The 57,995-nt window shown below is 37.9% G+C and overlaps 3 protein-coding genes and 1 long non-coding RNA gene across 6 annotated transcripts in view; 1 reads left to right on the top strand and 3 right to left on the bottom strand.

Annotated features, from left to right (window-relative positions):
* The first annotated feature begins 17,824 nt into the window (after positions 1–17,824).
* LOC140937776 (uncharacterized) lies at positions 17,825–18,543 on the top strand. Its single transcript, XR_012165517.1, has 2 exons — positions 17,825–18,100; positions 18,292–18,543. It is a non-coding gene; the product is annotated as an uncharacterized lncRNA (long non-coding RNA).
* A 6,178-nt stretch (positions 18,544–24,721) lies between these two features.
* Positions 24,722–26,829, bottom strand: LOC140937767 (uncharacterized). The gene is made up of 3 exons (XM_073387338.1): positions 26,617–26,829; positions 26,040–26,349; positions 24,722–25,390 (listed from the first exon to the last, which is right to left on the bottom strand). The coding sequence occupies exons 1-3, from the start codon at positions 26,774–26,776 to the stop codon at positions 24,976–24,978; spliced, it is 885 nt and encodes a 294-aa protein (XP_073243439.1). The 5' UTR covers positions 26,777–26,829; the 3' UTR covers positions 24,722–24,975.
* Positions 26,830–27,768: 939 nt separating this feature from the next.
* LOC140949142 (uncharacterized) lies at positions 27,769–38,866 on the bottom strand. 3 transcript variants are annotated; one of them, XM_073398381.1, is made up of 5 exons: positions 38,478–38,866; positions 37,360–37,684; positions 35,234–36,570; positions 31,000–31,051; positions 27,769–28,092 (listed from the first exon to the last, which is right to left on the bottom strand). In XM_073398381.1, the coding sequence occupies exons 1-4, from the start codon at positions 38,806–38,808 to the stop codon at positions 31,047–31,049; spliced, it is 1,998 nt and encodes a 665-aa protein (XP_073254482.1). In that variant the 5' UTR covers positions 38,809–38,866; the 3' UTR covers positions 27,769–28,092; positions 31,000–31,046. The 3 variants fall into 3 exon arrangements, with proteins under 3 accessions (XP_073254482.1, XP_073254488.1, XP_073254475.1); XM_073398387.1 differs by lacking the exons at positions 27,769–28,092; positions 31,000–31,051 and adding an exon at positions 33,969–34,438 and having other exon boundaries at positions 35,444–36,570; XM_073398374.1 differs by lacking the exons at positions 27,769–28,092; positions 31,000–31,051 and having other exon boundaries at positions 33,969–36,570.
* A 16,186-nt stretch (positions 38,867–55,052) lies between these two features.
* LOC140928844 (uncharacterized) overlaps positions 55,053–57,995 on the bottom strand; it is a 9,424-nt gene continuing 6,481 nt past the window's right edge. The window contains exon 5 of the mRNA XM_073378644.1: positions 55,053–57,410. Within this exon, the coding sequence (XP_073234745.1) occupies positions 57,197–57,410 (214 nt within the window). The 3' untranslated portion in view covers positions 55,053–57,196. The remainder of the gene's footprint in view (positions 57,411–57,995) is intronic.

The raw sequence follows: 57,995 nt of genomic DNA, 5'->3' as shown, positions 1-57,995 counted from the left end.
ATGCTAATGACAAAAAAACACTGACCTGCAAAAAAAAACTTAATAATTTTCAGTTCCGTTAGTACCTGAAATAAGTGAGTTATTGCGCACAATACTTTCGGTGGATGGCTAACACTTTTAACAACACATACGTGTATGCGTAACGATGTTTGCACATTTTTGAATTCGTTTTAATTATATTTTTCTTTTATATGACCACTCCACAGTCCTTGGCAAAAGTTTGCAAGGGGTGTTTAGATTAATTTCCCTTCGCTTTTCCGGTATAACTGTGTAACTTGATGTTTACTATATTATCTTCGGTTCCACTGCAATCGACCGTGTGGTTGCAGATTGTACCTTTCACGCATGCTCCTTCGTTCTACGACAAATGCAAACCGGAAAAGGGAACAAAACAAAAAAAGATCTCAAAGAGCGTTTATGAACCTGAACCTTGCGGGGCATTAGCCCATTCAAAATCGTTCACAAGATAATTACAATTAAGATCTGTAGGATAGTAAAGATAGTAGGATATGTGCTAATGTAAGCTCCACCAAATAAAACGAAATGTACAACTTCAGCAGAGACGTCACCCTCAGAACCTTCCTCATCTTCTTGTTCGTCATCTCTTTCTTCGTCATCTTCTTCTTTGTGTTCGGTCGGTTTGCTTGAAATTATTCCACTTGATAAGCTAGGTGTTGTAGTTTTATTTAAGGGATGGGAGGGAGTAGATGGCGTTGCTAAAACCATCGTAGACTTGTTAGGTGGCTTGTCTATAAGAGAAAGTATATTGACTTCATCAGAGGGCTGGTACACCAAACCCTCTAGGCCAACCGCTCCGGAGCGATGTTTGGTATGTGTGAACGATTTGTTCCACTTCTATACCGCTGCTACTCATACTATAGCGGAAGGCTTTTAATAACGAAACTGAAAGCTAACCTATATATTTTAAACATAATAATGATAGTAATAATAATAATAATGATAATAATGACAATAATAATAATAATAATTTTAACAATAATAAACTCTTTATTCACAAGTGAAAAGCAGACGAGGAGGTTAACCCGGTCTTGTACAACCCCAAACTCATCTAGCTTATTTTAGGGGCGTGCTTAACTAAATCAAGAGTTTAAACATCAAATGTTTTAAAAAGGCCATTAAATCGAATCAACTTTTGAAACCCCCCAAGAAATTAAGAAAGCAAAGAAAGAAATCTTATGAAGCTACCTTTTTCGCCTCTAAGACCTCTCCTGTAACGATTCGCGACAGATGGCACTTAATACGCGAGATTAAACTCAACAAAAAAACTTTACTCACTCGCCATGATAATACCCCAGCATGCTCTTACAACATGCCAAGATTCAAATCAAGCGCACATGACTATACATCTCGTAGACAACAACTTCCGGGAGAAACACCGAGAGACACCGTCCACACGAATCCCAATTTTTTTTTTCTTTTCGTCCGCATAAAAATAGGGGAAAAGCTGGATCAATTTAGGTTTCTGGGAAACTGCCCACCTACCCCTCCCCTAACCCAACATTTTGCGCTAAGTGAGAAGTCAGAGTTAATGTTAACTTAGGGGAGGGGTATGTGAGCAGTTTCCCAGAAACCCAAATTTATCGGGAAAGCTCACAAAAACACCTCCGTTCTCGGCGTTATAAGATGACGCTCTTTCAATGACCTCTGACTTTTCTTTTGGTCTCTACTTATAGTGACCAAGTCACGTGTGTAACGGAACTTGTATTCACAGCTCATTGGTATGAATAAGTGTTCAGATAACGACGAAGAGAACGTGGCAGAGACCTAATCGGTATGTCATGACGATAGATACACCGTTTCGAGATCAACGAAGGGCAGCTCTACTCCGTTACAGAAATTCCACTGAAATCACCGATCTTTGCGTGAGCTTCAGTCGTAAACGGTCTTTGCCATTTTAAAGTCATGATAGATGTGATAAATTCCCTGAATTAAGTTAAAATAAAGCAAATAATACGTTTTTTGAATAGTCTTAGAAAGAAAGACGTTGAAGCTCAAGTTGAATTTACTTTGAAAGTTATGAAAAGGGCTTGGGTCACCAGTCATTGATGTAACAGTTAGGCTACGTGCAAATGGCAACTCCCAACATTGTTGACCCAGCAATGGTGGAAGTTGTTTCATCCGTTTTGCACGCCGCTAAAAGTTTGATCGGTCGCAAAATTAGCGCAATAACTCTCAATAACATGCAACAGGGTGTGCAAACGAATGCAACATCCGCCCCACAACTCCCCACCCCGCCCTTCTTATCTAAAGGTCCGGATCCGCCAATGGTAACATCCAACAATGTTTGGAGTTGCTGGCTAACCATGTTGCGTCTGTTTGCATAGGGCTTTAAGAAAGACAGCTTGCCATTTTATGCAATTAATTTTTTCGGAATTTTGGTTGGTCGGTGTTGTAATGTAATGGTAAGGGAGAGAGATTAGGATACGAAAGGTTCGGATTCGACCCTGGGTTGAGATTTTCTTTCTTTTTATTAGGAACACTCTCAATACCAGGTCAACAAGTTTCTAAATGTCTTAAAAATGGTAACCACCGCTTACGAAAGAAACAACTGCACCGGCAACAACCGCTTCCCTAAAGCCCCGTGCAAGAGAGCGCAACATTGTTGGCCAACAACTACCGCACACCCTGTTGCATGTTAATTATTGAATGTTTTTTCGTGTTTTGGGAGTTGTTGAGCAAAGTTTGAAACCGGTCAAACTTTTGTGCCAACACTTCCCAACATTTCTTTTGTTCCGTGATCGTAAAAGTCTTGCGGAACAATGTTGGATCTTTTTCCATAGCTCTTTCAACATTGTAGGGGCCAGGCACGCACGCTACACATAGTTTCCTTGGAATTTGCAACGTCTTTGGGTTGTATCCTTCCCACGACGAGCTGCAGGTACCAACATTTTTGGGAGCTGTTACCCCCGGGGGGGAGGGGGTACTCGATATATCCCTGGGTGGGGAGGTGCGGCGCGGCCCCTCATACCCTGACCCTGTTTAAGACAAATATCGCTGATTTTCCTACCCTGTTTAAGACAGAATTCCGATTTTTGATACCCTGTTTAAGACATTTATCCTGTTTGAGACAAAAATTGATGGATCGATACCCTGATTAAGACAAAAAATGATAAATTCAATACCTGTTTAAGACAAAAATCCCGAAAAACCTACCCTGGCTGGCCGCACGTCCCCATTAAGCCCTTATAAGGGAGTACCCTCCCGGGGTTGTTACATCCGTTTGCACACCACTGCCAACACGGACGTAACAACTCCCAACATTGTTAGGCGTTGGGATTAGTTGCGTACGTTTGCACATAGCTTAAGAACTACGTTTTCTGTGTGATGGAGATCAGATACACCCTTGATTAGCCTACCTGATTTTAAAGATCGTTCATTAAATGATCACATTTCATTAAAGGAAAAATAAGAATACAGTGTAAGTATGACTGGTATTGTAGCATTCACCGATTCAAACCACTTACGGCATAAATATAAGACATTCAGATACTCAGTGTTGATGTCAGGACAAGGGTCACCCATCATTTTCTCGTCGACACTGATATTACACGCAGCTTTTCCACCACAAAGTCTTTTGACTTCCTTGGTTTTCATCACAGGGGAGCAGGACTCTTGTGTGTTGGATCCATCTGAACATATTTTGGGATTCGAACGTGAATATTCTGCCGAGTAAATTTTGATAACCATCCAGCCACAGTCAATCCTCATGACGTTGTTTTGGCAGGTATGTTTGCTGAGAATTCTAGCGTTGACTTGATGCTTAGCTGTTTTAGAGATAACAGTTTCATGCTATTTCAATGAAATCACTTATCTTAACAATGAAATTTTTCTTAACCTGGCATAGTCTGCGTAGCAACCATTTCCATGTGAGTTGGGACGAATGGGAAAAAGAGGATTTTTGTTGTTGTTGCTTTAGTTGTTTTTAATAATAACTAATATTAATATAATAATAACACGATTGGAAACGCTTGCTACGCAGGCTACACCCCGACTTATCTCTAGCAATAATTGCTTAAATGACTGACCATTATTTTCACTAATCATACTTTTTGGTTAATCATATTTGGTTTAAGGTATTCCTTTTTACTTGATACTGGGGCTTAACAATGGCTCTTAGCTTGGGAAAAATTGCAAGATAAAACATCTACACCAAAGAGAATGCTAGATAATAATATAGATATAGCCAGGGCTAAAGGCGAAGCCTCCGTTTATATTCTTATAACTAGTAATAGTTGACACTACAGCTGCCACCGCTCTGAATATTGTCGGTCAATAGCATTCTTGCTCGTTGTGTAGCTCTTTGAAATATGCCGATTCATAAGGAAGATTTTCACACATATTCCATACAATAGGTGAGATAAATACAGGAAACCGGCAAGGTTCCATGCACAGTTTCAGACAGTTCGATTTACACAGCTTTGATCAAAACATTCTCAGTTTCGAGAATAGTTTATTCTAAACCATAAGAAAAGATTTAATTAAAAGTTTAATTTTTTCGCTATTTCACTTTCACTTTTTACATTCGGTTCATTTCATCTGCCGGAAAGCAAGCCTTAGAATTTAAAAGGACGTTTGATCAATTCCCGCTCGCGCAGTCTAGTCTTATTTTAAACTTTATAACGGAAGTACACCTGTGAGCAGGGAATAAGTCAGTACAGAATTTGATTGTCGGTGATTTTTCTGTAATCGTCCGTCGTTCTTCTAGTGATAAGCTAGACGTTGCTCACTCGTCTTGCTTGTTTGGGGCTGAGTTTTATTCCGGTCATAGAGAGAGAAAGAGTGTCTGGCAAGGTTTCCAATAAAAGATTTGTGAACTCGTGTCTGGCAAACTCTCCAAGTTTTTATTGCTCCCGCAGGGATTTCGCCCAGAAGGCGAAATCCCGAGGAGGCACTCTAGTAACTAGCCTCCCACGCAGGCGTTTTTAGGGGAGCTCGTTTTTGGGGAGGGATGAAAAACGAGCTCCCCTAAAAGCGCCTGCGTGGGAGGCTATCTAGCAACTCGCGCGTATATTAAGGAAAGTACTTACAGTTGAAATATACAGTCATACAGTCAATATAGAAAAAATCTCGATTTGCTTGAACAGGGGCCGCGAGGAATCGGTTGGTAATGATGACGTTTCTATTGCTTGCGCCGGCAAGTACGAAATGGTTAGATAACGTAAAACACAAAAAATCCCGAGGGAACAGCTTACAATAGGTAGATTTTGTATTTTATACTGTAAGCCGATCTTGCGAGCCCTCAGTCTCTTGGTTTGCGGTCTATAGAATGTGTAACGAAACTGTAACGCGGTCAAAATAACCCATTTTTCAGAGGTTTTCGACGGGTTTTGATGTTCTAACGACAAACACATCTCCTCTGGACCTTGTGTTTCGTTGTCAAATTTGTAACATGTCGGAGTTTTTAAGCGTGTTCTAGGCCGTTCATTAAATAATGGAAAATCTGTAAGTAATGAGATTTAGTGGTAGTGAACTTTCCGTTCACAGTCAAGAAAATTTACTTAAAAAGCACCTTTTCTCCTCCCCTCCCCCCGCTAAAAAACAACTTGTTACAGTCCGGAGGGGAATCTCCTCGAAATTTTTGGATCCAAAATAAAATTACGACCTCGTACTGTTTCAATGTGCGGCTTTCTTAAAATCCATTCATGTCAAGTCAGACCACTATAGTCAAAATATCCTCTATGTAACTCAAAGCCCACTCCCTTCGCATCCGGAAGTTGCCCCTTAACAGCTTTTTGTCATCACGCCTAGAGTTCAATCAAATTTATTTAAGTGTTCTGCAGACTTAAGAATACCGCAAGTGCTAACATTCGTCCAGATATCTAATTCATAACATTAGATCTTTACATGAAGTCTCAAGTTAGATTATGAGCTCATCAGTAAATGAACCAAAACCCAATACTTTTGGCGCTCTTCTTGAAAGGAAATTAGAGTTTTAGAGAAAGGCGCCATAAATCAAGATAATAAACTCACATAGCAAATTTGATATCACCGGTAAGAATGCGCGTCATTAAATTCGTTATCAAGGAGAAGCGGTCGGGCTTAGAGTATATAAAACGAGCGTGGCTAATTAGGCAAGCTAAAGCCGCTATCTTGATTTGGAAACTAATAATAGAAGAACAATCTTTTAGTGTTCATTCTCACCTCAGGGATGATGTTTTTCTTAATTTAAGTCACTATTTCTTCATAAATTTTTGCCTCAGAAATATACCAGTGTGCAAAAGAGCCTCCAAAATTTCGTGCCCTGAAAGCGACTGCACGTCGGTGGAAAAAGGTCTTACTTGTAAACTAAAACTTCTTAGCTATTACCCTGGGTTTTACGGAGTACTTCTCGATTAAAAGAAACTGAATGGTTGCAATGAACACCAAAGAAAATGTCGCTTTCAAAAATTTGAGGAAAATCTGTCATTATATTCATCTGGTTCAATCATCAGACGCAAACTCTTTGAATAATCATGGAAAAAGGAGCGATGCTTTAAAAAAATCGGTGAAACATTTCTTGGTCAGACACTGGAATGACGTAGGCGACGAGACATTGAAAGTTCCCGTATCTGAATTTCTTGCTGCTTTAGAGGAATGCAACACATAGGAGATTTACGACATGTAATCTTGTTTCTCCACACATGCAAACTAAAGGAGCGCCATAAGCATTTTAAACACTTTCCGGCCAATTTCGTGATTTGCGTGTCTGTGGTAAAACAATTTTTCAAGTCTCTTGTTTAGTGAAAGGAGATACACAATATGACCCACTCTTAAATACTCTAGTTAAATCCTAAGAAAACAAAGAGAAGCTAAGTCTTACCATTCTGGAACAGAGACAGCTCGTTGAACGATATCAACAATAATACTCCTTGGAAAAGAAATGTCAGACGGCGCATTTTTTTCTTGGACTATTCTGTATTTTATATAACTCGAACAGAAGACATTCCTGCCGTCCAAAGTGTTGTCACAACAGAGACCGCGATTTAAAGCATTATCACTTAAGAAAAAAGATTTACTGTACAATATACTAAGACTTGTACCTTTGCTCCAATGATATTTCTCCTCTTTCGATAATTGAAACTCATTTAGGTCAACGCATGTGACCATTAATAATAAATGCCAAACAGCTTTCTCTGTACGTCTCAACTTTAAAAGTTCTAAGCATTTAGAAGCTTCGAAATATTGTAAAACACCCTTCCGAGAAATATTTCTTCTCCTTCTCCTTTTTCGTGTTGTGTTGGTTTAATCTTCAAGGGAAGCCGAAAAAGAGGAGTAGAATATTTAATATCCTAATCTCTATGCCATATCTTTAATATGAGACACTGGTTAGGTTATAAGAATTTCTCAAATAGGATAACGCTTTCAAAGCGATTTTCACTTTAATTTGCTAATGACGTTAACATAATGTACTACATAGCCAACCAAATAAATTTTTCAAACGTGAATTTGAAAGGGGACGATTCTCGATTGAGTGCTAACACTTTTTTCAAAACCTAACTAATGTTTTTTTTTATTATTATTTTGTTATCAGAGAAGGCATCTCAAGTCAAATGTTTATAAAAAGCATATTGGTCAAATTTTGACCTTGTGGAGCGGTGCTACTGCAATAAAGAGATAAAACGATTTACAGTTGAAAACTCCACTACATCTTTAGATAACGTTACTTTTTTCGAGACAAGGATCTCAGTGTATTTCTTAATCAAATCAATCAAGAATCAGCCAAGGGTTTAAAAACGATCTATTGCTTGTGGTGTTTCAGGGCATTTCCGACAAACTGCAACAGTCAAGCGATAACTTTGTCTGATCGCCTTCCTTAGAGGCCATTCCCGGACCAGAAACGCTCCAATTTATCTCAAAAGACATTTTTGAAATAGAATAAAAGAATACAACTGAATCGAGGGAACCGCATCGCTTAAAAGTTAAAAGCAAAATTAAAATGAATTCACTTCTTGTGATTTTAGCTAAATTTCTGTTCAACTGGAATGAGGACAGTTATCTTTTTAGATAACTTCGGAAATATCGACATTAACTTTTATTACGAAACATCACACCGCAAATATTTGCATCGAGAATTTACTTAAGGTAAATCAGGCACAACAATTAAAACATTATTTTAATGTTAAGATTTCGGAACGAAGATAGAAAATATTCGAAGGATTTCTAGCGATAGGAGTATTACAAGTAAACTAGGAAGCGAACATATTTGTTCCTTTCTGGACCTTTTAAAAGATGTCTTTTTCTTCCAATGATTATACAATTATGTTAACAACGCATAAAGACAAAATAAAAACACCTTAAAATTGGCTGTAGACAATTCTCAACCTGGTCACGTGACATGATACAAGTCTGCTGACCGCTCTTTTTGCGTTATAGCTGAGGCAATCAAAGAAAGTCAAGAGAGGATAAAGGGGACAGAGAAGGCATCCCCCATACACACCCTATTCCATAGGTTATTCGTCTCGAGTTATTTTTAGAATCGGGATAAAGTTACCTCGCGCGCTGCGTGGATGTTTCGTGGAGGTTTCGCATGACTAAACGCCGTGCAAAACATGTCGGGCGAAAGGCAATGAAAGCGTAAAGAGATCGAGAGCATTCCTGAATATTGAAGCGAAATGAGTCGGCGCTCATCTGGGAAAAGGGAATCGCTAGACTCTTTGACAACCGGTGAAATCAGTTTAACTCGAAGTTGTCTTAACCTCAGTGCTTTAATAAAATGAGAAATTTCGCCGGTCTATTGAAACCGGTCGCTTGTACAATAAAGCAAGTAGGACGCCAAGTGTCATTTTTGTTGAATAATAAAAGACTAATAAAAGAATAAATATCAAAACAGAAATCGCTCTCTTCAAACTGTAAATTATAATGATCCTGAGAGAATATTCAGCGTGTTAAGGATTTCCCTGCTGTACTGTTAGCTCTATACAAGAGAGGAAGGGCGATTCTTTTTTAAGTCTAATCCCCCTTGGGATCTGTGGACTTTAAAATAACTCCAGACGAATTACCTATGGAATAGGGTGTGTATGAGGGATGCCTTCTCTGTCCCCTTTATCCTCTCTTGAAGAGAGTTGTATTCACAATGTAGTTCGAGTTGAAACCACAAATGTTGTTTAAAGCTGCTTTTCAGTTAAGAAAGTAAGGCAAAAGGTAGGATATTTGAGAGTGCTCTTAAGTCAAAGCGTTTAGGAAAGCTGTTTACATAAGGACATGTGAACCGGGGTAATAAGTAAATGGCGTCTATATCGATTTGTGTTAGCTGACATCGATTCTTATCGCTTAAAATTCAAACACTCACGCGCGGTGTATTTTTTTCCATTTGCAAAGAAGATGCAAAAACTCAGATGTTACCATTCCCTCTATATTAACCTTTAATATACATTATTCCCTTGCTACATCATAATTTATATTAGAAAGACTAAAGAAAGTGAACATTTTTTAAGTAGGATCTGTTGTTAACTCGGTGTTTGTACAACTGCATGGGTCATCAGTAAGTTCATCCAAACACTGCATGCCAAAGTAGTTTTAATGCAAACTAAAATTTCATTGTCTTTTGCAATTCTCGCAACCTATGATTTGCTACGAACAACAAACTAAGGTTTTCTGTATTTACTAAGACAGGCTAAGAGTCAAAGAAATAACCTTTGCAATTTCTATGTAGAAAAGGATTTCTAGAAAAACGCCAATCAGGACCGAAACAAAGCATAGTTCCATGTTGAAATTTAGCATACTATCATACGGTTCAAGAAAAAAAAAATGCCTTAACCGACTGTTGTACTTTATTTTTGCCGTTATGACTGGAGCTTTTGAAGCAATTTGTACCTAGTCTGAGTAAATATCTCTTCAAATACGCTCTCTATTAAGAAAGCTTGGCAGAAAGTTAAAAGAAAATACAAAAGAGTTCTTGAATAAAAGCGTTTTGAAAAGCTGTTTACTTCAAGACAAGAGTGGGGTTATTACGGTAAATGGTGTCCATAAATTGTGCCAGCTGCCACAGATTCTTATTGCTTCAAAAGGTAAAAACACTCTTGCGTGGTGTTATTGTAGTAAGTTTCATGCCTTTCTTGGTTAAAAGTGATGGAGACAAAGTGAAAATTTAAAACACATGTATTAAAAGCACCAATTGAAAAAAAAAATAATCATAAAAATCCATCCAAGTTTCTCACGAATTGTTGGTGTGTTGTTTTCTTTTTATTTTGTAAGAAACCAGCATCACTAAGCTATGTTAAAGGTTCCGTTCATATCTTCGAAGCTGCATGTTGGTCTTTTTTTGTCGAAACTTGTCATGATCGTTGCTATTAGACCCCTTTTTCAGTCAATCTTGGTAGAACTATCGCCAAACTTATTTGAAAAAGTAAATCGGCTGAATCAGCAGCTATTGTTCTCTTTTTTGATTATTATTTCCACAAGCATTTCGGTCTTATTGTGTTTTGCCGTTAAATGCGACCACAAAATATGCGTCTGGTGTTTACTTAACAATTATTTCATGCGGCAGCGTGTGTATGTCGAGATATTGAGCAAGCGTGAAGTTTGGAGAGCACGAAAGAGGCGAAAGGGTTGCTCGAGGCGCAGCCGAGGGCAACTCTAGCCTCTTGAGTGCTCTTCAAACTTCCCAAGAGCTCAATATCTCGACATACGCACTGCTGAAGGATGAACTAATTGTTAAGTAAACATCGTATAGTGCAACAGAATTTCGAATGTAACGTAACGAACAAACTTGAATTTTAAGAAATGACTAGGACAAGTAAATTAAATTTTCAATGAGCAGAGATCGAAGCAATTTTGGTAAGGTGCCGCCTGTTTAATGACGTCATTTCCTTTGTTATGGAATACCATTCATGTTTTTTTACAAGATATTTGAAAATTAATGTTAGCCGAGTAAGGCCCAATTCAAATAACGTGCTTCTGCCGAACTCAGTTGTAATTGGGTTCAACAGAAGAACGACACAAGCGCGACTTCAGACCAAAAACACAATAGTTTAGAGGATTAGTTCGAAACACTAACTCCCCGGAGCCACGTCTTGATACACGCGGAAAAAGGACAGTTGTACGTACTGTCGTAATATCCGCTTTACTCATTTTCCATCCTGAAACTGCTTGAAAAAATAGCGTTGAATTCGTCGAGATGCAGTAAAATCTCCAAGTGTTCAATGATCTGTTTCTCACCAGACTGTTTTAGTACAACTTCCACATCTACCTTTCCTCCCCAACTACGTTGTTGAAAAATAGAAAAAAACAAAATATTTGCTTGCAAATAGAATTTTTATGTCTTCTCTCTTTGACCAGGGTATTTGATAATCAAGGGGGACTGGGTTTGGGTCAGGTGTCAGTGGCCATTATGTTCAACCCCCCTCTAAGGTTTTGACAAGTCACATGAACTCGTAAGCCATGTGCTTGCCATTCGTCTCTACTGCTCGGAGTTAGAAGCTTCTTTTGACATATTATAACAGAATTCATTTTTGTTCTCTTTGTTTCAATAAAAGCGGCTATGGACCTATTGTCCATAGCCATTTTGCTCCAACTTAAGTGTGTTTAATTTTATTGCCCAGTAAACAGAGCTCAGGCAAGAGCAGCATTTAGGGGTTTTGTTTTGGGCGGAGAGAGGAAGACATAAAAATGACTTGAGATCGGTGACTGACGTGCGTTTTAGACTGTGACCATCAAAATTTTTCGACAGACAACTAAATATGAGCTATAGTCATTTTATAGTTAAGCAAATACTAGCTTTTACGCGATTCTCTGTCTTTGCAAGACTCGCAACCACTATTTTACTACGACCAAGAACCTTAGGTCTGAGTAAAAGTTCTCGCTTTGACTAAATGTTCTCGTTTTTCAGTATCAGTGGGAATTTAGGCTAAAAGTCACAGAGAGAACCCTCTGCAATTGAACAAGGATTTCCAGAGAACCGCCAAAAGGGACTGAAATAAAGCATGGTTCCTTGTCGATATTTAGCACACCATCATACGTTTCAAGTAATCCAGTGCGCGATGATCTTCTACGCACCTAAACACTGTCATATTACGCCGCTCCTTCAACAACTGCACTGGTTGCCTATCCGAATTCTTCTGAGCACCCCAAAGCGTTTCACAAAAGTTACCATGGGAGACCGATCCTTAATGGCGACAGCCGGCCACGGTTTTGGAACAGTCTTCCCGTTAAGCATTAGATCTGATTACGCCAAAAGTGATTTTAAACAGAAACTTAAGACATTTTTATTCAGCAAGGCATTAGGTTAGTACAATTAGTTTGTATTTAGATTTTTTATACAGTTTTCGGCAAATTACTTTTCTTATATCCAATTGTAAATAGTGTAGTTTTCGTCTTTGATTCCATTGTCAGATTGTAAATAGGTAATGCGCATTTGATCATTTTTATAGAAAATGCGCAATATAAATATCAAATATTATTATTATTAATATTAAGTAATAGTTTGCATTACTAGTTTCGCTGTTATAGCTGGAGCTCTTAAAGCAATTTAAAACCTCCTTAAGTTCAAACCTTAAATGCTTTTTCAAGCAATCCTTCAATTGACAAAATATGCAGAAAATTAATGTAGCTTTTAAAGAGCTCTTAAATAAAAGCGTCTTGACAGATGGTTTCTTCAATACAGGTAAGGGATAACGTATAAAAGGTGTCTATATATTCGTGAGAACTGACATAGATAGATTCTAACCGCGCAAGTCTTCTGCAGTGTTTTTTCCCTTTGAAAAGATGATCAGTAAGACAGTTCTATTGCTTTGTTTCTTTCTGGTATCAGTCTGTTGGATGAGTCAAACTGAAGCATTTAGCAGTACAAACTGCAACGTGAACACAGGAGGAGATTGTTCGAAAAGATCATTTATAAAAAAGGTACATTTACTAGCTGCTTCTTCATCTCTTTCTATAAACTCGTTGACTTTCCACTGTTTTAATATGAGATCTATATAAGTCCCATAACCACATCATTTTTGTAAAAGCCTGACTATAAACCACAAAATCGCGTATCACCCTCTTACGTGAGCGAAAATGTCTGTTTGGCTTTTTTCAGGATCTGAGTCATTCCCAAAGGAACATTCGAAACTTGTGCGCTTCCATCAAAGATGTTTGTAAACGTGAAGCAGAAGAATGGTCTTCTGAAACGGACTAAACTAAGTTAAGACATCAAGAAGAGTACGTAATTAAATGCGAACTAATTATCGAGCTTTAAATCCTTGTAATCAATGTAATGGCTTTATGAAAGTATAGTTTTCGGTCCATAGTACATCAAGGCCAAAAAAAGACCTATGATTAACTGGATACAGTTGTAACACTCCTGAATCATGTTGTTTGAGTTTTTTCAGTACTAGTTACCAAACTCGGTTGTATGAGGATTTACCAGAGTTTCCTGGACATTGGTGCAATTAAAAAGATCGAAAAAAACATCTTTTGTGTGTTAATTGTAAACTAAACTGTTACTTGTTTAAATACGTTTTGGCTGGTGATGTTGTTTTTCAAGCCTCAAAGTATCGCGAAAGAAATCTGAGAATTGTGCTCCCCCATTAAAGATTTCTGCAAGCAATGGACAAAACATGCGTAGACATCATAGAAAAAAAGACCTTTACAGACGCTTATAAATGCTGCAGGAATGTACAGAGTGTAGTCGCATTTAAACGGCAACCCAAAATTAGACCCGGTGATTGACAAAGTCCTTGTAGAATTAAACCCAGAACCGTTTCGTCTGTGCGCTAAGTATCGAACGAACTTACGGCACTGAAAGTGGATGATGCCACCCTTACAGATGACTTTTTGATCGAGAAAAACATGATTGAATTCTTACTTCTCAACTATGTTTACGTAATATAGCTAACATTGTTCCCTTCATAAGAAGGGTAGAAAAGATTGCAGAGAAAACTATCGTGAAAATCTCCCGCACCTTCATTGCATGTAAAGTTAGCGGGAAGATTGTTAAAGATCGTGTAGTTAACTACTCGCACCAAACGTCCTCAACCCGAACCAATTTCCTTTCCTTGAAGGAAAATCAATTCTAACTCAGTTCCTGTGTTGCTTTGATGACTGGGCATCATCAAAAAATAAATCAAGACCCACTGATGATATATTTTTTAGATTTCGCAAAAGTGTTGGACTCTGTGCCTCACGAAGGACTGTTACTGAAATTAATATGTCACGGGATCGAAGGCTCATAACTGCGTTGGTTTAGAAGCTTTTTGAATGACCGCAAACAACGTTATTGTTCGAGGCACCACTCATCCTTGGTCTTGCGTAACCTCCGGGGTTCCCCAAGGTAGGGTCCTGGGCCCAATTCTATTTCTAATTTACCTCAACGACATATCATCTCACATTTCTTCTTCATTTAGGATGTTTGCTGACCACACCAAAGTATACAGAGAACTGTCAAACATAGCAAAGGGCAGTGAAGCCCTACAATTTGATGTAGATCAGTTAGTATCCTGGGAATCTAAATGGAAACTGCGTTTTACTTCCGATAAGTGCGACGTTTTACGCATAACGCACAAACACGTCAAACGTGACCTCTCCCTCCCTATATACTCATTGAGTACGAACCTTAAAAGCGTAAAGTGCGTCAAGAATTTGGGCATTATGGTTTCTTTGGATTTATCTTGGAGCGAACAGGTAAACGTGACCGTCAATAAAGCTAACAAATGATTAGGTTTGGTTCACGAAACAGTAAGCTTGTTGAATCCCGGTACGTTCTCTACTTTATACAAATCTCTTGTGCGCCCAGTTCTTAAATACGCAGCTCAGGTCTGGAATCCATATTTGGCTAAGGATGTGCTAGCGTTAGAAAAAGTTCAGCGAAGAGCCTCTCGGGTTGCTCTCGGGCAAGATTGTAGAAAAACACATAGATTGTTAAAATGCTACAAGATCGTTTTTGGCATGAACAAACTAAACTTTGACGATCAATTTAACAAGTGCAATTCAACCCTAACTAACCACCCGTATAAGCTTTATGTTAAGCCAGCAACGTGTAGTCCATAATATATAGATTTATCCAGAGCTAAAAGCGAAGCTCTAGATAATATTATAGTTTGGACAATAAAATATATAATCGTGTAATGCTAAGCGGCGAAGGAGACGAGAATGGTGAAAAAACAACAATAGGTCTAATTAGCCAAAAAGCAACTTTGCACGTGCAGCACACTTTTTTGTACATTTCTTTGCCGTTGTTTTGTACGACTACATCGTGAAACTTCCAGAAACTTCCTGGTTACACGTTAGCTTCGCTGGCCCGTCGCCTTCTTTCTCTTTTTCTCTGTGTCTCTCTTTCTCGGTACTCCAAATTTGTGGACATGACATTTAATCTAACCTTATTACTTTAAACAACATGGATACAGAAACAATTTCCGCTTTCCGTTTTTGTATTTATTGACTCTTTGGTTGTATATGCCTCACAAGACGCGGGTGGCTTTGCGATTTCCCGCCAAAATAGCCTCAAGTTGCCAAACCTGTATGTTGATTGAGTTATTTTACATTGGTATACCTGAGGAGCAGACGGACGGTTGGGCGGGCAGGCGTACGGTCACGTGACTGCCTTAATATCTCGGATGCATAGGTTACCAAATTTTCTTACCCATGGTGCTCCCAGACTTCCGCTATAAATATTCTTTTCCTATCCGAATCGTGCGGGACTGGAACCGTTTTAAGAGTTCCCCTAAGCACTTCCTAAATACCCATTAGTTGTTTGTCTTGTTCATCTATTGCTATTATTGATCACTAGTGATCCAATTTATATTTCGTAAATAGTTCTTTAAATTCTTTTTTTATATTCTATATTTTACATGGCTTACATCTGTTTTATCTTTTTATTTAGGGAAACGTCATAGAGTCAACCTCAGGTTTTCCTTTTCAAGATGTTTTATAATTTTTAGTTTCCTCATCTTGAATAAATACGTTATGTAATGTTCTAAAAAACAGATGACAATATGTTGTTGCTTTCATCATTTTTATCAGGAAAAGGTTTGAGCAGGGTTTAACCGAGCGAAGAGCATGATAAGAGTGATACCTCCTACTACCCTCAGCATTTTATCGCACGGACAAAAGCAAGCAGCTTTGAAGATTTTTACAGAGTCCTTGTATAGCTTAGTCTTACTCCTTCTATATCTTAAAGAAGAAAAAGAAAATAGAAAATAGTTATACTATCAAAACCTCCTCAGCAGATTGTTTTAGTACTTACACATTCACCTAAATCTTGTTTCTTTTCACGCAACCAGACTTTTTTTATTATTTATCTTTCTTTTTTTCAAAAATAAAAAAAAAGTGACATGACATGAGTGATTGAAATGCGCTGGGTGTTAAAGTGCGACAATCAATATTTAGTTTTGACTGAGTCATACAAAGTGTGGCTGGAAGATCTGTATTTCCTTGCCGAGACACTCTTATCGGCCCAGTTAGGGCACAACGTCTTTGTTAATAAAAAAAACAACAACAACAAAAGAATATACATTTTGTTGTTCAATAAAATGTTTAACACATTCATGGCACAAACAACAAATGATATTTAGATACTTTTTTATCTAAACAACTCCTGAGAATTCCAGATACCCAAGAAGAGATTCCCCTTTGAAAGAAACGGGAATGCTCGTCACATCGCTTGCGGCGTAAATGAAAGATTTTCAGATTTTGGTCCACGTAGAATGTTTAAGACAGGTACCCAATATTTTTACCCATACAGGTATCGCTTAGAGTTGTGTGAAAAGGAAGGTCTATACAAAAAGCATAGTGTGTTGAACAGCTCTGACTCAATTAAAATGACTGTAGCACATATTTGGTTCTTTGTTTTACTTAATGGTCGCCTTTAATCTGAACTAAACCAGGTTGGTCTCCTTTATCTTATTTTTTAATAATCATCCTCATCCCTTTCATATGAGAGTTCTCCCCCCCCCCCTCCCCCACCCTCCGACCCCTCCCACCCGAAGGACAGTGTAAGAAGAGTGAAGAGAGCTCGTTTAAGAAAGACGAAAATGATGCCATATGGTTCCACGAGAGAAGCTTAAGTGGCCACTCACTCACATTTCTAAAGGAAACCTTTTAGGTTATTTGCTAGATGCACCATATATTAGGAACACAGCAAGTGAAAAAAAAAATTTTAAGCAGGACCTTTCGGCTGACACAGGATTTTGTCATTTGGGTCATCGGTGACTAAGAAATAAATTCGAAACTGCAGAGCAGTTTTCATGCAAACAAAGAATTCAATGTCTTTTCCACTACTCACAAAACTTTTCCACTACTCACAATTTTGCTGAAAACGACAACCTCAGGGTTTTTTAAGTACTAATTCCGCTAAAAATCAGTTTTAAAAAACTAAAAGGAATTTAGCCTGAGCCGAGGAGGAACTTATGTAGTGAAAAAGTATTTCAGAAGAAACGCCAATAATACTTGATGATGTTTAATCCACTATCATACTGTTCAAGCCGTTAGTTTCGCCGTTACAGCTGTAGCTCTTGAAGAAAATGCATTTTTTATAGCTGCCTATCAGTTAAGAAAGCTGGGCAGAGAGTTAAGAGTGCTTTTACAGTGCTCTTGAGTAAAAGCGTAAGGTGTTGTGAGGAATAATAGCACGATAAAAGGTTTATATATATTTGTGTTAGCTGATATAGATAATCTTATCGCTCACAAGTCAGACACTCTTGGGTGGTATTATTTTTCCCTCTGCAAAGATGTGGAATAAGTTTTATTGCTTTGGTACCTTTTATTATCAGTTTGTTGGATGAGTGAAACTGAAACCGCTATTTTGCCGTTAATATAGCTAGAGCCCTTAAAGCAAATGCATTATTTAAAGCTGCCTTTCAGTTAAGAAAACTAGGCAGAGAGTTCAGAGAGCTTTTCAGCAAAATGCTCTTTAGTAAAAGCTTTATCGAAAGCTGTTGTCAGAGATAATAAGAGGGTAAAAGGTGTTTAATAGATATATTTGTGTGAGCTGATACAGATAATCTTATTGCACACAAGTCAAACACTCTCAGGTGGTGTTAGTTGTCCCGTTGCAGAGATGTTGAGTAAGACAGTTCTATTGCTTTGGTGCCTTGTAGTATCAGTCTGCTGGATGACTGAAACTGAAGCATGGATCAGTAATTCTAACGGCAAGATAAAAAGAGGGAAACAATCAACTATGAAGGTACATTACTTCCTCTCTATTTGTCACTTCATTGGCTTTCGTCTGTCTTAGTGTTTCCGAGAGATCTTTCCAAGTCCTTTCTTATTAGTAAAAGCCTGATTATAAAAAGGAAAATCTCATCAATTTTTCACCTTCTAGAACAATACAGCTACTCCTTACTTGCTTGAATATCTATGTCTTGCTTTTTTCAGGATCTGATACATTACCAAAGGATCATTCGGAACTTGTGCTCCGCCATGAAAGATGTTTGTAAACGTGAAGCAGATGTGTCTTCTTTTGAAAAGGATTAACTAATGTTTAACCATAACGAAGAAAACAATAAGTGCGACCTAATAATCGAGTTTTAAAACATTGTAATATTTTTATGTTCGAACTCTTTAAATATAATGTAGTAAAGTTTGGTGTAATTAAAAAACGTCTTTCGCGTGTTTCTTGCCAAAACACTTTTATTGGCTGGTGATGTTTTTTCAAAACTCAAAGTATCTCGAAAGAAATCTGTGACTTGTGCGCCTCAGTGAAAGATTTTTGCAACCTCGAAATTGTCAACTAGTCGCTTGAGATGGACAAAACATGCGCAGTCATCATAGCAAACAAGGTCATCACAGACGGTTATAAACGCATTTAACAGGCAAGCCAAAATTAGACCCAGAAATTGACGAAATAAAACAAAAAGAGGACAAAATGCCGTTGGTTTAGCCATTTTAATTTTGTAAACGTTTGGTGACGGTTTGACAAAGTTTGCCGGAAAAGAGTATGATAAGAATTAATGATCGCCGTACTACATGTATCTGTTAGTAACTTGTGGATTAGACAAAAACAAACACCTTCGATCATATTTACAGAACCCTTACATAACTTAATCTGGCTACTATTATATCTTACAGAAGAAAACAGTTATACTATCATAATCCTCTTGACGACTTGTCTACTCATTTTCCAATGTAAAACCTACTCAACAAAATTAGCTTTTACATCAATGAGATGACTTCAAATCTTAAAGTGTTTATTAACAGCTTTTCGCCTGACTTTTAAGTACTCAGACATCTACATAAAAAAATTGTCTCTTTTTAATCAACTAGCCTTTTCTCAAAATAAAACACCGGTGACTTGAATTAAATGACTGACAATCAACACTGGTTTATCGACCGAGCCATACAAGAATGCAATTTTCTTAGGACGCAAAACTGTTGTAAGCTTCCGGATATACCATTCGGTCTTATAGTTCATGATTCACAGGGTCTGTTCATTTGGTACTAGTAACTGAAGCGTCAATCTTCATGGCTTTTTTCTTTGCGTTTCACTTGAACCAAAATGGGCCTCCCTCGTAATAAACTTATTGTACGGGTTCAAGCCGTTGACTTTCACTTCCGAAATTAAAACAACTGATGTTCCTGCAAAACCCCACAAAAATCTCTAAGAACCGAAAAACAGCAAAAATCAACCAGCAAAACTGAGAAATGAAAAAAATTACCACAAATACAGTCGACTCTCGATAACTCGAACCCTCGCTAACTCGAACCAAAATCGATTTCCCCTGGATTTCCGTCATAAATTGACTGTAATTTTACCCTTGGTAACTCGAACCCTCGATTACTCGAACTCCCGCCAACTCGAACCAATTTTCGTTTCCCCTCAGGTCATTTTCTATATAATTTTACCCTCGATAATTCGAACCAAGTTTTGAGCCCTTAAAAAGTCCGGAAAAAAGCCGTCTACGGGTGTCCGAAACATTGAATTTTGGATTTCCTATTGACGTGTTGTAGGAGTATAGTTTACTAGTGGAGGGTGATGTTGATTGTCACAGGCTAACGAGAAGCAGCTTTTCCTCTTAAAACAGTAAAACGCATGCTCTATTTAGGCTATGTTTTGTTGCGCTGCGTTCTGATTTATAATCTAGAAGTATCTTTTAATTTTCGCTTGTTATTTCTACAATTAAATGTGATTAAAATGTTCACTTTGCAGTAAAAACTGTTTTTTACCTTACTCTCGGCTATTTTCTTCGGGATCCCGATAACTCGAACTCCCGATAACTCGAGCCTTTTTTCAATTTCCCTTGAAGGTTCGAGTTATCGGGAGTCGACTGTACTTTACTGACCCATGTATCGAGAGACTGGCAAGATTTAGCTGCAGCCTTCCTCTTTCTATTTTCCTGTTGTCTCCTACCCATAACGTATTACACAAAAAACTTATTTTGCATCTTCGGGGGTTCATGCGCTCGTACAAATAGAGAATACTACCCGACGCGTTAGCGGACGTGTCTGACAAAAATCGTGAGATTTTTTGAGCGCTCATTGAAGTGTTCTGAATGGCACGGGCTACTAGAGTGCAGCTGGTTTTATTTTCCCGAGTGAATACACTACTGCTTTTTCCATTCTTTGATTTTGTTTAAATATCACTGTTAAGTTTGAAACTTCAGTTTAACCGACTGCACTCCTTAACTTGGATATTGAGTATCAAAATGCGGACCTTAGGGGCCCGTGCGGGGGGGGGGGGGTGCGAACGCACCCCATACACCCCCCTGGTTACGGGCCTGTATGGATTCATCGATAAAGATTGCACCTCCGTCCCCCCCCCCCGTAGGATTCACTACCTGTAAAATAAGTGTCAACTGAAATGACAATCTTTGAATCAACAACGCTATCTTCTTTGTTCGCAGATTTCATCACCCAATTTGGACCTACAAAGGCTATAGTTCTTCCAATTCCAAGAGAAAAGCTACGCCGAAACTTTGTCTTCTTTATGTTAGTTTTGGTCAATCTTGATGACGCAACATGAACTGCTCCACTTAAGGACCATTATTTCCGCAGCGTTGGAAAAATGAATCCTCTATGTCAAGTGCCACATGCCCTACAGTTTTAATTATGTAGCCCACATACACTGCTCCTCCAAACATACATGCACTGCAGTTTACAAAGGTTAAATTTAGTGCGATCTTGCTTTTGTCGTACACTAAATTATTTCTATCAGTTTGGTACCCGCAGTTGTCTAGCAATAAAGCAGCCAGAAAACAAACCGCCACAAACCTGGCCGGGTTGATTTAGCAGCCGTTTTAGAGGTCAAGATATGCTTTTCGCTATGAATTTTGAAGGCAGAAGTACAGTTTTAAGAGAAAATGGAAGCAATTTAGACTGTTAGATTTTAAATATGGGCAAAAATCGAGGTAAGAAAACATATGTTTTGCTTCCCAGTTATTTTGCGTTATTTCTCCTAGGAATTACAGTGGTCCCAAGAGGAACAGAAGACAATGCTTAGTACTATGCAACATTTTGGGGGCAAACAAGGTGTACTAAAGCAGATCTACAAATGGCGAATAGAAAGATAGAATCATAGAAATCGTGGGCGTGAAATGGAGTTTAAGAAGTTGAAGTACTATTCTTGCAGACTAAAGTATTTTAGTCAATTTTCAGCTCTTCACAAGCAAAATCTGAGAAAACAGCAACTGATAAACTAGAGTTATTTGGGCAATTTTATGTTCTAGGCTAGTTTTTAAACAGGATTATAGAAGTAAAGTGTTAAATCACACAATTCTTATCAAAATGTGTGACAGGTTTGGACACAGAACTCAATCTGGAACACCATAGCTACTTGTCTTAAGGTCTCTATTTTCATCCGGGGTAAAAGTCTCAGTATGCGAGGAGAAAAGCGAAAGGATTGCTTGCACTCAATTTCGGGAGCTGGCGCGAAGCGCAAAAACCCGCTAGCTGTTAATAAATCCCACGCGGTTTTTGTCTTCATTTTTGCCCACGACGATCTCTAAAGAGGTAATGGAGAACAGGCCAATTTTTCAACGATGGTTTGGCTCGCGCAGGTATTTTTTAGAAAGAATCTAGTTCTGCTCCCGCAATTAATTAATTTAAAGCCTAGGATCTGACAGGCAGCGGTGAGGATCCAAAATTGGTTAAGTGGAAAGCAGTAAATAGATTAACCCTGACGCATAGGTATGGTCAACAACAAGACAAATAACAACAAACAACACATTTTATTGAAATTTGAAATATAACTAATAGCATTATTTTCTTATCCGCAAATTACTTATGAATTAATCTAAGCGGGGGAAAGAAGGACATATTTACGATACAAGGTTCATCTATTGCATAGCCTGCGAGCAAGCTCTCCGGGTCGCTCTGGCGGCGGGGCGGGAAAAGGAAGTAGAGCTTGCAACTACGTCCCTGGAATTTGAATCGCTGTATCGAAAAACTCGATGCGAAATGCTGATTGGCGAAGATTATATTAATGACGTCATTACCCTTGGCACATGCTGTCGGGTGTTTTTCAATGTTTGTTTACATTCGCCCTCTTTCCGCTTTGCCCTGATTGGCGGAAATCTGACAGCTCAGTCGATGGGCAGCCATAGGCGAATTGTACGTGGAATTCAAGTTCCAGAGACGTACACCTCTCCTTCGCTTAGTCCCGCCCGGCTGCCAGAGCGCCCCTGAGAGCTTGCCCGCAGGCTATCTATTCGAAGGACTAAACAGCAATAAAGATACTACAATGAAATAAATGGAGTAAACTAACATAAAACAAAGTAAGTAAATAACGATTACGAACAGACACTATGATAATGTGTTCAACAACTTAATAACACGATGAACTTCAATAAATTTACTAATGATTCCTTTACTTTTTTACGAAAAGACGATCGCTTAAGCGTTTTAATTGAATAAGAAATTGAGTTCCAAATTTGAGAACCGATTCTCGTGAAAAAGGCAGACATTTTAATGGTCCTAAAGAACTTAACATAAAAAGATTTGTCAGAGCAAGATCTTGTTCTGTAGTTATGGGTCCGACATGCTTTAGTAAATTGATTAAGTATGCTAGCTGGTGCTGTTTGTCTTTTGGTATCATACAATAGATGGATACAGTCGCTGCAAAATAGGCTTAGTAGCGGAAGGCAATTCGATTTCAGAAAGATGGAATGTTCCTCAGACTCACTAGGGACTTTACGATCCGACGACGAAACGGCAGCGAAAACGTCGCTTCAAAAATTAATTTGGGTTCTTTCGGTCTTTATCGCGATTAATCCAACTCACTTGCTTTGTCAAATGTGGAGAAACCCTCCTGGAGATGAATTTCTAAAAAAAGTAAATCCAAGTTTGGAAGAGAATAAAATTTCGTCGTCGCTTGTTTACGTCCTCAATAAAAAGTAAACTTAGGCAATTCCTCGTCGTAGTCGTGCATAAACGGAGAAGAATGTACAAAAAAGTGAGATGCACGTGCAAAGTTGTTGTATTGCCTACTAAGGGCCTGTTTACATGGAGGTGGGGAATCCCAGGTAGGTGAGGTAACTTGATCAGATGGGGTAACCCGCCTGTCCATATAATCTCTCCTTTTAATTTCATCACATTTACATGATGGTGCGGTGACCCGACACATGTTACCTCACCCAATCTGGGGTCCCCCACCTCCATGTAAACAGGCCCTAAACCTATTGTTGTATTTGACGTTCTCGTTGCCGTGGCGTCGAGGGGTCGGCGATTCACTCACTCGGTGGTCTCCCCCAAGAATTCTCGTTATATGTTATTGTTCATAAGAAAACGTCATTGATCTTGAACGAAATGCGAACTACACCTAAGATTGCTTGTTTAAGTAAATGACTAAATCACATTATTCTATTTAAACTTCGTCGATTAAGAAAGAATATCGAGAGACATCCTTAACATTGGACTCCGTCTATGTCAGTCTAAAACAACCCTGATCATCATTCGAAGCAAAACGTTTTCTTTCTTTTCATTGGCCGAGAGTCCACCACTTAACCTGCAAATAACTGCTTACAAATAATGGTCTCCTTATGCGCAATGTCGTCCAACTGTGTTTGGCTTAGTGTTTGGCTGCAAATAATATTCTGCCCATGCGTAAAAGAATCCACGCTTTTCTCCTTTTTGTGATCGCCCTTACGTAAAAATGACAGGTCGCTTCGCTTCCAGGGGAGATTCATGAAAAAATAAACTCGGCGATCGAATGATAAAACAATTATTGAACTCGGTTTATCGCCAAACGTCGTGATTTGTCACTGTCTCGCAGATCAATCATTTGCCGAAGTCGAAGGCTGACACAAACAATTGATCTGCTCGCTTCAAACAAATCACGATCTGGATATCGAAAGAAACCCCATGGGTACTCCCTATGCTGGTCTATACGGGGTACCTTTGCGATTTCCCTTGCTGAAGTATATGAAAGGGTAGGGAAATCTGTCATTTCGGTCGGTAAAAGGCTGAAAAATGCCAACAGATGAATTTTATGGCTGAGAAAAAGTCAAGGTTTTGTGATTTATTCATATTTTAAAGACAGTGCATTTACAGCAGTTGAAAAGGGATGCAAAGTTCTAAACTAAGTATATGAAAGGTAACATTTCAGAGACACGACCCAACGTCAATTTTCGGAAAATTTCTGTTCGGAAGACGATTTGGGATCTAGAATTTTCGGAACATTTGTTATAAAATTTCTTGCTTTCCTGCCTCTACTAGGATTTTCCAACATCTAAAAAACGGTATAATCGCCCATTTTTAACGGATTTTTACCGTAAAAAGGTTACCTAGAATTTTCGGGAGCCTTTTTTCTCGCTAAAATTTTCGAGAAGGTAAGTTTTGATCTTTATAATTTTCGGATCACTAGACTTTCAGCTAGGAAATCCGTACAGATGAAACATTTTTAGCGGATAAAAATATGCCTATATCTACCGTTTAAATACTAAAATACGTTTAACAATGCTGTTTCAGTGGTTTTGAACTGTAATCTCGTTGGGTGCCCCTGACATTTTTCAATAGAATGTATACCAAAGGGATGCCTTTTCTGTCAAAACTGGTGTCTAAAAGAGTAAGAAGCCGTACCCCGGCCAGAGCCTCCCCTTTAAAAACTTTATGGAGTGTTTGATTTGATTACTTATCTACCTTTGAGGTAAGAGAAGCAAACAAATTATCGCTCATTGGTAGTTGCAGACCACTGTCGTCAGAGATTCTTAGACTGCACGGAGTGTCTGACCCTGCACGATGATTTTGATGAGACACATTTTCAGCACTGAGGTGTCGAGGAGGTCGCATCTCCTCTGTGGAATAGTTCATCATTTCCGGGCGGTGATGTCTTTGATGATTACGAGATATGTTACCTGTGCTGTAAGCCTTCTTTCTTTTAGGTTTACAGTGACAAGGATTCCCCAACGTTCGCCCCATGGCCGAACGGGCTTCGATGAAATACCTGAGACTCGTCTGATTTTCGTTGATTATATCCATCGGGTTCTCACGAATACTTCCCTCGATATTTCTATTACCTGCTCCATTTTCCATACCAAAGTTTCTGTTGAAATTACAAATTTCACTCGATCACTTCTTTTAGAAGAACTTCCTAGTTGTCTAATCAATATCGATCTAGCCCACTGTAATCCTTAGGAGATGAATGAGGAATCTTAAAACTACAAAGTACTTTTTGTAGTCAATGCGATGAAAACTTAATGGTGCAAAACAAAGGCCGCTTGCAGCGCTTTTTAGACATTTTTAAACTTGGATGGTTGCATTTACCGGGGATTTAGAAGAATACGACCTTGCGTTTTTTTCCAATTTCACCAGTAAAGAAGGCTTAACGTAATAAATGAACATTCCTGGAAAGACACAAACGATAAGCATTTGAAGCTCACAATCAAGGATGTATTCGTGAATATTACATTCCGTGCACTTTTCACTTATCACAACCGAAAGAATCTTGAAATGGAAAAGATAAAGGAACTTTAAAGAGCAAATTTACCTCAAAACTGGGTTGAATTAATAACGTCAATAATTATCAGTGTTCTTTCAGTTATATGGACTGCAAACGTGGCGTTGCTTTTGTAAAATTACTCGAGACTAACATCACTCAAAAAAATGTTTGCAAACAGGTATTCCTCTAAACCAACAGTGTTAATACTGTAAAAGGCATTCGTTAAAAAACCTCGCTCGACGCTTTAGCTCACCTGCCGAATTCGATGTGAAACTCCTTTTTCACTTGATCGCTAACTTCTTGAGCCGAAAATACAACCTCAGGACCAACTTTGTGAAGCAAAGTTCCATCGTGATCGGTGAAAGCCTTTTCACCTTGTTCCCTGTCCTCTCTTTTAGCTTCTTGTGACAGGAGTATGAATCGTTTCGGTTTGTGTATGATGTCGAGCTTTAGTAACTCTTTCTTTTTCTGAAGAGTTACAAAGCAGACCACAACTCCGACCATGGTAAGGGCTGCCCCGAGAGCGCTCAGAATAAACACTGTCACAGATGTGGATTTTTTCTCTACAGGAAATGAAACCGTTCAAATCAAATGAATGCTTTTACTGGTAGATAAAACGTTAACTTCGAGTACTAGACATCCCCTGTTCATCTCTGTTATATGTATTGATTACATAAATTACCCTGCCAAGACAAGATTTTTACTATAAATATGAAAATTTCTTTAACGGTACGCTCTTTCCAACAACTTTAATAACAAAACTGTAAAGATCCAAGAAATGAAATATTTTCAAAAAGAGAGGCAAACATCCTTAGCTAGAAAAACATTACCTTTAATGAAAAAAAACCAAAGGTATAGTGATCCTGCCACACCCATCTCAACCACTGATCTTTGCTGCTTTATTACAGCTGCCGTCGCCATGAAGACGCCCTTGGAATGTAGTTTGTCGCCACTTGTTGGCCGTTCTCCTCCTTTTCTCAGTGTTCCCATGGTAGTCGTTGATAAAACACGTGTTTTAACAGTGATGGGTTCTGTTGTGGGTTGTAATTTATTATTGTGCCGTTCTCCTCCTTTTCTCAGTGTTCCCATGGTAGTCGTTGATAAAACACGTGTTTTAACAGTGATGGGTTCTGTTGTGGGTTGTAATTGGAAACCGGTCTCGTTGACTTGTAAAACTGTAGACGAATTTGCATTTGCGTTGTTGAATTGTATTTGTATTTTTGTGACATCTTTATTCATAACATTTTAAAGCCTTTACGCCATTTCGGCACTCAGACGTAAGGAACGTTATACTACTACATGAGAAATTTCTGCAATTTGTTTGGGGTTAGAGCAGTGGTCTTTCAGCTCAATTTTAAATTGAATAGTAGTATTTATTGAATAGTAGTATTAACAAATAATGGCCTGATTTTTACGTGATATTTGGCATAAATACCACTCGTGATAATTCAAAATTGTCTCAAATTTCACTGGCCTAACTGCTCGTGAAATAACGTACGACAATTCTGAAATATCACTCGTGGTATTTATGCCAAATATCACTACAAATCATGCTATTACCTGTACTAACTGTTTATCGTATTAATCTGTTACAAATATTCCTATGTAGACCGTTACCACGATAATGTTCGTTTCTAGTGATGTCAATGTTACCGACCGTTTTACGAAGTATCTAAATTCTAAATGTTTTTGGCGTTTCGTTAGTGAGTTTCTGGACGTTTTAAGGGATATGTCTATGAGCCGTTTTAGAATTTTCTTAAAAGAGACGTCAAAGGTACAGTTGTGTAGGACCAACCTCATAGTAATGTAAGAGATTTATTCAAAAAAATGATAGTGAGGAAAACCGTTCTTTTCTTAGTCTGTGCCGTTGCAGTGCATATTGTACCCGACAACTTTTCTTGTCGGCACGAAAAGCTGTCCAGTATGGTGTGAATATAGTCTCACAATGTACCGGAAACCTCAAACAAGATACTCACCACACTTGAAAATAACAGTAAGATACTTGTAAATCCCCTGACAGTGCGTTCCTAAAAGGGTCTGATTCAACGTCATCCTACAGTGCGTCTTCTTGTGACAGATTCCCATAATTTCTAGTGTAACATTCTTCATGGGACATAACGACTTGTCGTTGGTATCGTTGCTTACTAATTGTTGGCGAAAAGGGCATGGTCCCGCTTCTTTTTCGCGTCCGTATAAAGCAGTGTAGACGACAATTGCTTGGAACGAGTTTGCACACATAAGTATAACTGTATCTCCTTGGCAGATCAGCTGTGCTTCAGGTTCCCCCCGACTGACCACTGTTACCGCTAAATGACATTGCAGTGAGAATACATGGGGTTAGAAACACTTGCAACATGTTCGCGAAAACTTTATCTTAAGTCACACTATTTTTTTTTATCTTGTTTAAACGTTAAACGTTTCTTTGCATCAATTAACTGTCATAAATAATTGATGGACAAGTTTTGTTATTTAAGACTGTATTTAGACAATGAAACTGTTTTATATCTTCTGTTGCTGTGGATGGCAAGGATGAAGTTGAGCCAACTTTTTCAGGTTTTAATGCTATGCCTGTAAAAATCACCAAAGTAGTTGTTAACAATTATTCCTTGAGCCCCAATGGGCTCTGAGTCAATGGGCCGAATGGACTATTGACTCAGAGGCCATGAGGGCGAGAGCAATAATTGTTTTAGTAAAATCCAACCAGGTGGTAAAAAAAAAATATCGAGACAAAACAACTTTAGGTAGTTAAAGGTAATAATCCTTAATCCTTTAATCCGGCGCTTTGCGCTACTAGTGGGCTATAGCATATAGCCTAGTAGTTGCTCAACCAATAGGAGCACAGCATTGATAATAGGCCACTTGCTGGAGTTTACCAATTCTGGTTAGCACTCCCTGATAGAGTGGTTTTCGTTTGAGTGTCGTAAAACCAAAACCAAAGTAATTACTCTGGCCAATCACATAGGACACAGACAATACATTGAACCAATCAAAACTCGAAGTAATTACATGTGGCTGACGCAAAGCGCGGGAAAATGCATGCGAGCGCGTCAAAATTGGCTTTGGTTTTACTTCTGATTGGATGAAAAGGTGGCGCGTATCTTTTAAGCTAATCGCATCGAGTAGAAAGTGCAAAACCAATTACTTTTCGACACTCAAATGAAAACCGCTCTAAAGCTAGTCGCGGCATTTACGTAACGATTATCGATAATGGTGCTTGAAAGATTCTTCAGCACTCCTCAAATTAGCCTGTTTCAGGAGGCGTTCAGATAGTGGAGAGTGTCATGAAATGGAGAGCGGAGGAAAACACAGTGGAAGACCTCTCTCACTAACCCCACCCCTTCGTTGTGTTTTCCTGTTCTGTTTTCTTTGCGTCATCCCACTATGTGAACACCTGGAACAGACTCACTAAAATAGAGCGTTTTCACTCACGTGGTCAGCATCAATGCAAATTTGTTAGTCTCGCTTGCGTAGCAGCGAGACTCTTAATCTACAAGCCCTTTTTTTTTCCTTCATATTTAGTAGACAAAAGGGAAGTCATGGTTCCAGTTGTTCCAAGCAGAGACCGTGGAAACTGGGAAAAAGAATCGTTGCGTACCGAAGCCACGTATGTTTCGCGAAGAACGCTTAGGAAAGATCAATGCGATTTAGACCTTTTCCGAGACGGGTCGGTCCACGAATCTTAATTAACAAAACTTCGATGGTAAGGGTTGTAAACTTTCATTGTATGTAAATGAGTCTTGTGATGAGCATGCGGTTTATTTTCGACGATGATTGAAATGACGCGCCATGTTAATTTCTCTCAAATCAAGGTCCTTGAATTTTCGTGTATTTATACATGCGTATAACCTGTGACCGCAGACGTATTTGTGGTCGTCGCTAATTGCACGCGTACTAAATCAATCCAGAAACAAATCGTCGATTGCGATATCATTATTTCGAATTCTTGTTAGAAATAAGAGAAAGTTTTATTGAACAAAAAGAATTAACTCCCACAGGATTGGCTTGGGACACCAACATGGCCGCTGTTTTTTATGTTTGGGACAACAATATGACGGACGTGAAGTCGTGTGAAACCGCTCTCTCGGTTAAGTGTAAAACAGTCCTTGCTATAGCCTCCAAGGAATGACTTTAACTTGTGATAGCTTCACCTACTATCGAAAAAAAAGATGCATTTGAGTTCCGCTTCCCATTTTTATCCCATTCTGTGGGTAAAGTCCCGCTAAAAGCATAGAAAGACTGGTCAAATGATTTCTGTTTCATTGCCGTGATGAATCAGGTATAATTTTAAAGCGCTCAGACACCCTGTGAACGAACTTTTAGTTTTCTTAACGCTTTGTTTCAGAGCAAAAAAAAATAGAAAATAGAATTTTACAAAAATTTTTCAAAAATTAAAATAAAAGTAACAAATGCGCGGGAAGCCGAACAAATGTGTCTTTTTTTACTAAGTCATGGTGATTTTTTTAATCACTACCTAATTATTTGAATAAAATGAATAAATTATTTAGCACAGACGTGTCTTAAACAAGTGATGGCTAATAATCAGTAATATAAACCACTGAGTTAGCAACTTACAGTGCATTCTATTTTCGTTTTCGCTCAATTTCCATGTCTTCTAAAATTACTCTCACTCTGTTTGGAAAGAATGTTTGTCAGGGTTCCAGAAAATTTCGTTCAAACAACTTAGGTCCAGACAGAAATATTTCGTAACCATTTTATATTATTTTTGTCCGTAAGAAAAAGTTTGTTTCTATTCATCACGAAAATTGGTCCCTTTTTAAGCCTTTCTCGCTCTTTTTTTGTATAGGGTTCACTCAAGTCGTATGCTGTCATTGTGAAAGTTAAAAATGTGCGGAAAATGTCAGCATTTTAGATCGAATTCCCATTTTGTAAAAGAGAACTACAGCATCACATTGCATTTTTGTTTGATCGTTTGATCGTTAGTTTTGTTTACAGAGTTCTATTCGCCTCTTGAATTGCACACTTTTGCTGAGCACTAAAAGCAAATCGAAGGATTGACAGAAATATCAGATTTCTATTTATCAGAATTCAACAAGCGAAAGCTTTATTTATTTGATTGTTTTTTGCATCAGTTGCTTTTAAGAAGATTTTTTATGCACAAAAGGTACTTAGCAGTATAAAGGCCCTGACAATTTTAAGATCACGGCATTGATCATTCTTGACGTTTGGCGTCCAGGAACAGTAACTGAACTTACCGCCATAGTTAACCGTAATGTTCAGCTTAAAAACCAGGATCACAAAGCTAATCTACAAAGGATAAAATCAAAATAGGGAGATTTCAACTGACTTGCTATACACGGGAACATTGTTGTGAAATAATTAAAAGGAGTACTTACCTCAGTGGAAGCCACGAAATGACTGTAAAGCCTCATATTAGTTGATGCCAACTATTGTTTACGGCCACATTTTTATCTTTCCAGGTTTGAAGTTGCTTTTATTAATGTTATTGAACTGTCTGGCTTGGAGCACGAAGTATAAAGAGCTTTTCGTTATTATGAAATACCCTCTATTAACAACGCCGAGATGACAGGTGATGGTCATTTGACTTTGTGATTTCACCATTGGTGATAAATTTTTAAGGCAAACTAGTTTTCTACCTGACATTAATTTATAGTTATTTCGCCTACCTGACAAAAGCCTGCCCGCCTAATGTGGCTAATATTAAAGTTACGCGCAGGCCAATATGAAGCTAACTAAAAGGCCGCAAACCAAATCAAATTACCTGACAAAGCAGACTAGGTTTCACAAATTTGCATTTTAAGAAAAGTCCATTGAAGTAATTGCACTATAGCTAGCGTGTCCTTTTTCGGCTTAAGGCAGTCAAGTGGGGTACAAAAATATGAACTGAAAAGATCTATCCATACCTTAAGTTGCTGCTGTATCTACCTCACAATTTTGTCGCATAGTTTTTTTTAATAATTAGTTGAATTCTGAAATCCGAAAAACGCCCAGTTTAATTGACTCGTTCCAAACTTATCTGTGAAAATATTCTTAGTTTGCAACCACGTTACACGGTGGTCATGTTGGGAGTCAATACAATAGAGTTTTTTTCGAAGAATTTGCATGAAAATAGAGTTTAGTTCCCAGAGAAGAGAAATGCTTTTGTTCTTCACCATCAACAAGGACGCCGTGACATCACCTGCAAACCAGCAATATTTTATCTTGACATTTATTTTCTCATTTTTTTTTTTTCATTCTTTTTAATATAGGCTTATTGCTAACTTGTCTGTTAATGTCTTTTCACTTCGCATATATATATGTTTATTTTCCGGACTTGGGAGCCAGTTTTGATAAGCCTCTTGGTTTTGATTCTTCTGATATTCCCTTGCCAGCTTACCATTCAAGTAATTATTTAATTTTTTTATATTTAATGTCGCAAAATAAGAAAACTGAACTGAACTAAAATTTCTTCGCTAACCTTAAGTTCATAATGAATAAGGAAGCGTTCGTGTCAGTATTAACAAAATTAACTTTTCAACAGTGACAGAACCTCTTTAAATTTACAAGCACATAATTGTGCGCCAATGGTTTCAGTGCACGCGTGAAAGATCGTAAAAACTATTTTCCTAGACAGTCTACGAAAATGAAAGACAGATCAGAGTGGCCAAGCTCTTGTGAAGAGAATGTAAATTAGTGTTTTCCTAATTAATCTGGTAGTCATTTCTCCTTGACGTGCTTGTGTGTTCACTTTTCTGACTTTCGGAGCGAATTTGGCGCCGGCAAAATGTTTCCTTCAAAGCAAATTTTCTCCTAGGAAAGATCTAGGACATTAGTCCCCTCTTTCAAAACAGCGACACATTTTCAGGTTACTCGGATCGTAGTTCTGATAGTTTGTAGAGAAGATTATGAAAGGCCGAAAACATCAAAGATAAAAACAACGATGCTGCAGTTTATGTTAGGAGTTTCCTTACTCTGCGGAATCCTTTAGTTTCAGTTTTGTTTACAAATTGCAAAGGTCTTAAAAGGTTGCTCTTAAAACAATGCCATATTAACTTTGTTTTTGATGATTAAGTAGGCCAACGTGAAATTCTAGTGAAGCTAGATCTTGATAGAATATGTAAACTTTAGTGGTAAAGAACCTCGAGTTAGAAATTTTTGGTCTCTTTACTGTCCTGGCAGTAGCCTACAGTCTTAACTCATGAGCCAGAGGGAAATATGTTAATTGTTCCGGTATTAGAATGGCTAGTTTCCAGTCATAATAATAATAATAATAATATAGATTCTTATTAAGCGCATTTCTATCCTCAATGGGCTTTACATTATGAAAGCCGATTGAAAATCATTACATTTCTAGCCTATTGTGACATTATACATCAAGTATTGTAAAACTTTAAAAATCCTAATTGTAAAACTTTAAAAATCCTAAAACGTTAAGCATGAAAATCAATTGTAACATTATACATCAAGTATTGTAAAACTTAAAAAAAATCCTAAAATGTTATCATGTTTGTAAAAACTTTAAAACCAACTTGTAAAACTTAAAAATCCTAAAAATGTAAGGCATGAAAATCAATGATCAAGTATTAATTGTAAAACTTTTTAAAAAAAAACCTAAAATGTTAAGATAATTAGTGTTTACCAAAGTTGTTCACCAATTAGTTTTTCACCAAAGACAATGGCAATCTGGTCCCTCCTTTATTGTTAAGAACCAGCTCGAAGTTCTCTTAGCTTATTACTTCGGCCACGAAAAGATCCACAAGACTAACATAATTACAAATGTAATTGCAAAGAAGACATGAGGGGTCTAAAGCAGCTTGAAATAATAGATTGTTAACTTGTTTTCAAGGGACTTGCCAAAAAACTAAGTTAATTTTTTGGCAAGTCCCTTGGAAACAAGTTAACGTTAAACTTTTTTTGGAAAAAATAGCAGATTTTGATCAACCAAAATAAAATGATCTTTACTCATTAAATTAAGATATTTGAACTATCTAGCAGTTTTAAATCAATGAGGTTGTATGACTCAACTAATACGTTTCATTAACAAACTGGATTTATTATTGATATGTTAACCAATGATTTTAGCAATTTTAAGAGTAGGAACCGTGAGGCTCCAAGTACCCCATTCTGATACAATCTTTTAGGACGTCGTTGATCCCTGATAAGATCACATTCTTTAAAGTCAATTTACGTTAGCAAACTCATATTAATCACGCATCAAAGCGATCGATTGTCTTTAAATGACTAACTAACATGATTCCTTTTAGACTACATCGACGCGGGCATAACATCGACAAACTCCTACAATGTTGGACTCAGTCCAGTACGGCCACCTTCTGGTCAATTTTCACAGTTTTAGAAAGTTTACGATCTCTTTGTCCTATGCATTTTGTCACAGCCTGGCCTTTGACTTTCCTGTTCCATTGTTCGTTAGCATTAGGATACTTTCTTCGAGAAATTTTGTCTCTGTTTTATGCTTCAGTCTTGGTTACTTGTTATGAAGGATTATGTCTTTTTTATATAGCAGAGCAGTTATACCGTTTATAAGGGATTACAAACTTCTTGTATCTGTCGTCCACAGTTCCCCGTCCTATTTTCCAAACAAAGATCGTGGCAGCCCTAAAATCTTTTCGATGAAAGTACTTTCTGGGGAATTCTTTGGATGATCATCAAAATTATCTCCACTGGTATCTACCGCTGAGGTAAGTAGAGTAAAGAAAAACAGTCAATGAAGAAAAGTCATTTAGTGTATCAGTCAAAAAGAAGGAAGGAAAAGTAAAAAGGGGAAATAGAGTGCAAAGTACACCGCGAGTGGTCGTCTTTCTTTGCCCACAGCCACGAGCGGCGAGTCAAAAAAGCAAAAATGGTGCAACTTGTAGTAAAAATGGAGGAGAGAGAAGGCGGAGAGAGAAAAAAGACTTATTTGTTCTTCGCTTCGGTTTCGGCACCGGCTCCGCTCACGCGCGCCTTCGATATGCTGTGACGCATAAAAAAAAAATAACAAGCTTCTCTCAATCTACGTGCAAAGTAAGTGCCGGCAAAGAAAAAAGAAGTGCTCCTCCACCCCAGAGACATTGAAACAACTTTCCGAAGTCACTGCCAAGAACTCATTTAAGACTTTCATCAAGGATTACTAAAATCCGATAGACATTGAACTGGATGTAACACTTTTTGGATGACTTCACAATTTTTGTTGTTGGCTCGCACCAGACTGAGTTCACTAGACTTCTTGCTGGTGTTTGTCGGTCTAGCGTAAACTTCATGTTATGCTCGACTTATCCGTTTGTAACTCTAATTGTATTTTTATGTCAGTCTATATATGACAAGTGTACTTTTCACTTGATCAAAGCTGCCACTATACAGCAGTGGAACCATCCCTTGAAGGTACCACCACATATACGTGCTTATTTCTGTTTTTTTGTTCTTTCCTGTCTGACTTTCCCCCAACAGTGTGTCTTAAATGAGGATCAGGTACCGCAGAAGAATAGGTACCTTTTGCTACAATACTATAAAGATCGTCATCTGAACTGTCAGTTGCCTGTTCCGGGGGTGGAGGCGAGGAGGTGCTGAAAAGTGAGGTTCCTGAATTGGCATTGTAAGAATGCTGGTCAGATGAACGCAAGCTGGATTCGTTTGCGTGTCCATCTGGCAAAGCATCCAAAGGAGAAAGCAGTTCTCCTGTGCTAGGAGCACGCAGCGTACCTTTACTAGTATCTTGCTCCTGCGTTTCAGAAAGGATTGTTTTGTGCCGAAGAATGCCACTGTTATCCAAACCAAAGTTGCCAACCCTTGCATCGTTATTCTTCTTCCAAACATCTTCAGACATGTCGCTAAAATTCGGATTCGAAGTTATATTTGGAACAGTTCCATTGGAAGAAATAACTTCGGTCCATCTTCTGCTTGATTTTCCTGTATCTCGATGACTTGAATAAGGTGTTGGTGTCCCGAGATTTGACTCCTTTACCAATGGCACATTTAATGTATTACACAGCATCATTGCAGAGGGGCTCGTTCGCGTATTTGGCAATAGCTTATTTGTTCCTCTCCCTGTGTTCGGTGCCTCTGCAGAAGTAGCCGAATTAGGACTTCCAAGGTAGTTTGGTTCTCCATCCCTTCCAATTACCACAGCAGGTCCAACTTTTTTCACTGCGTGACCAGCTGAATACTGGTGTGGACATTTGGAAGTCAGGTTTGATGATACTTTGCCCTTGCTTTGCTGCCGGTTGTTTAAATTTCCACTTGTGAGAGAAGACTGATTAGTCACTGCACCATTTGGAAGTGATCTGGATGGAGCCTGTAGTTGTGATGTATGGGTAGAACCCATTAAGTAAGGGGCTCCGTCAGAGGATATTGTGTCACCTCCAATATCCATCTGAATTGGATTTCGCAATGGAGACTGGCAGTATGCATCATTTGCAGTTGCGGACCGCTGTCGTGGCAGGGTCTTGGACGGCGATTGGTTTTGTGATCCTGCATGACGATTTTGATGAGACACATTTCCTGCACTTAAATGTCGAGGAAGTCGAACCTTCTCGGCGGAAAAGTACGTCGCCTCCTGGCTGGGATTTCTATCTTGGTTTCGTGATACGTTACCGGTACTGTTTGCTCTGGCTCTTCTCGTCGTACCACATTTGGGTTCGCTTAGGGTACGGACACGAACGGGAGTTGATGGAAGGCTGGAAACCATATCATATTCATCCATAGAGCTTTGCTTTTGGTTGATAATTCCATTCGCTGGTTTGTTATTATTCACAGTATCGAATACTGGGTTCACATGAATACTTCCCTCTTCATTTTTGTTCACTGCTCCATTTTCCATACCAGAGTATCTATTTAAAAGGAAATTGGCCACGTGATTTGATGATTTTTCATGATTTGACCACGTGATGGTGCAAGAACGTCTCGCAGCTAGTAGTTTTTATCGCTACTTTATTTGTTAGCGATTGGCTTTTTGAAGACATTGACAAACGCACAAAAATAAAGGGACTTCTGGATTTGTAAACTGTTTTACAACTCTTTTAACTTTCCATTTGAAAAGGTAGGATAGACTTTCACTCACGAGAGTGTACAACATTAGAAATTTCTTTTCGAGACTCTGCAAGGAAAAGATAAAGAGTCGTGAACTTGAAAAGTTTTTAGTAGGAATGGAAATCACAATCTAAAAGATGTGCGATCTTGACTTCTCTACAGGATTCGAACCAGCGACCTTCCGAGCAAAAAGCGAGCGCTCTATCCATTGAAAAACAGAAAGACTCATTGAGATTAAAGCGGTATGCCATGGACGGACAATGATATCAACTGATGTGCTCATCAATTACATAAAAGCAATGAATGTTGAGTGAACAAGCAATGACTCGGTCTTGAAATGTTTCCCAGTGGATATGAAAATGTTATCAATTTTACATAAATGAAAACCACGGAATCCAAAAACACTCACAGAAGCTTGTGTTCAAATCTATTTCAACTGGCATGGCTCGCAAGATTCCACACTAATTGATTCATTACATTGTCGGTTGTGGCCCTTTCGATTTCACTTACAACAAGTAAAAACGCATTTGAAAATTCAAACCCGAACAAATTTATGTATTCGCAGTTCCATACGAGACTAAATGCCTCACCTGTCAATGTTAAACTCTTTTTTCACTTGATTACTGACGTCTTGAGCTGAAAACACTACCTCTGGGCCTTTGTAAGTCAACGTTCCATCGGTCGCGTTCTCTTCAGTTGGTTCTCTAGCTTCTTTTTTAGGAACGTTTCCGTTCTGATTCGTCGTCTTGCCGTCTTTCGGTAATGAAATGAATCTTCTCGGCTTGTGCATGATGTCAAGCTTCAGGAAATCTTTCTTTTTCTGGAGAGTTACAAAGCAAGCCACAACTCCAACCATGATAAGGGCCGCCCCGAGAGCGCTCAGAATAAACACCGTCACATAGGTGGACTTGTTCTCTACAGGACATTAACCGTACAAACAAAAGTTCGAAAAAGTGGAGGACATCAACCAAAAAGTTTTAAAAATAATAAATTACTTTATTTGAGCGTATAATGATCTTATGTGCAAAAAAGTTTACTTGAAATGAAATCTAGAATGAGTTAGAATGTAAATGAGATAGGGTATTTGTGTCTTAAAAATGTGGAATTGCCTTACACCCACCATCAGAGGCGAGCAAATTCTTGGTTGCTTTTGACCCCAGCTGAAAACCTGTCCTTTTTAACCATGCTCTTTTTCATTTTTCATGTCTACGTCTAATTTTATAGCAGTTTAAACAAGTTCTACTGGATTATTATGATATTTCATTTTAATATTTAGTGATTGCACTTGCAAGAGCATTATTATTATTTTTTTTTTCTATTATCATATCTCATCTGGCGTCCGCGTCACTGAAACAAGATTTTAAACACTTCTCGCACTTATACCCGACATACTCCAAAAAGTGGTTTGAATATTCTCCAAAAGTCGTCTTTTCATCTTTTTGTACAATTTGCCTTTGTTTAAGTTTCACTTAAGACCTTCCTAAAAACAGAATTTGAATTTTACAGAGGGGCCTAAGTGCCCTTATAACAATTTAAGTCATAAATTTTCCAAAAATTCCATCAATGTGTTTTAGTCTCTCTTTAGCGGCTTGAGGTAATGAAGGTTTCCAATTATGGATTAGACAGTATTGTCATATTACGTAACAATTAGCTGAACTAACCATAACAGGAAAGATTAATGTAAAACAAATACTGATAAAAGAAGTACCTTTCATATGAAGAAACCAAAGGTAAAGTGATCCTGCCACACCCATTGCAGCCACTGACTGACTTTGCTGCTCCATGACCGCTGCTGTCGCACTGGAAACTCTTCTGGGGTGGAGTTGGTCGCCAGTTATTGGGTTCTCTGTTCCATTTGTCGGTTGTTCTTTGTTATTCGTTTGTAAAACAAATTTTTTAGTAGTGCTGGGTACTGTTGTAGGTGTTAATGTGTAGTTGGTCCTGTTCACTTGTATCGTGATCTGTAAACCTGTGGACGTGGTTGAAGTCTTAATGTTTTTGTTTCGTTTTGTTGCAACTACCGGTACGTTTGTCAGCATAACGGGAATCGTCACGGGCTTACTTAGTCCAGACGAAAATACGGTTGGGCCTGGTTTGACAGTGTTACTTACCGTTTTACGCCGTCGTTTAGTCGTTCGACGCCTATAATTAGCTGGAACTGTTGTTGGTTTTTCGTTACTAGAGGATGAAGACGACCCTTTAGGGGTTAATGGTGCAGTTGTGTGCCTAGGCTTAGTTACCTCGGGTGCCTTAGTTGTGGTTGTTTTTCTTTTCCTATTAGTTGCGTTTCCGGTGCGAGTTCTTTTGCGATTTGTCAAAGTTGTTCCTCTGGGTGTTTTAGGTTTGATATACGTGGCATGTGTTGGTGAGTTAGTGCTGTAGCTAGTAGGATTCGGGTTAAATATGCTCTTATCCTCTAAAGAAGAAAAGAAAGTAGAGATATACAGGTTTTTGGTTAAGAAGCAAAGATCTTATTAAGCCCTTTGGTGCAAGTCTTAGTGCAAGACCAGTGAACAGTTAGAACTACCACTTATTCATCCATCTTGAATATCAAGCGCAGTCCTCAGAATGCTTTCATACCACCTAATCATAATGTGTTTCCTCCAACTGCAACCACCATTAGTTACAGAGCCCAGTTGCTGGAATAGGGTTTTGCGAATAAAGAATACAACAAACGCCTAAACCATAGTATCAACTTTAACCACATGATGCTCTCTTAAAGCTAATTCATACAACAGGATAAATTAAAGTTAACGTGATAACCATAAACCCGCCTTTACCAGTAATGGAACCAGCTCACTTCCTTTCAGGGGTTACCTCCTGCATGTGACCCCTGTCACACTTATTGCTTCGCTCAGCCAATTAGATGCCAGCTATCACATGAACAGTTGATGCCTATATTTTAGCGCCTAGCTCAGCAAAATAACACTTCCTATTCTTCTTTTCGTGGAATAAAATCCCTTCCCACCCTCCCTTATCACTGCTTGATTCTCTCTGCTGGTTTTCTTAAGGTTTTATATATGAGGTCTTATCTCTTGCTTAAAATTTAAGAAGCTCCTTATACTTTTTGCAGTCATAAGAACTACTGATCTTTGTTGTTTACACTTTGACTCAATTGGCAATTGTCAAGAGGATATGGCAGAAAAGAGTTGAGGTTTCTACTGAGGGGAATCATTCTACCAGGCATCCTAACATGCTTGTGCACTTAGTTACTTTGAGCCTTATTTTGATTATTAAGTTGATAAAAGTTTAATCGTCATCATGTACTTACAACTTGTAGTAATATATTTTCGTCTAACCCCTCTCCCTCGAGGTTCATGTTAAGTGTCTGGCTGTGCTTTCGGGAGGGTTCAGGTTTCCCTAAAAAATAATTGAGGGTTTTTCCCGACGGGCAGCAGGCACGCAATTCTAACTTAAATTAGTGATGATATCTGTATTGAGAGTTGTTGGCAATTAATAAACATGGGTTCGGGATGAAGTGTTCCTATACAGGTCACACTTTGCCCCATAGACTCTTGTTACTCCTTACAGGACAACTCGGATTAATATTAATCCGTGGATTATAATAATAATAGATTATAATATGGTTATTATAATCCGGTAATAGATTATTATAATCCAGTAATAGATTATTATAATCTAGCAATAGATTATTATAATCCAGTAATAGATTAAGGCACGGCAAAAATTGGAAGGATTAGATTATTATTAATAATAATCATCCGGATTAATATTAATCTCTATTATAATCCAGATCAGAGCTATGACAGACAAACTGCAGACATTACACGCTGAACAAGGGACTGACGGGACATAACACTGATCACATCAGTCACATGATCACTTGCATATGTTAGAGCTGGTAGCGATGTTGAGCCTAGAAGTAAATGAAAAGGAACAAGCGCCTCTGGGCCAGCGAATCCTTGCGGTGGGCATGTGTTTTTACAAGAAAGGGGACCTTAAGAAAGGGAATAACTACCAGCTGCGTAGGAATCGCGACAATCCCAAAGACACTAACTGTTTCGAGGTTTGGAGCTGGCATATCACGATGGCGACTATGAACATGAATTTCTGAATTTCTGAATTTGGATGCCACCAGTTAACCCTTCAATAACAATGGCTCCTTCTATGACATCAATCCTGAAACCCAGTTCTCTAACACAAACTCCTACTTTAATTCCAGCATATACGCAGTCGGTCTAAATCATGAAATGCTCCCTGGGAAATAACTATCTCTATGGATCAAACTCAGAAAGACTGAGTCTTTTAGAAATAACTGGAAAAGATTCAAGGATTTCCTTTGATGATGTGCGCACTGACATCCCTTTCACTTTGTTATTTTTTTTTATTACTTAAGATCTTTATTCTATTCTACGTTAAAAATCTTCATGGCCCTGCAAAAAATTCAGCTGCAACTGTATTACCAGCAGAGCTGAGACAACTGCCGACTTCTGCTACTAAAATATAATAACGTATACTAAGGAGTGCGGTTATTGACTGAATGTAATTAAGAGTTTTGTTCACAAACTAGTAGCACAAGTAGCAAATTCGTCGTGGTTAGAATAGAATATTTTCTTTTATTGAGAGACTTGTACAAATTTGAGCTATGTGGGATTATATTTATCAGATTAATATTAATCCTAATCTCAAAGCTCAGTTATGGATTATAATAATCTATTACTGGATCTAATATTAGGATTAATATTAATCTGATTAATATTAATCCTACATAAGATTAATAGTAATCCTAATTGATCAAGGCACGGCTCAAATCTCAGTAATGGATTATAATAATCTATTACTGGATTATAATAATCTATTACTGGATTATAATAATCATTAGGATTAATATTAATCCGATTAATATTAATCCGCGTTGTCCTGTCCTTAAACCGGGAAATTAGACATCTAGAGAGGTCTTTCCACCTGTCCCCTACCCAAGGGGGATTATCACCTCCACTCACAACCTTGGGGGATTATCAACCCCTAGAGAAGATTATCACCTCTCACTATCCTGGGGGATTATCACCCCCTAGAGAGGATTATCGCCTCTCACTAACCTGGGGGATTATCACCCCCTACAGAGGATTATCCTCTCTCACAATCCCGGGGGATTATCACCCTCTAGAGAGGATTATCACCTCTCCCCTTGTAGATTTCGGACTGTTACACCAATATGTAGAGAAAAGTGACCTGCTGTCCATATTTGGAGTACTTCATCCCTTACCCCTTTTCACCACAAAAATTCTGGTCTAGTTACGTGCTTTTATCTGAGGGGTTATGGGTTAAGAGCATTAATTGAACCTATTTATCATGAGATAATAATATGGGACTTTGGCTACGTCTAGGTTCCAACCTTGGGCACCCGAGTACCAACAGACAGAGGGTAAAACATTAAAAAATAATCGTGACAGGAAAGATCACAAGATTCCACGTGAACGGGCTAAAACTGGACCAAGGTGTCGTGGCAGAGAATAATACTCACCACAGGCATATATGATCTTAAGAATCTTGTAAGTCCCCTTACAATGATTTCCAAATAGCTTCTGATCCGGAGTCATCTGACAAGACTTTTTCGTGTGACATAATTTCATTATCTCTAATGTCACATTCTTCTCGGGACAAGTGGAGGTGTCGTTGGTATCTTTAGCATCAAACACTGACTGATCAACATTGCTTTTGATAAAAGGACACAGCGTTCGCCCTTTCTCTTCACGTCCGTAGGATGCGGAGTAGATCAACATTGCTTGGGAGGAGTTTTTACACTTGAGCATGGCTGTCTCTCCTTGGCACGCCACCTTTGTTTGTACACGTTCTGGATTTATCACTCGTACCTCTGAAAGAGAATGGCACATGACACAGTATGGGAGAATGTGTCCAGGAAATCGTTCGTTTAATTGACATCCCGAAAAACTCTCTGAACTTTTTCACTTTAAGAGTCATTGAAGGCAGCATGATATGTGGACTATTAACATGATACCTCATTAGTGTTAATTTCAATGGCAAGTATTTATTCTATTCAACTGAATTAGGTAAAACCGACTTTTTGACTTCTCCTCAGTTTTAGTGAGAGAATGAGCTTATTCTCTCTTGGTTTTAGCTAATTTTAAGCGGGACCCATGAAGCCTAGCGTCAGATATAAATTCTTTAATGCTAACATCTGGCGTTGAAATAATCACTGGGCTGAATATCAAAATTTAGCAATTATATCCGACGTTTATGTTTATACGACTAGCACCAGCAACACCCTAATTGGATTTTTCCGGCGAAAGGTACCTCTGGCAACCTTACAACCTTATCAATCATTTTTTTCTTAAAACCAGTTTTAAACCAGAATGGTATTGGCCATACCACGGAGTTGGTACGTGTGCTTCTGTGCTTACTTTGCGTTGTTCACATACCCTTTAGTTTTTCACACACATACACATCATATAAATTAGTATCCCCCACCCAGGAAGGCGGAAGCTCAAAAGAGGTACAGGTCTCTAACAGAACCTTTTCTTGTTCCCTCTTCTGAGCACATTTTATCTTTCATATCGCAGCTAAAAGGAAGTCCTATGCAATATTCAAGAGAAACAAAAAGAAGGTAATTTTTTCACCTTTCTCACTAATCATGCTATCGAAAACATCCAAGCATTTTACTCAGAATTGCTAGTAGCAGCAAACAAAAACGATATAAAAAGGCAATTGAGCACTTGAGCAACAGTTGAAGCTTTTTGGGAGGTGAGTTTAATCTGTCTTGTGGGTATTTTCCGACGATTACGATCGCGAAAGTAGAAGATGGCCCAAAGCAAGAAGTATATAAACAAACTTAACACACTTCTTGAATAGGACTCATCAATAAAGACGGTTTTGACATGTTATCCCTGACGTTTTGTTTTCAAAATTTTGTCATTTTCTTTTGTCCTTATTTGTGTTTCTAACCCCAAGCATTCATTCATCATGTGTAAGAACACACTATACATTATCGAAGTAATTAGTTTGCTACAATCGACTACCGACATGGCAATTAGATTGCTTTTTTACATGATCTTTGCTCGGAGACTTCGAGAACAGGAAGACTCTAGACCGTCATTCATAATTTATAAAGCTTATTGGGTATTCTAGCGACCTAAAAATTTTACTTGTAGGTCAAGGTTTGCAATACTTTACCATGAAAAATAAATGATGACAAAATCCTTTTTACTGTTGTAGGCTGTGAGGAGTTGAGTGGGAGAATGTTGCGCGAATATCATCTCAACTTTACTCCTACTGAGATTTTCAAGCGAACGAAACTATGATTCAGATTGAGTTGAGTTATTAAAACAAGCTTCAGCAATATATCTTAAGTTTTCATATGACAGGTCAAAAAGAAAAATCCCTTTCAAACATTACTTATTTAGAACATGTATATATCTTAATAATAAATAATGTTTTCTTCTTCCTTAGTTATCACAAGCAATCTTGGCAGTTTTGTCGCAATCTCATAAAGCGAGGATAAGGCATAAGGTAGATAAAATTATTCCCGAGAAAAATGACCTTACAGCAGGGGTATAGTAAAAGAAAGAAAGTTTTTCAATTAGTTATAATTAACAGATATGTGACAAGTCGTACTGCTTTGTCAATTCCTGAGCCGACACATAATCCTGTTTACAAATGCTACTTAATTAGTTCAGTTTCTTGTGAAGGAAACTCCCCAGAAGCGAGGTAATTGTAAGTGTTAATGAAAACAGCACAACGATAGCCAATTATCTGTAATAACATGCGCACCACTGCGAAAGAAACTTAAGATATTCAATTTTGGTTTTCTTTTATTCTTCTATTTTGTAATAAAGTAACGTGCACACCGTTTGGAAATGCTCGTCCAGGGGTCCAATTTTTTTTAAACAATTTGAGTTCAGAAACTATAATTGTTACATCGTCTCATGATTCTTATTTTGCAATGCAAACGTTTGTTTGTATTTATGCTGTGGAAATCGAACCGCGGTGATACTGTTTACCAATAGGTGTTTTTGGCTTCGTTGTACAACCGCGAGCCTTTTCAATGCAAAAATTTGGAAAAACTGCAGACAATACGAAAATTAAAAATTTAACTACCATTCTTTCAAAAAGAAGACTGTCGAGACATTTCCTTGCATTAAAATTTAGAATCTCCCTAACGATACTGGGGAATTCAGGTAATGAGGAATTCTGTTGCCACAAGTTAGCATTTGTGGTCAGGGACGAAAAGTAAATCAAAGAATTAAAATAAATTTTTGGGCACCGCAAACGCCTTCGAAAACGTTTTTTGTTATTTCTTTGTTTCTGCCATTCTTGACTTTTTTATAATTTTATTCGTGTACCATCACTACCTTAACACTAATAACTTACAATGAAAAAGCGCTGGTTTTATAATTGCTTAATGGAACATAGTGATTTTCAAGGTGGTAAGTCTTACCACAAGACAGCGATTTCCCTTTCATTCATTTTTTTATCGACTCCATTCATCAAAGTCAGGGAGAAACCAGAGAATATCCAGAACCAAAAACATATCAGCTGACTGTGGGAGAATGGAAAAGCTGGCAAACGGCATATTTCCCCATCGCTTCTACAACCACAAACAACCCGTATCGCTTGGAGGGGATAACGAGTATGAATAACATAAACTGGACTTACCGGCATTGTTAACCGTAGTGGTCAGCTTTAGCACCAGGATCACTAGGCTAATCTAAGAGGGATAAAAACAAGGAGATTTGAACACATTAGGTATACAGTATAAGTTTGCATTAAAATCGGACATCATTCATGCACTTACCTTCGCGAAAGCCGCAAAGTGACTGAAAATTCGCATACCGCGTAGAGTGAACGATAGACCTTTGTGCTGTCTCCTTGATGCAAAGTATTCTTCGCTGCCAAGTTATAATTCGATTACAATATTTTTATGGCCGAGTTTTTGCGAGTTTTTGATATCATTGTTACTCAAATTAACCTGCCAGTCCGGGAACGCGAAGTTTATAGCGATTTTCATTAATTTTAATGCCCCTTTAGTAGGCCGTGCTGTCAGGTGACGTGAAGTGCTCTTAGTACGTTGAGTCGCATTTTATTCGACTTAGTGTTAGCCGATAAACGTTTTACATTGGTGGTTCCTTTTACGCACTAAACCGCAATTAACTCTTTGGGAAGGGAGCGCATCTACTCGGGCTTAACGCAAACGATATGAGTAAAGTGCTAAAACCAGGCTAAATTTCAAGACAAACTTTTGTGAATGATTTCTGGAGTTCTGCACAAAATTTATTGAAGTTACACGCGGTACCACCTGCCTGCCAATCACCTGTCGGCCTAATATGGAAATAGGTTACCAAGCCATAATTATAGTCAAGTGTTGTCAACTATAAACAGTTTGCAAAGGCCAATAGAGCTGCAGAAAAGGCAAACAAATTAAATAACTCACACTAGACCAAATTTTACAAATTTACATTTGAAGAAAACTCGAATTGAGAAAATTACAAAGAAATTGAAGCACTTCGCGTGTCCGTTTCAATCGCCAATGTCGACAACTCAAAAAGGATACTCTGGAGAAGGATATGTTCACACATATTTGTGAATAATTTGGAACATCAGACCCGTTCATTGTAGCTCGATATTTATTTTTAAAAAATATGCAAAATGTCTGAAACTCTAAACAGTGACGTGACGCTTAGTATTCTGTTCTAAGGAATCAAGATAGAGCATTAAAGTTGCAATGACCGCTTCAAATTATTTTTCCACACAGTTCTTTGAAAAAAAAATATATGAATACTTTTTAGTAATAATCAGTTTAACTCTTCGAAGTAAAAAATAACTTAACATAACACTTTGGCTTTATAGAATCTTGTGCGTTAAAAGATGCAAGTTTTGCTGAACACAAAAGTAATATCGACCGAAATTTCCAATAACTTGTCTGCACTTAGAGGTTTTTCAAACTGCACGGAGAACTACCACGCCGGTGAATGAAGGACTAACAAGATTTATTGAAGAACCCATTCTAATTAACCATTCAATTTTTGTTGAATGAAGTAGCTGATACATTTCCAACTTTTCTCTTCCACCCAGTCTCTGATGAAATAGAACAACTCAGGTGTCTTTCTTCACTTGTTTCTTTTTATTTATCTTTTTTTTTTTTCATCTTGATATAAGGCTTTATTCCAATCAATTTAAGTACTTTACGAGGAAATCGTTTTTCTGCTTTTAATAATTGACTTACGGGTGAAGTTTACAGATATGAACTTCAGGGAGCAAAATTAAATTTTTCTTTGTATCGAGTATCAGGTAGTCAGTCCGGATTGCCATGTTTTCCAAATTGACAAAAACTGTTATGTTTAGAATTTGAAACGTAAAGGTTAAGCCGTGTATTTTATTTTATAACCCTAATAAAGAGGTCTCTTTTCCTTAGGAGGAAATTGGAACTCTTAGAATTAAACCCAAACCTTAGCTTGAACTAAGGATTAAGGAGAGATCAGGAGAAACAAACCATCAACAAGTATTGTATTTCTTTTCTTGTTTGTTTGTTGTTGATTTTTTGAGACGACAGGTCTATAAGATTCTTTGTCGGCTAAGGTCGTCTATGTAGCCCCTGTTTTAGAGAACTAAAGAATGAAAAATTCTCTTCAAAATTGTCCTGAAACAATATAAGTTGCGATAATTTCAACCACTTATTTATAATTTAAGTGTCAAGAAATAGAAATGTACGATAAATCTGTTTCATGCAGTAGTTTAACAAGGTACATTGATCATCATCAACGACAGATCAGTTCAGAGAAAAATGGCATTCGCTTGAGACAACACTACCTTAGATCAGGAAGCAATATCGTTTAGACAAGAACTTTGCTATCGGTATTCTAGATGTAAAAGATATATACTTGCAGGTAAAGCTTAAGTATGTAAAGTTTATCATAATAAATTTTGCTTATATTCAACCTGAATACTAGATGCTGTAACAACCTACGCAATCGTCGAAGCTCACTTCTAATGAACGTTTGCATTGGTACTAGAGACCACCTCTCATTGTTTTCTTAAAACGTTCTCGAATTTTAGAATCTTATAAACGCCGACTAAAGAGCTGCTTGCGGCCATTTTTTAAATTCGTGAGCTGAAATTATCATTTTCAGCATAGGAATACGAGAATCAATATTACAATCATAATCAACCTGAAATTTAACCAATTGGATATTTACCGATATGACAAATTATGAAAATAGCTCTCTGAAAATTCCTTCCACTGACATAAATACACCAAAGGGAGCGGTAATTATTTAAGCAGTGTTTACTCAAGTTTTAGATTCGACTGGAGATCTATTTGACGTCTGTACATGATGTCGTTTCTTTAAAGAAACCGTATGAGTCTTGTGCGCTATTTCAAAGACAATATTATAGTTACACGGGCTGTCAATGTTTTTCCTGATTTGAATGCCCCTTAATTGTCTAAATATGTATAGTGCTATATTTTGTAAACTTCTAGCTTCTTAGTGTTATGGTAGAAAAATGGGGTTTCGACCCACCCCTTTGTCTGAATGAAAGCTTCTGATAATAAGATTCGGTTAAAAGCTGCGCTCATTGGCATGCCGCTAGGTAAGCAAAATACGTTTAACCAAACTTTGCTATACGCCCTTTTTAAAAAATTAGTTTATGAGCCACAAACTTTAAAGACCATAAAATAAAGAATAGAATCATGTATTAAAACTCGTATTCATTTCTGCAGGATAAATTACTTGAACACAATAAACAATCCAATCAACAGGGGCTACCTTTAATTGCCATTTTACAAATATAAGTAAATTCCAGATGTCGACGTTGCTCCGATTATACGAGGCTATGCACAGATAATTCTACTGCTTCAGAGCAACTTCGGATTTACAACTACACTATCAAGCTTAACAATCATTTAAACCAAGACTTACTTTTCCTTATTTCAAAGAGTTGTCATTTTCCTTAAATTAAAGAGCTGTTTTTCTTTATATTAAAGTGTTCCACATCTAAGCATTTTCCTTATTATATTTTCCTGATATTAAAGGCGCATATAGTAACACCAGTCTTCTTCCAGTGAAACACTCTCGTTCCTTTTTAATGACCGCATTGTTTCACAGTACATGCAATACTTATAATTAAAGAAACGAGGTAAACTGCTTAACGCAGTGGTTCTGTTTTGGCTGGACGCTATAAGCTTTCGAGTAAACATCTTTCAATTAAGAAGTAAATTGTCTTTGAAAGCATGCTGAGTCGGATTTTTTTAAGTTCAATTACATTATATTGAGTCTTTTTCAAATGACGTTTAACCCTCTTCATACTGAGACTCTGTTGGAGCAATTAGTCCTTTTCCATCAGAAAAAAATTACTTAAGCTAAAAACAACTTCAATCTAGATCCTTAATTATTCATTAAATAAGTAAGACCATTCTCTCTTGGTACGATTTACGTACCATCATGGCGTTTTGAAGAAAAAAGGCTTTAGCTAAGTCTGAGAAAGAGAAATCATAAGAATCTCGAGATAACTCAAGATATCTATAGGATATTTGTAAGAAGGTGTACAGGTTTTAGTTAAGACCTTTTCACACGACTTTAGTCTAGCATTATATGTATGCTATTTATGCTGTTGACCTTATGGGAAATAAGCATTTATTCATTAGTTAAGGTTGCACGATCAAAAAAAAGCTTCTAATCAATAGAGATGGTTCAATTTTCTACAGGTTTTACTAACTGCAATAAAAGTAAAAAAAAAGAGTTTCCATTTTTTCCATAGCATGTGAAAGCCGGTGTTTATACGAGTTTGAAAATAGAATAAAAGTAGCGGATCCTAAGTATGGAAATCGTAGTCTTCTTAGTTTAGAATTTCTATAGGTTAACAAATATTTTAACACTTTTACACTTTAGTCATTATAGACGCGGGTAATTCCATTATATATTTTACTACGATATGAGAAATCGTATGGTCTGTCAATTCGAAAAAAAAAACTCTTTGTCATAAGTGTTAGTTAGTTATATGGGAATTGCGTTACGATATATTTCTGCCGAGGCTTACGCAGCTTTGGCCTCTTCTTCATTCACGGGAGTAATATTTTTTTTTATTTCATTTAACTGCTAAATGAGTTTGAAAAATTTAGGGTGTTTTTATTTGTTTTCCTTTTTCGCTTCTTTCCTGACAAAACATTGGTAATTGTTTTATTCAAACCTAAGTGCTTTAATCAAAAACTTCCACTGTAATCAATATCCGTCCGTTAGCTTTCATTTTGAACAATAACAACCTGCAGGTATAGCAACTGCCGACATATTCCTAGACCTGCAAAGCCTTTTAGTTGTCATCTGCATCAAAATGAAAAAGAGTAGCCGAACCAATTTTAAGACATAGCATTGTTTACATTTAAGGGTTTAAGGGTAGGATCCAGGATTTTTCTCAGTGGGGGTTGCACCACTAGGGAACTACCATTTTTACGGCGTACAACATAAATTCTTCAACCTCGTCTCATGTTTTACTTCAGCTCCAATAAACCACAAAGGTTTTCTGCAGAATATCAGTTGTATTAGAAAGCCGCAGGTCATCTCAGGAGGGGGAGGTGCGCACCCCCTGCACCCTCTCCCTATATTCGCCCCTGTTTTACGATACGTACCTGAACTAGCCTACGATCGCCCCATGTACGGGAATCCATGAAAGTCTTGACTACTGGATTCAACGCAGTGGACTCCGGATTCCCAGTACAGGTCTTTGTTAGTGGAACTTGGATTCCGGATTCTAATCGTTAGTGGAATTCTGGATTGCTTGAACTGCTTTCCTGATTCCAAAGCCCAGGATTTCGATTTCCACAAGCACAAATTTCCCGGATTCTCTAAAATGGGACGACTGCGAGCAGGTTTATTTGTACAATTTTGGTGAACATTTTGGCGGTGGTTTCCCCGAACTCGCACTAGTGAGCTTACTCGTACGCTATACCTAAACTCAGTGCCTAATAAAGGACGACATGGGCTGCCATGATACTCCCGAACTTCCACTGTCGAGCTAAGGAACCTTCATAATTTAGAAGGTAGGGAAAGCGGCTATAAGAATTTGCAGTTTTAAGAATATTTTACTGGTGGCCCCCAAACCAAACCCAAAGATGCTTTGCAGAAATCCCTTTCACCTACCCTTAAGAAAACAAACTAAAGATTTCAGGGCATAAAAGTGATGTGCAGGACAACCTCCCAATCGTGGCCAGTCATTGAACTTAAAACCATTTTGTAGTATCTCTTTTCCATTTAGTTTTTGCTGTTTCCGTTTGTAAACTTGGTAGTTACCCATTTCTTTAGGGAGCAATTACTAAGTGTAATACAGTTAAAACCCGCAAGTAAGAATCCGCCTTTTCCCAATTTTAGCCTAAACAAGATCTAACATAAATTAGTTAGCACAAATTTAGGTTCTTACCACACATGCACAATAAAAATGTTTCTCCGTTTCTGATTGGTTTAAATCTCCCGGCTGATTCCCCATAGTTAGCTAGCGTTGACAAAATTTGGAAAACGTTTGTAAATAACGTTAAAACCAAGCCAGAACAGAAACAGTACCGCTCGATCATGGATGATAACTGCTATTTTTAAAGAATAACTGCTAAACTTAACATCCCTATGTATGAACTGGAATTGGATCTTTATACGTTTCTAGGAAACTGCCCACCTACCCCTCCCCTAAGGCAACATGTTGCCCTGAGTGGGAAGTAAGTGTTAATGTTGGCTTAGGGTAGGGGTAGGTGGGCAGTTTCCTAGGAAAGTATAATGATTTTCTGAGGAACAGACAAATGAAGACGGGAGGTTTCATCGATCGATCGAGATAAATATGTTAAGTCTGAAAAAACAGTTATGTAATCAGCTTTCGAATAATAATTATAAAAAGTAAGGCAGATCTCAGAGGGTGTCATCCGACTCTACCGATCTGTCTAATTCTTCAAATCATACACAGCCTTATCGAACAATTGCCACTTATGTCAGTGCGGTTTTGTAGAATAGATTGTTTATAAAGATATTTTCCTAGGAAAATGAAAGTTCTGGTTCCTGTATGTGCACATCCGTAGCTTTATCATTCTTTGAAACACGATTTTGAGTGAGTCTCATTAGTTTCGTCCCGTATTTTCTATTTAGCGGACACTTCTACTTAAGCGGCACTAGCAAGGATGCCGTGGATGAAAAAAAGAGAAGAACATGTCATTAAGCTTCAACGATATCCTTTTTGCTGACTGGCTTCTGGGATTCAAGAGATCTCCTAAACTCAAAGCAAGATAGATCTAAAAATAGTCTATGAAAAGACCGTGGGCGCAAGAATAAAGCAAGCTAGCCCCTGGTATCGTCTTCTTTGAATTGCAAACAGACCGTTTAATTTCCGCTTCGAGCTAGAATTTACCTAGCGGTTATTTCATAAACGAAACTTGTCGTTATCAGCTCAATATACAAATCCCCAGAAAAGAGGAGTCTATTTAAATGATTTACATCCAAAAAAGTAGAGAAATTAAGCCATGCTGGGATTTGATTGCACTGCTTACAAAACCCGACCCGTCTGCAAAACATCCCCTTTTATTATGATGCGTTGCGAGAACCACAGGTTAGGTGGAAATAATTCACTGGGGAAATAACATATGTTTTCATATGTTTTTCTCCTTAAAAACAGTCAAAGATTGATTTGTCATGAATTTTTGATTTAGTACTCGCACTACTGGTAGTACTTAGCAGATTTCACGTTCATGAACATATGTGTTTTTCTTTCTTCTCCTTTTTTCATTTTATTTGTTTCTGCGATTTTTGTATTCACTGTCTAAGTATTATGTATAAATTAATATGTCGAATGTGTATCTTGGTACTACGCTGCTCAGTCAAGTTAAATCTCAAAGAAACCCGTTTAACTTAGGATGCGAGCAGATGAAAAATGACATTTTTCTTCGATATTGTAATTTTAGGTTTTGTAGGCAGAACTTAAGAGTTAGAACGAAAACAATAGTCGACCAAGATACTTACTGCGATTCGCTTTTTCTTCCGCGTCATTCCTTGTTTAACCTTTGTTGCAGCTATATATTGGATTTATTGCGCTCATTGCCACTGAAGACTGCTCTTGTCTTCTTGTTTCGCAGGGCCAAGCAAGTTTTAATCTATTGATTGTTTCATATTTTGGCGATATGATCTTTCTTGGGTTGTTTTGTTCCGGATATAACGATCGATCCCCTTATATTTGTCTCGATCCTTGACTATTTTCAGGCGCAGACGTTTATAGTTAAACAAACAGAGAGAGGAAGACAAATCAAATTGTTCATGTACTAATTAAAAACAAGCACACCGCAAGAAATTTCCGCTCGGAGTATGGGGTGAATTAAAGACGCGTTCATGATCCACCTCGGTCAAACGTTCTTGATTTATTTAGTAGGATTTCATTCACCATTCAGTGGAAATTTGGCCAAGGAAGCATAAGATATGTACAGAATATGACGATCTTTTAATTTTTTGCAACAAATCAACTTCATTTCGTGGAAAATGCTTCGCGCGGTAGGAGAGAAATTATGCTGTCAAATGCCAAATAACCCTTACCAGACCACCAATTCGCCAATTAAGAAACGAGAAGAGAAGTGTAGCCGGATGCATCGGGATTGGTTCGGGGATCGGAAAGATCTTCTTCGGAAAAATTTCGGACCTTCCGTGGGTAGATACTTTACGTTTCTTATTTTCCCCAGGAAAGATAATACGTTTTAGTAAAATCCAGCTACTGGTCTATTATCAATGCTACGTTCTGATTGGTTGAGCAACTACTAGGCTATATGTTATAGCCCACTAGTAGCGAAAAGCGCCGGCTTTTTGGCGGGAAAAAAGGATTTAAAAATTGTTTCTGGGATCGTTATTGGGGCCGCTTTGCTCAGTTATTGGCCCAACTTCGTTCCCAGGTTCTCTCTCGCTCTGTAGGGACGGGTATGAGAGAAACTTGGGAACGAGGTTGTTATTGGCCAAATTTTCCCTTTCTTTAGAGACAGTCTTAGAAGTTTTCGCGAAATTTATCTCGGTGCGGTTTTCTTCTTGTTTTTAACTGGCTTTGGAAGAGTCCTAAAAGTAATCTCCTTCCAGACATAATGGTATATTTGACATTTTTCAGAGTTTCTCCGTTCTCTTCAACTGCGAAAAAAAACCTTTGGTTGATATAAAAATAACAACTAATTCGAAACGAAGCATCCCTAAAAAGCTAGGAACATTATTGATGTCACAAATGTAAACACGGAATGTTGAAAAACAAAAGAGGGTGAATAGCAGCTGATGCAGTTTTCTTCATGTAGCGGAACCATTCTAAAAACGTTGAATAATGATCGATAACAATGAGCTTTATTCTAGAAATTGTACCAAATCAGTACACATATTTTCTGTAAGAATTTAACAATCACAACTAAGAATAACAAAACAAAACAAGAAAAATTAAACATTGTAAAATAACAAGTAAGATTTTTTTAATATAGTAATGAACATATTTAAACAGTAGTTAATGAGAATAACTCATCAACATACAACAACTGTAGTATACTGAGCTTAATGGTCTCTAATTTTCATTCAGTTACATGTAAAAATAGAAACAATCTTTGCTTTGAGTCATTTGCCTGTTGTGCATCACACGAAGAAATAGCGCAATATATCTTTCTTGATCAGGTATTGTTTTAATATTATTTTGCAGTACGTTAAAAATTTTTAGAGATATTGCTCGGACAAACGAAAAAAAAAGAAAAACGTTCTGCACTCGTTTCATTATTTCAATGTCATTTCAGTGTTAGGCAGATGGTTTTTTAATGCCTTGACTATTTGTTGGATATTTGACGAAAAACAAGATGCTTGCAATTTTGAAAATTAAAAATATATATATATATATTATAAAACATTAATAACTGCAGTTTCAAATTCATGATTTAATCAACGTCATAAATTTTAAACTACACCGTAATTTTAGGGAGTTATTATAACTCCAAAAATGGAGTAAAAATGTTAGGTACAGGATAACCCCTTTTTGGGGGTTATTTTAACTCCTAATTTAACTCCGAATTTGGGGTCATTTTTACTCCTGAAAAAGAGTTCTTTTTACTCCCAGTCAGGAGTTAAAATCACTCCGAAATGGGGTTACTTTAGTCCTTACATGGGTTGTTTTTACTCTTTTTGGAGTTAATTTAACTCTGAAAGTGGAGTAAAAATTTTAGGTACAGGATAACTTCTTTTTTGGGGTTATTTTAACTCCTCAATATCTGGGGTCACTTTTACTCCTGAAAAAGAGTTCTTTTTACTCCCAGTCTGGAGTTAAAATCACTCCGAAATGGGGTCACTTTTATTACTCCTTACATGGGTTGTTTTTATCCTTTTTGGAGTTAAAATAACTCCCCCAGAAAAACTCCACTGTTGGGAGTTAAATTAGCCCCACTAGAGGAGTTATTATAACTCCCTGAAAATTACTGTGTAGACACCAAAATAAACGCCTGTCAAGGTTAACCTTTTTCGTGGGTATCAGTTGCATCATGAACGTTCAAAAGCTTATTTTCATCATCTATTGTTCATGTAAAATACATACTTTTGTAAAGGCAAACGTTCTGTAAGGTAGCTACAGTAGACTGCTCCTTCAGAAGTCTCTAATTTCTAATAAGAGTTATGCATAAATTATTTGCTAAAACTACATTTGCAATTATTGTATTTCTTACGTCAAAAATCATTGATCTCCCGGCTTCGGTCCACAATTGCCCTTTTAGATGTCAGAACTTTACCGGCAAATGTCACTGCCAAACCTCGTTTAACTGTAGACTTGTTTTAAATGCAGAACTTCAAATGCGCCGAATCAAATACAAATTAGTCATTTTTATCGTTCTCGCTCATTTGCCTCACATTCGAAACATGTAATTCCCATGTGACGAACCCAATGTTAATAAGGAAGAACAGCAAGAACTATCATTTTGCTTGTTAGCATTAGATTCGTCACAAGTGAAGTCGTCGACGTTTGACTTGGTCACCTAAAAATTGCAAGTTTCAAAACAGTGAATTCCGAGAGCGGAGACTTAAGCCTCTGTTAAAGGACCTTTCTTAACTCATGATCAGTGAGATAAACCTAAGATAGGTTTAATATTTACTGAGATGGGTATGGGCTGAGCAACAGTTTAATTTCTAATCTTTCCGACAAATAAACAGAATTCGTTTTAATCATTCATCGACTCCAACTCAGATCTAAGAGGGGCGCTGTGTCTGACGCGTCACACCTTCTAATTACGCAACAGGTTGGCACACTCTTTACTAAACTTCGTCTCTCCATCTTCTATTAGAATGACATGCAGCTCTTTTGTACGCCTTCCAGAATCTCATCTGCCATGTGTTCGGTCCCATACTATTTCCTTGTTGGCGGACAGTTCAGGGTCCTGATGTCAATGCCTCTCCAGCCGCAAACGATGGTAAAATAAAATCCAACCCCTTTGCAGGCCTTCCAGAATCTCGTCTGCCATGTGTTGGATCCTCACCATTACCTCGATGACAGGTGGTTCAGGCTGTCGATAGCAATGCCCCACCAGATGCAGATGACGGTGACATCACATTCATCTCTTCTTGTGTTGTTTCGCATATTAAGACGTTGCCGGGGGCACTTCATGGTGCTCATGCATGGCAGTGACCCACCAGCCACAGAAGGCCTTCTTTCAATTCCGAAAATTTCGGAATTGGCCTGTAAGGCCCCTTGATTGTCACAATTATGTACTTTTCAGCTCATACTTTGCACCAAATCAAAGGAAGGACTCAGAAAAAGTTAAGGGCCGACACCCTCTGACCTCTAGAGTACCTCTCAATGGAAAGTGAGTTGAGAAATGTCTTTAATAAGAGGCCTTAGTTAAATATGAATTAGCAAGTCTGACGTTAACATGCAAAAAGGCTATAGTTCCTGTTATTTCAAAATATCCATCACTTTTATTTCTGATCAAAAACTGCAGACAGACTATAAATGGTACCGCAAAATCCCGGTTATAATCAATGGATTTGTTTAATTTAGTGACAAACTTCTGGCTGGGGTTTTACTCAGAGGAGCTTATGTCCGAGGGGGAATTATCAACGAAATAACCGTCAAAAATATTAGGAACAGGCAGACCACCAGACATACTCATTTCACTTAAAGGATAAAATTCAAAACTCTAACTAAGCCTTTAACCGAAACATAAAAAACACAAGACATATAGATGGGCTCGTACCTAGATGGGCTTATAACCGTAATAAGCAGGGGGTTTTTTGGCAATAAATAAATGATACTGTACCCCGGGAGGGTAAAAAATGGAATAAAATGATTGTTTACAAATATATGTGCCAGGAGCCGATTACCAATACTAACTACTAATCGGCTCCTGTATGGGCATATAATCGGGTGGCTTATATCTGGGATTTTACGGTATCATTTCTGTTGATATGACCGATACCTTTAAACGAGGAAAGGTAACTGACAATTTTAATAAAGGAACGCTTCATCAGATTCTTTCTCCTTTATCTTTTTTGCTTTCCAATATTCTTCCGCATCGACGTTCCTCCCTCCTCCTCCTTTTTTAGGGGATTCGTTAGTGTTACAGTATGGCTTAAAAGATACAATGGTACCATCTGGTCTTTGAACTCGAACAATAGTTGCATCAAAACTTGGATAATAATCAGAGGCTTCTAACGACAGTCTGAAGAAAAAGAAGGAAAAAACTTGTATCTTATTACATAATGGTCGGTTCCAAGGGCAGCTTTGGTTTCTGGTCCAAGTTGTAGGAAAACTGGGTTCATGACTATTTATCGTCTGTCGCTTTTAAGTTATGTTTGCGGACAGAATTTAGAGTTATTCCTTTGAAAATGGTTTCTAATTTTAATTTAACAACAGCCCTACTTTTAGCAAGCAAGCCCAGGATATTAGCATTAAAAACAAGACTCGCTCACAAACTATCAAAAACCTCCTGAACCACCGCCCTGTCGAGATTTTGTGAATGTTATTTAATATTGTGAGACGTTTGGTTATTGGAAACTTATGTTCTTCAGACTGTCGGGCAAAAACGGGAGTGACATTGCGCTCATATTATCTTGATCAAGGGAACACTTGGTCTTTCTTTTTTGCGTAAAAAATTATACAGTACCCTACAATTTTATGCTGTAAGGCAGTCGTCACTTGATCATAATTGAATTCATTCACTAATTCACTAAAGGTTTTTTAAGACGCCTTCATCCCTTGGGTAACCTCAGGGGGTGATCACTTAAAACTTTCGGACCTTCACGCA

This window comes from Porites lutea, chromosome 1 (assembly GCF_958299795.1).
Source record: "Porites lutea chromosome 1, jaPorLute2.1, whole genome shotgun sequence".
In the NCBI taxonomy this organism is placed as follows: Eukaryota; Metazoa; Cnidaria; class Anthozoa; order Scleractinia; family Poritidae; genus Porites; species Porites lutea.
The sequence above is the reverse complement of the archived record's forward strand: the minus strand, read 5'-3'. Positions and strand labels throughout refer to the sequence as shown.

Excerpts from the sequence above, each read along its gene's own strand:
- LOC140937767 (XM_073387338.1), bottom strand. The coding sequence starts at position 26,776 with ATGGGAACACTGAGAAAAGGAGGAGAACGGCCAACAAGTGGCGACAAA. Across the intron at positions 26,350-26,616 it reads TTGGTTTTTTTTCATTAAAG|AGAAAAAATCCACATCTGTG; the intron begins GTAATGTTTTTC and ends CATTTCCTGTAG. Across the intron at positions 25,391-26,039 it reads TTTCACATCGAATTCGGCAG|AAACTTTGGTATGGAAAATG; the intron begins GTGAGCTAAAGC and ends TAATTTCAACAG.
- LOC140949142 (XM_073398374.1), bottom strand. The coding sequence starts at position 38,808 with ATGCTGACAAACGTACCGGTAGTTGCAACAAAACGAAACAAAAACATT. Across the intron at positions 37,685-38,477 it reads TTGGTTTCTTCATATGAAAG|AGAACAAGTCCACCTATGTG; the intron begins GTACTTCTTTTA and ends AATGTCCTGTAG. Across the intron at positions 36,571-37,359 it reads AAAGAGTTTAACATTGACAG|ATACTCTGGTATGGAAAATG; the intron begins GTGAGGCATTTA and ends CCTTTTAAATAG.